Source organism: Ambystoma mexicanum, chromosome 14, assembly GCF_040938575.1.
Source record: "Ambystoma mexicanum isolate Mex_15411 chromosome 14, UKY_AmexF1_1, whole genome shotgun sequence".
Classification (NCBI taxonomy): Eukaryota; Metazoa; Chordata; class Amphibia; order Caudata; family Ambystomatidae; genus Ambystoma; species Ambystoma mexicanum.
In genome coordinates, this window is record NC_090940.1 from 579,796,933 (window position 1) to 579,869,021 (window position 72,089).

Sequence of the window (72,089 nt, forward strand, 5' to 3'; positions counted from 1 at the left end):
ATAACGCCACAGAGTGGCATGACCGTATCTATGGGGAAGGGCAGAAAGAATTATTGGACAATATTTTTGCAGAAGGTAGCATAATTCAGGTTTGTCTTTTGAGATTATTAAATGCTGCTGATAAACATGCAGAGAAAGATTGTTTGATACAGCTATGTGCCAAGACATGGTTCATTTTAAATAGGTCTCTGTGAATGCAGGAAAATGATGCCAAGCTGATTAGCAGTTTAAACATTTAACTAGATGGAGCTAGTGAACAGGAGGAAAGGTTAAGAGCAGAATTGGAGGTATGTCAAGAGGACATGCAGTAAAAGTGTAAAGATCTCGACACTCAATTGACTCAAAGAAAGAAACAGTTTGAGGAGAGAGAGCAAGAATTAAAACACTTGAAAGGATTGGTAGATCATATTAGAAAAGATAAAGACGAGGTTATTTTGGAAATGCAAATTTTACAAAAAGAAAATTTTGAGAAAGAAAGTTATCTTCAACATGCTGAACAAGAGATAGTTAAAATGTTTCAAGAAAGAGACAAGAGAGTCAAAGAATTCAATGAATGTCAAATGCAAATGAGTGATATGCAAAATGTGATTAATAAAATGGGTGATGAAAACAATTACTTGTGTAAGGAGGCAGATCGGCTCCTTAAAAAGTACAAAGATTTGGAACAGCAAATATGCACTTCCAGGTCTCAGGACAAATGACAGGGCACCACAGTCAATGGAATTGAGGTGAATTCTATTGTTACACAGAAAGTTAGTGCTCCAGTGGCTGTGCCGGTGTCTGAACTTGGTTGTAGTGCCCTTGGGGGATTTGACACACCCATTGGGGGCCACCACCAATCCCATATGCCTGAAACAAGGGTTGAATCACAAAGTAGTGCAATCCCAAGCATAGCAACAAGTATCCCTATCAAAATAGTGAAATCAATCAAGGCCCTAATCAAACCATTCAAAAAAGGAGGGGAGTGCTGTATTGAGGAGGATTTAGAAGCGGTGCAGGATATATTTAAAGCCCTCCAGATACCTAAGGAACAATAATGACAATACTTCCACTTAACTCTGGACACTCCCACAGCCAGTTTCATTATAGGATTAAATGAACAGCAGAAAATGACATGGGCAGAGTTTGAAAAAGAGATTAGACATCATTTTTATCCATTCCAATCATTACAGGAGGCAAAAAAAGTTGCATACCCGATTACAGCTGGGCCAAATATGTCCCCTTGCAGTTTTTGCAAGACTTAAAAAGAGCTTTTACTCACTTTGATGTATCTTTTGATCCCAATTCCAATGAATTTAAAACTGCCTGATTCTATGCGTTGCAGAAAGACATTACATCACAATTAGTCTGCGAATTTGATCGTGACAAGTCCCTTGAGTGGATTGTATACCAAAGTACAAATCTATATGAAGTGCTGTACTGTCAGGGTAGAGAGAGTGATAAAATGAAAGATACTAGACCAAAATCTAAAGATTCCTCGGCAACAGTAATGGAGATCAGGTCAGCTAAAATGTGACTTGAGTCCGCTCAAAGTCCAGGTAAAAATAATGTGACACCCAAACAGAGGGATAATCAATAGAGGTTGCCGCTATCTACACCGATGTTTCAGTCACATGATCCTAGTAATAGGGAGAGCTATATTAGCCCTAGGTACTTAGGAGACAGGCCCCAGGCATGATATCAGCCTGATATGTCAGGCATGAAAAATAATCAGAGACAAAGCCAGGATCAAAGAAGTAATGGACCCTACCAGACATTGGGAACACAGAGCAGATTTGACCCCAACACCATGATATATGGTAATCAAGACAGACCCCGGTATGTGGATCGATTAACTGAAAATGGGAATCAGCATAGGGGACAATACTCACAAAATGAGAGACAGGACATGAGACAGAGTAAGAATTATGCCCCACATCAATACAATCACCGCCACCAGGGGACTACACCCAAAGGATAGGTACACCCCGCTTCAAGCCCCACGTGAATCAAGAGTTCAGAAACAACCCCAATAGAAATCACTCTCCTGAGAGATATCAGAATAGATTCAACCAGGGGGAAAATAGCCAATATCTGCATAGGGTACAGAGAGAAGATTCTAGAGAGATGGAAAGATTCCAGTGTCTCGAGGCCCAAGTGAAAATGTTGGCTGAACAAATAGGAAAGCTCTGTACGGCCGAAAAACAGTCATCAAAAGAGGGGGCAGAAGCCATAGTAGTGACCGGGTGGTTTCTGATAATAAGTGACTGAATCTTCATGATACCTGCAATGATAAAAAGACAGATTGCCCTAGTCTGGTTTTGCATAATGACTCTGAGCTGTTTAATGATTTAAAAACTAAAATACCTGCAAATGAACATGAGGCAGAAATTGCAATTACATCTAAATAAGGTTTGGTTTAACCTGGAATTAAATCAAACATTGTAAATTTGCACAAATGAAAAAGGAAAACGAGAAAAGCATGAAATTCAAAAAGAACAGAGAGACAGATTTAAGAAAGACAACTCCTGCACGGGTAAAATAATTGATCAGGGAGTAGATATGAATGGTAGAACGCTCTCCTTAGACAATCAAGATGCTAATAAATTATAGGCAGGAAGAATATGTACTCAAAAGGAGGGTACGGACCAGTCACCTGAAGAGTTCTTTGAGCCACAGATTGTTGAAGTTAAAAAGACTGGTACCATGCCAAATACCCACAAGTGCCCAGAATTAGAAAATTACAAATTATCAGGTGATGTTAATACACATATTCAGATGGAGAATTGTATTGTGAACTCTGATGAACCCCGGATGGAAGGGCAAACAGTGGCCACACTCCAAAGGTCCTCTGAATATGGGGAAATGAGTAAGGTTTCTCAAACGGAGATGGACAGAAAGGAGGGAAACATGTCCTTTCATTTACCAATGTGCTTAGCCAAAAGTGAGAAAGGTATGAGAAAAGTGAATCATGAAATCAGTAAGAATTCACACTTTTTGTGTGTTTTAGAGGGCGTTGAAGACAGATAATATGCTCCCATTACTGTGGAAGAGAAATGCAATACATTTGCAATGATTGATACAGGCACACAGGCCACAATTATGTCCAAAGAATTGGTAAAAAGTATCAATGAAGGAAGATCTCCACAGAATCAGATCACAGTGAGGCAGAGTGATGGCCCAGTACACAACTTTAATGGTGAAGAGGTGCCTATCGTGGTTGTCACCGAGGTTGACATAAAGATAAGAAAACACAGAATGAAATAGGAAGTGTTGATCACATCTATTTGTGAAATTCCATTTTTGATGGGGACAGATTTCCTGAAAAGATTGTCTCCTCTCAAAGATGGGGTGAATGGGGTACTGTGGTCTTTAACCAAAAAAACATTAAGACCTAAGAAAATAAAGTCACAGAACAGCAGTATGAATGAATGCCATACTGTTGCCAAATCAAATGATGCAGTGTAGGTGTACCTACAGAATAGCTGTGTGCCTAGTGTCACTGTCATTTTGATGTGCTAGAACAAAATGCAAAGTGAATAAGAAAAACACTCTGTGCAGATTTATTTGGATCTTAGGAAGAAATGACAAACTGAGTTAGATGAGCACACATTATGCTTCTATTTAAAAGAGAAGAAATGCAAACAGAATACTACTCTTGAAACAGACACGGAAAAACGCATCACCACCCTTGCTGAAATACACATGGAAGATGAGCAGCCATGAATTCACATTGGTATAAATGACCATTCTAAAATGTTAAAAGCCACGTTGGCCCTTGAACAAGAAAGGAGTTTTATAAATGAGAAACTAATGCAGAGAATAATGGAGAGGGAGGAGATCCCAAAATTTAGAATTATAAACCAACATATCTCTGGTTTGGACAATCCAGATTTTGAAAATCAAATTGCAGGAAAGTGCATGCTAAAGATTAACATTGGACAAAAAACCATCTACCATAATGTGTGGATAGTGAGTGGAACACAACATGATTTTTATCTGGGCAATGATATCATGCACAGAATGTGCATGGTATTAGATTTTCTTAACCACATATTTGGTCCCGACTAGGTGGGCCTGCACCCGAATTTGAAGACAAGAGAAATGCTTATCATTGTGCACAATTGGTCCCATATGCAATTGAATTACAGGTGAAGAAGGATATTACTATTCCTGCATTCACCACGCAGGTTTCTATAACACTAAAGTGCAAGAATGGACAGCAAATGAAAGATTCTGATGCATTTTTGTTTGAATGAATCCATGAAACAGCAAGGCCTGGATTATTAATATACCCCATTGGTGGATGTTGGGGAAGGGTCAGTCAAAATTATGGTGAATAATAAAGGATGTCAGGATATTCATTTAGAAGAGAATTCTTTATTAGGAATGGCCATACAAAAATCACACTATATTGCAGATTTCAATAACATTGTTATTGGAAATATCCCTGAGAGATATGCAGGTGCACAGGGTGTGTTGCCAGAGTATCTGGATTCTCAACCCAAATGGATCTTTCAAATTCAATCTGTGCACCCTTATGATTCAAATGAGACCGTGTATTGTCACCAAGAGAATTGTATAGTATTTGATTTAAATGAAAATGAAACAGAAAATCAGCACATTGAAGTGGAAGCTGATATACCAAAAATATATAAAAGTGGCAGCTTTACAGAGAGATACAGCAACACAGTTGGAAGAAAGCACAGAGGTTCCTCCACTGGAGAATTTCCCAGAATTTTCAAAAAGGGTAGAGGAGCAGATTTTGTTAGAAGATGCATGTGACAGTGAAGAGGATAAGTATGAGTTGAGAAAAATATGTATGGAATTTAAAGAAGTATTTGCCAAAGATGCATATGATTGCGGCCTAACTAATTTACATGATGCCACATTACCAGAGCGGTGTGGTAGAAATCCAGTATTTGTGTGCTAATATCGATTGCCACTGGCATCCTTAGAGTCATTGGCAGAGATCATTACAAACTTGGAGTCTAGGGGAATTATCAGGCCCATTCATAGTACCTCCAACACTCCTGTTTTGGGTGTGTTAAAGCCAAATGGTCAATGGCGTCTGTGTGCAGACTTGAGGGAATTAAGTAAAAGAGTGCCAGTGTCTAGATGGCCACTGCCATTCATTGATCAAGGCCTTGCTCAAGTGCATGGGTCAAAAGTATTTACCACATTAACTCTTACTTCTGGATATTGGTGTGTGCCACTGGCAGAAGATATTCAGAATTTACTTTCATTTTCATTTGATAAAACACAATATGCATGGGCTAGAACACTGTTCGGGTGTGTCAATAGTGGGAGCGAATTTGTCATATCTTTGAGAAAGGCTATGCAAGATGCAGCGGAAAGAGGAACTAGATTTTATGTAGATGATGTCCTGATAAAAAATGAAAACTTGAAAAGTCATTTTGATGAAATTAGCCATGTACGTGACCAATTGCAAAAGGCGGGTGCCAAAGTATCTTTACAGAAAGCCAAATGGAGCAAGAAAAAGGTGAATTTCCAAGGCCATGAAGTTAATGAACATGGGCGAAATCCACAAAAGAAAATGGTGGAGGCCATACAGAAATTGAAAGATCCTAGAAATGTGAAAGGTTTAAAAAGCTTATTAGGAATGGTGGGATATAACAGGAAATGTATTGAAAATGATGCTGAAATTACTCAACCATTGACTAAACTTTTGATGCTGAATATGCCCTGGAAGTGGGAAAAGGAGCAATCTGAGGCAGTTGCTAAATTGAAGGAATGTCTCACAAAGGCACCATTCTTGGCGTATCCCATCAAAAACATAGATTTCTTTATAGAAATAGGATTCACTGAGCAGTGTATGTCAGCAGTGTTATCTCGAAAACATGATTTGAACCACAAAACTATTGCTTATGCAAGTAGGGCATTTTCCCAGGTTGAGATTAAATTTAGTGAATGTAAAAAGGCTCTTCTGACCACTCTGTGGGTTTTGCAACATTTTAGCAAAATTGTTCAAGGGGAAAAGGAAAACATTGAGACAAATCATCGACCATTGCAGTTTTTACAGAGTAACAGGATTAGGTCAGGCGATCTAGCACAGTCCAGATTTACTTAATGAACATTGGCATTGCAAGGCTTTCCTGTAGAATTGAGGTATGGCCAGAATAAAAAGAGCCCAGTTGCTCAGGGATTAGCAGATTTACATGACTGTGCAGCTGAATATGTATCAGACAAAGTAGAGGTGGAATCTAGCTTGCAGGAGTTTGAACAATCACCACACAAAGCTTTTGATGAAAATACATGTAAGAATTTACCAACTGTATATGTTGACGGATGTGCCTTTCACATTGAAAATGACAGCAATAAACCATTGGTATCAGGGATAGGAAATGTCTTGTTGAAATGTGAGGACATTCCAAGTATAGGAATGAGAATTGCGGCTAGGAGTAGCCAGGTAGCAGAGTTGGCAGCCATTTAGAAAGCAATTACTACTGCAGTTGATAATACATTCAGTGAAATTGTGCTGGTGACTGATACTGATTATGCACAAAATAGCTTTTTAGAATATTTACCTGGGTGGAAAGCAAGAGGCATGCTCACATATAACAAGAAGCCCCTCAAGCATGGGAAAATGATACAAGCTATAGACAAATTAGTGTCAGAGAATGATTTAACAGTATACTGGAGGAACATTTGTGGACATTTGAAAACTCCAGGAGAAGATAGAGAGAGAAATGATAAAGCAGATCACTTAGCCAAGATTGGGGCTGTTATGGGAGAGTTGTTATACATTGAACACATAATTGGTGAAATACAAATAGATGTAGTTACACGCTCTAAAGCTCCAAAAGAGGTAGAACAACCAGTAGTGCAATGGAGTTATGATACACCAGATCAAGATCGGATTAAGGCGCAAAAAGATGATCAAATATTGGGGATCTATTATAATCATTTGATGGACCCCGAACAAAATCCTTTAACTGAAAATGATTGTACAGGAAAAGAAAAGTTGAGGGTGTTATTAAAGAATAGAAAATGAATTAGGATACAGGACGGACTTATGATCAGGGAATCCATAACAGGAGAGATACAGTGGGTGGTACCTCTTTCATTCAGTGGGCTAATGCTACACCATGCACATGATGCAATAACTGCAGGAAACAGAGGTTCACAAAAGATTTTAGAGATACTGAAAGATTATGCTTACTGGCCACATATGTACCAAGATGTGGAATTATACACTAGGAGGTGCCTTGTATGTGCCCAATTTAAACCCGCTTCACCAATGCATAGAGCTCCACTGATGAAAAGAGGTTTCACTCTTCCATGGTCAGATTTGCAAATTGATTGTAGGGACTGTAAAAAAGGTCGAGTAGGGGAAACCGTTATCTTTTGACCACGGTTTGTTTGATATCGAAATATGTAGAGTGTATCCCTGCACCAGATTCTAGTGCGCAAAAAGCAGCTACATTACTGGTAAATCATATATTTTCAAGATTTGGATTACCACAAAGAATAGAGTCAGACAGAGGGAGTCATTTCACAAGCACCTTAATGAGTAAGGTGTGGCAGATATTGGGGTGAAAAGGAAACTGCCTATTGCGTACCGGCCTGCAACGTCTGGGTATACCTAACGTTGCTAACCAACACGGGTGTATACATTTGCACACCAAATTCAATATGGTTAGGTAAAAAATTGACAGGAAAATAAACCTTTGTTAAATAGTTCAAGGTGCGGGGGAGAAAAGCACAGCCTTGGTATCTAGGCTGGATATATACAAAGAACAAAAAAGAAATCCAATGAGGATAACTACGTCCCCTGCACACTTTCTATGAGGCCAAAATAGCCTAATGGAGATTAGGTAAAAAGTTGTAGCGGTTATAACAACTTAAAATCTCATATACAAGTAATTTCAATGAAAAGTTCAATAATACATTCGTATTTATAAAAAACAATTTGTTCTTTTTATTTGTATCTTGGTCGGCCCAACGCATTTCGAGTTATATGCACTATTCATCAGGGTCAGCATTGTCAACAATTATAGTCTACAAAATAGACAAATTACATAGAACATTATAGTAGCATTTTTGTGGAAGTTTTTTTGTTTGAAAATCAATTTGCATAAACATAAAAGAACATGGTAGTCAATGATATGTCAAATTTCTCCTTTTCTAGAATGACATCCTGACACATATCTTCATTAATGACCCAATGATTACTCAGCACCGAAAGAGCTGGTCCAAATATGAGGCAACATTATGTTGCACGGGTGTAAGAGTTATTAGTTTTGGATTAATACAAACAAGAGTGGCCTAGTGAGTCCATTCCCTGTACTCAGTGTGGGGTATATATTTAGAGGGTATATTTCCATATGGTGAAAAGAGAAAACAATGATTCTCCAAAGAATATGAATATTAGTTTGGGTAGTGCAAATTATATCTAATGCAAGAGTGAAGATAGCGTCTGTGTGTTAGAATGAATAACTAGGTAAACAACAATAGAGTAATAGTTAAAGAAAGATAGTAAAAGAAAAGTAGCAGTTTTACCAAAAAGTTTAAAAGGTTATACATGGGCTGTTGGCTGTATCTAGTAATCAATAGATGCAGGCAGCCGCAGGAACTACAGTCATCTTAAGAAGTAGCTTATTTGAGCAATTAATCATCCTGTCTGAAATGGATAGGGAGACCTATAGTTAGAAGGCTTAATCTGATGTAGTATCAGAGAAAAAGCAAGAAAGAGTTGGATATAGTTTCACTTCATTCATAAAAACCGGCAAGATAGAGAACGTCCAGAAGCGGGCGGGAACCACAGCTGAATGTTATCTGGGATTCACAGCTTTGTATTTATACGTCTCAGAGCTATGACGTCATCCGCGCATGCGTTAGTGGCGTCGGACTTCGCCATGACATCATTCGCGCATGTGCGGTAAGACATAAACAAAGATAAAAGAATGTAAGTACCGAATTCTGCAGATAAATAGAAAAAAGTGGAAGTCCTATTCTGTAAACAAGGACCATGATGCGTACAAATATTGTAGATGAAGTGACAGAAGAGAAAAAGTAGTAAATGGAAAAGAAAATCCAACAAGAATAATGAGTCCTAGTGAGAATCTTGTGTATCCATGTGTGTATGAAAGTATACAAACACGGATCAAATATGGGACAACATTGTATTTGTAGGTTAATGTGTACAAGATAAAGGGCATTAAAGTTGTTGGATCGAGTGATCACTTTCAATGTGACAGATGCTTTCGGGTGTAGGTGATGTATCCACAGCATGTAAGATGCAGATAGTATAACCAAAAAGTGTCTAGGCTAATGTAATGCAATTTTAGTCAAATATTGCAATTTCTCAATCAATTCCAAATACAACATAATAATGTAAGATGTACAACATGATGCATTCAATTATTATCCCAAGTGAGACCATGGGTGTACACACTAAATACATTATATGGAAAAAATACATATCACCATAAGAAACTTAGTCAGGTTTAACCCATAGAGGTACCATGATATGTTAACTTCATAGACAGTGAAGTTAATGCTAACAGTCTGGCCCATCGAGTATCTGTATTGATGCAGTTTAGAGGACGGGGACCCCTTGGTAGCCTACCTATATGTGGACCCTCTAAGTGTGAGTAATCAGAGAGAAACTATGTGTGTTGGATTTATAAACATTGACTTAAATAGTAGTCGTCATTGATCCCCAGGGGGGTCATTGCATCCAGTTTCCTTTCCAAAAGAGTTCTCTTTGGGCCAGAAGTTTTGGAAGATTACCGCCCCTGCTTAGCAGTCGTAGGACTTCTAATACCACAAACCTCAATAGTGGTAGTTGCTGTGTTTCGTATCTCAAAAATGTTGTAGACTGTGGATTTGCAGTTTTCCGTCATTATACAGGATTTGTGCTCTGTCCACCTGTCTTTAGCTTTCCTGTTGGTCTTACCAACATAATATTTGCCACACGGGCAACGTATGGCATATATTACGTTTTTCGTATCACATGTAGCAAAATCTCTTAGCATAATTTTTTTGCCATTGTGGGGATGTCTAATGTGGTTGCCTGTTAGCAAGTTGTTAAAGTGTTGGCAGTGTAAACAGTCAAAAGTGCCCGTTTTTTGTTTGCTGAAGGTCGTCTGAGGTGATGGTTTAGGTTTTTCCACTTTTATCAATTGATCTCTCAAATTTTTTCCTCCTTTGGAGGCCATCATCTGCGGGTTCAGAAATAGTTCCATGAGTGTGCTATCCGATTTGATGAGGTCCCAATTTTTGTATATAATTCTTTTAATCTGAAAACTTTGACTTGAGTATCTCAATGTATGGATCAGGTCTTTCTCATTTCTCTTAGGATTCCCTTCTAGTAGTGTGCTTCTTCTTGGATTTATGTTCGTGCTATAGCTCTGTCAACTACCTCAGGGGAAATCCTCTGTCCAAGAACCTTTTCTTCATAGAGTTGTATTCCTCATGTAGTGTGTCTGTTTCGGAAGTTATTCTCTTCAGCCTTAGTAGCTAACTGTATGGAAAATTTCTTTCAAATGTTTAGGATGGTGGCTAGTATAGTGGAGGCAACTATTCACGTCTGTTGGTTTTCTGTAGATTTTTGTTTTCACAGTAGTGCCTGATAATTCCACCGTGACATCCAAGAAATTCACGGATGGCTTGCCAATTTCAATGGTAAATCCTATTTTTGGATTACATGAATTGAGAAAATTCCAAAAATTGAGGAGTTCTGTTTCTGTGCCCATCCATATTCCGAAAACGTCATCGATGTATCTCTGCCAACATTTTATTTTGTTCTTCCAACGTGGATTATCCAATACGTGGGTTTTTTCATAATGATACATAAAAATATTTGCATAAAATGGGGCCACAGAGGACCCATTTTATGAAATAGTTGCACCGAATGAACCGGATGATGAGACATTGACAATCAGGATATCTCAGAAATGCAGTCATAAAGATGGTAAATGTCATTAAAGGAACAATGGCGAATTGAACTTAATTATACAACGTTCCTGATGAAGCATAGTATTATTCTATGGGACTGAAAATAAGAGTGGTGGAGAATCACATTTGTTATTTTAATTATTTGTTTTAGTTAGTTATATTAGTCATTTATTTTATCTATTTATTTTATTTTATTATTTTTGTTATCATATATGAAATGTTGATTTCACAACTACATAAAGAGAGTTGAATATACATGGACCATTTGGTTGGAAAGAAAGTTGTGTGGATATTTTGTTATACATGCACATGCACATGTGTATGAGGACTCATGGACCAATTTCGGATAAGTTTTGTTTTTATTATGGTTAAGCAGTGGTTAGTTATGAAATGTTAAAGTTCATTTTATTAAGTTGCTATTATTTCAATTGTGATTCATATGATGTAAAAAGAAAGACGAACAATTTGGGTTTCCTCCAATTGTGGATTTGGATAGCCAGAATTGTTGGAAAAAGGAGGTTATATGTTAGGAGATGTATAGCATTTTGCAAAAATATGATTGCATTCTATTGCCAGCAGATAATAATATTTTGCTAGTATGTAATATAGCATTTTTTGCCAGTATAACATAGCATTATTGGTAGTATGCAAAGTACAGGATTTCCAACACAACCAAGCCCAATTTGAAACTGCAGATAACCAGAGCACGCATTATTGTGTTGCCAGATTCAAATAATGAATTGCACCATTTTTTTTGGATGCTTCATATATGAAGACTGCATTATAATATATAACAGACTAACATTATTAACATTACTAAAATGCTAATTCTAACTTCTCTAACATTAAAATGCAGTCTCATATGCAAATTGAGGTGAAATCCATGTTTTGGTGGCACTGCTGAGATTCATTTTTAAATGCACACAGGCGTTTTCTTCAGCTTGTGGCGAACAGATGAAAAAAATGCAGGTGGCAGGAAACAAAGTGAAACAATAACACGAAGGCCTAAACCTTTCATTGTTCTGAAAATGAGGGCTGATACAGAGCACATTTTTTTTTACTATGATTGGTGGAAATTGTAGGTAGATAAGCCACGTCAAAAAGGGGATGGATAGTAGTTTTCTTGGTAAAAAGAAATGAGAAAGGCAGTTAGTTCATGCTGGGCTGTGAAGACTAACAGAGGTTCCAAGGGGTAGAGCACTAGCTGTGAGATATAAGTACCTGGCGCTCCCCACACAATATTACGGAAGAGTTTCGCGCTGACACTGGGTCTGCATCTGCTAACACAACAAGGTTGTGTTGGGGACTTAAAAGAAATACCAATCTTGGTAAGATAAGTGCTAAATGAGGACCAGCTAAAATGTTGTATGTGTGTCTAAGATTTATTACAGTGTAGGGAAGTTAGGAAATCTTTGCATGTTTATTTTTCATTATTTTCCGAATGTGGGAACATTAATCCATGTTTGAAAAATAGCTGCTTCTTCTGCATTGTTCTCTTGTATTACAGATGATGCTGTAAATAACCCATGCTAAGACTTGATGACATGTAAATAAGATTCAATATAAGAAGTATTTATAAAAATCTATGGGATTTTGTGTCATTCATGCATCTGTGAATTATTTACATAAGTGATGTATACAGGGGAGGCTCATATCAGTGCAGTAGTGCATATGCCAATTTACCAATGCAAGTAAAATAACAAACCAGAGAAAGCTAGTAATAAACAGCTACAAAGCAGACGTTTGTGTGCAATGTAATGATTGTTTCCTTCCTTGCATGCTGATGGGAAGGTGCCTGATCTGATATATAGATTATTGGATGTAAATAAGCCTCTTTTATGGCACATAGATTACTGGATGTACATAAGCCAGTAATACCAGCCACAAACTGTAGGTGGTGCTCTGAATAAAATCATTGGGTTCTGATAAAGTGCATAAGTCTGGGGCTCTCTACAGACAACAATGAGGTATTCTAATAGAAAGGAAAAGTTTGTTTTATGATGGGGTTATATTATAAAAAAGAAAAAACATGCTCACCACTATACCACAGGAATATATAACACAAAACAAGATAGCACTAAAATTACAACCAATATAAGCTAACAAGGCATGGTCACTAAAATAGTGCGATGCCAAACCCAATCTAAATGCAAGACTAATTTACTGGCAAATTACCACCAATATTTTTTTGGTAAGAAAATACCGCCAAATCCCAAATTTACCCCAATAAAATAAAATCTCATACAACACTAATGTCACTGTTCAATAAGATCCCTTCATTAAGGATTTTGAACTCTGGGGACTTTGATTTAATTGAACCTTTACAACATCAGAAGCATAAAATGACACAGATTCACCTTTGACTAGCGGAGACAGCTTCAATCATTCACCAGCATCTGCCATCCCTAATAAATCTGTGGTATCTCTTTGAGATAGCGCCAACAACTGAAGAGAGGACCTCATGCTGTACTGAGTGGAAGAGATCACAAGTTGGCTCTAAATCTCCAATAACTCGAAATAACTTTCCAGTGGGCATGAAGTTCAATGATGAAAAAAGGTGGGAATGGCTTCAACGAATCATACCCCGAAATAACATGATACAGTGAAATAGTACTATATTGAGTTGGAATATCAGGGGTTTCAGCCATTGGTTGCATCAGGGGGATCACAGGATTTGCATTGAGCTTGTGACATCCTTTCCCTACGGGAGACTGTAAAGACCGGAGGGGGGTCTGCACTTCCGCTCTCTATATGGTAGAGGGGAGGCACAGAGACCCCTGCCAAGATTCTCCATTATTGGTATCGTGGTGAGCAATCAAGGCCTAGCTTCTCAGGAGGTGATGCGAGCTGGTTCTTAAGTACAGTGTAGTCCCGGAGCACCCACGAAGGAATGTCCACACACTGGATCGGTTAAAACACAGTCTTTATTTAATTAATATTCAAAGTCATATACACGATCACGATAACTCACTTTGTACTCCGAAAATCAACAATGGTAAAGATGTACAATTCTAAAGTGGTACCACTAACGTTATTAGATCTTATTAAAGTGCATACGGTCAGAATGACATACAGATCAAAATAAAGAGGAAAACCAGCAGTAGAGAGAAGAAGGAAAGCAGGATGGTTGAGCAATAGGCAGAATACTGGTAACTACAGTTAAACACAGCTCTGTGTGGAGATCCCCCCACCTGGGAAACCTGTAGAAGAAAGATACAAGCCCAGTCGATATATTGTTCACCCTTAGACTTCCCAATAGTTCTGCAACCCCAAAATACCTTGGTGTTGTAGCGTTCTGCGTCGGGGAAATCGACAACCCTTCTTGAGTGTCCTCCCTTTCAGGCAGGAGTCACAGGTCATTGAACGTCCGACGGAGAACAGGTCAAGCTACGACGGTGAAGTGGCCACGTCGTTCCTAGCGGTGCTCGTTGACGGGGAAGCGTAAACATCCTGCAAGGAAGAGGCATGCGGGGCACCTCGGTATCGATAGTTCTGGACTGCAAAGAGTTGAAGAACTGTGGCCCAGCAAGGGCATTGAGTCGTCGGCGTCTCTGTGGTCTTTGGGTGGCAGGAAACCCACCGGTGGATGCTCCTCGGCGCGACGATGGTCAGGCCTTCTCCAGCAGGATACGGTGACGATGATGCAGACGAGACCGTCCTTCGATCAATGAAGTTCTAAGGCAACAGGAGCACGGCGGCTCCATTTGGCGATGGCGGTCGACGACAGTGGTGGACAACAGTCCGGGCACTTCGCCTTGGAGTTCTGCAGCAGTCCCCGTATCGGGTCGGCAGCCTGTCGGAGGTCTGTCTACCAGGGAGCTTAGGCAAAGATCAGCTGTGCACGATGGTCCCTTGTAGCTCGGGAAGAGGGCGCCTTACCAGGTCCTCTCTGGGTCAATCCTTGAAGCACAGCAGCTTTTTGATTGTGAAGGAAAGCAACAGCAATTCTTCTCGTCCAGCTGGGTTCAAGGTTAATCTTCACTCCAGTTACTCGTCGTAGTGGACTTCAGCTTCTGAACATGATTCCTAGCAGTGAGAGGTCCCCAGATATACTGTTGATCTCCCATTCATTCTGCTGGGTCGCACTCAAGCCTCCAATCATGACTAAGGGCATTCAGGCAGGCAGGCAGCCAATCAGGCACACGAGGTATTCAGGCCATTCACTTCTCTCCAGACACTCACAACAAGTTATATGTATTGGGACAAGTACCGAGCCATTCAACACTCCAAGCTGCATTCATACCGGTTTCGGGCAGGGCTGTCTCAACCATTGTGTCAAACACCAGATACTAGACAGTCACAGCATAGAATATATATTTGTCACACACTCCATTCACCCAGGTCCCACCCACAGGCATACCCACGACATTCGGTCGTTGAGAAGGCTCCAGCCAGTCTGGTCGGCACTTCCCCACACTACCATATACGGAACATCCACCCAACAGCCAGTTAGGGGGAATTGACAGAGGCAGGGCTTCCTGGGACTTCGGGAAGATCAGGGTAACAGGTGATGGAAGGCAAGAGGCCATGGGGGCCATTTTGTCTCCATCAGGAATCTACCGATTCCAATGACAGGGCCTGGGCATCCCAAAATGGAGGACCCTCAGGGCACAAGTCATTTCAGCACGGAGCTGCCACCAGCCCATACCCTGCTCTGTGGGTCACACACAGGTGCCCAAAAACATACACTAGGGGCACAGGGTTGTACCCCTACCCAGGGGTGCCATATGGGTATCCCACAGGTCCGTTCACCAAACCAAAGGAGAGGGAGCTGCACTGCCAGGAGTCCCACATGAACTCCTGCGTGGAAAACACGACAGAACACACGATAAAAAGCAGTAAAGGACAAGGATACGGAGGCCCTGTCCCTCGATGCATTTCCAGCATCACAGAGACATGGTATCTTTTGACATTGAAATTGATGGTTACGCTCTATTTCAAATTCTAGCCTGAAAGGGTCCCTGTGGTCGTCCAGCTGGGGGACTATTGATTGATGTAAAAAATCATCTAAACAGATTAATACACATGGGCCCGCCTGGTGGTAACGTCCTGGCAGTAGAAGTGTCTGCTTCTGATGAGGGTTGGGTCAGGCAGGGAATGTTAATTGATAATGTCTGTGACTCCCCTGGCACTGCAATCTCTGAGGTTATGTTTGATTAACTGGATATAATATTGTCATACTGGTGTAATGTTTTGACCAACAACATGGTGTTCCTTTGTGGGGACTGGAATGCAAAGTGCATAGATAAGAACAGCTGTGGAGTGTATAAGAACAACAATGTTTTTGAACACTGTGTAATGCAAGGTCAAACATTGGGGAATGCAGTGGCTGGGTTTCTTAAAAGAATGAATCCTGACCTTATTAAATGGTCAAATAACAATACCAACTGGGTAGCTCAACTTGGTCAACAGTAGTTGGACTACATGGCCAGTAATGATTGTTTGCTGGAGTGTGTTGCCTCTTTAAAAGTGGTCCTTAATGACTTCAGCGATCATGCTACTCTCTCTCTCTGGTCATTAAGATGACTGCAGTCATTGTGGAGACCCGTATGTGTGGGGACTTGTTGCCCAATCATGTGGGAAATCATATTATTTGGACTCTGAGAAAGATATGTGTTTCTGCTTTTCCTCTGGGGTTTGTTGATTGGAGGAGCCTACAAGGTAAAAACATGGAGGCTATTGAATCTTGGCTTCACAAGCTATCACATTCTATTGGTTGTTCTAACAGTAATCCTACACTAGTTGGTAGAACTAAGTCGGATAAACCATTTGACATAAATATTCAAGATCATAAATGCACGATGCGCAGGGAAATTAGAGCCCTGATTGTGCACGGTTGGAATCAGGGTTCTGTATGTGCATTTAAAATGTCAAGGGGTACATTCCATAATTGGTTAAAGAATTACCGCTTTTCAACACAGAGGACTGATTGGCAGAACTTTGTTCAAACCTTAACGACTCGTGACATGTGGAAAATCTTGGCAACTTCTACGGGTGAGAGATTGACCAAGATTTGAAATCCCATATCTGGTTCTGACTGGATAAAGTATGTGACCACAACATTTTTCAATCCAGCGATACCTTTCTGGTCTGTATGTACTGATGGTCCATGGCTGTTTCCAATAAGCCGTAGGATTTTTTTTGACGTAATTCTGAAGTCCAAATCCTCTAATGCTCCTGACCCAAATGGTCTGGCAAACACATAGTTAAAGAACGATCCTGACAATTGGTCCCGTGTTCTCCTAATTTTATTCTCATATATTTGTAGAGCATGTGCGATTCCGGCAACATGGCAGCAGTCTGTGCTCATTCATTCCGGTCCATAAAAAGGGGACTAGACTAATAACAGCAACTACTGTCTGCTGCCCATGTTGGACATGCCTGGAAAGATCTTTGCATCCCTGGTATTGATGGAGCTCCAGAAATGGTGTATGGTAATGACCTACTAAATTATGCTCAGACTGGTTTTCGTCCCGGTTCTGGTACCTCCCACAACATCAGAGTATTGGACCACCTCATACAGACCACGCGGAGCAGAAAGGATACATCACTGTACATCCCTTTTGTGGATTTCAGAAGCACTTTTAATCTGGTCAACAGGGATATTTTATGGACTAGGCTTAGAGAGTTAAAATGCCCTCAGTGCATTGTCTGTATATTGATGCTCCTCCACAGTAATAACAGTTCCAGAGTGAGGCTGGATAATAGGGGTGGGGTCTCATTCCATACCCATAAATATGGGAGTTAAACAAGGGTGCATAGTGGCCCCAATGTTGTTTAACTTATATATTGTTGATCTCCTCCTATGCCTTTTTGCAAGGGCTAACTGTCCCTCCAAAATTCGAGATTTACCTATTGTTGTATGCCGATGACTTGGTCCTGTTTGATCGGACGTACACTGCTATGAAGAACATGCCCAATGAGTTGTCTGTCTATTCCCACCAACAAGGCTTGACTATTAACCTAGTGAAAACTAGTGCAATGCCAATCACTAAAAGATAAATAGGGTTAGGATGGACAGACTAGTAGGGACTATTGAACACAATATGTCCTATCCTTATTTCGGTTTAGAGGCAAACACCGTCGGTGAATATAGCCATAAAGTAAATACCAAAATCAGAAGAGCAAAACAGCGGACTCTCCCGACATGCAAGTTCGCTAAAGTCTGTGTTGGTTTTTCATTAACTGGGATCATTATGTAGCATAGACAATATTTTGTTCCCTCTATGTTGTACGGTCTAGAAGCTCTTGCTATGCAGGATTTCTCCTGGCTAAATAAACTAGAGGGTTTCTACTGGCGATCCATTCTAGGCATGCGCCTGTCATGCTACATGGAATATCTACGACTTGAACTAGGCCTAACTCCTTTGTGTGGAATGGCAACTCGGGCTAGAGGATGTCTATATTTAAAGTCCCGCTCTGGCACTAAATGTAAGCTATTGGCAGCATCTGGACAGACCTATGATGCAGAAAAGGTATCCAGGGGCCTTAACTACAAGGCATTACATGAGAAACATTTTGATGAGATGAAGTGGGTCCACAATTTTAGTAAAAACACTCCCTATATCCATTTGAAAAAAAAAACCTTTGAGAGCAAGTATAAGTAGGATTGGTGTGAGAACTATACACACATCTTGAAGTTAAAGGGATACAAAGCGCTGTCACGCGTGGTTCACCGTTATAGGACTCGACCCTATCTGCTTCCATGGCCCGACCCAGCTGTAAGATTGTTTTTGTTCAAGCTTCGCATCAACCAACTGCCAGTACTCTCAATCATCGGACCACGGTTGGGCTTAGCCGTTGAAAATTGGCACTGCCATATCTGTGGTCTCAAGGACAGCGCAGAAACGGCTAGGCATGTGCTTACACAGGGTAATAAACTGGGGCCACTCTACATGTATTACCTTGGTGGCTTTGAACACAGCTATGAGGGAACTCTTTCTGGTTCTTTCTGGGACTACTGTACACATATGGACACCATATCTGCACAGATTTCCCTGCACCGTGTGTGGTTGCATTTCAAGCCCTTGCTGGGCTGTTTAATAGGGTCGTCCCTCTGTTAAATCTGGTCAACTGTTCAATTCAACTGCCTTGAATTATCAAATGGATACTCAGATTTTGAAGAATTGTTGTAATAGGGGAAGAGAGGAAAGAAAGAAAGAAAGAAAGAAAGAAAGAAAGAAAGAAAGAAAGAAAGAAAGAAAGAAAGAAAGAAAGAAAGAAAGAAAGAAAGAAAGAAAGAACAGTAAGGAAGAAAGAAATAATAATGAATGTATTATTGACAGATAGACTGTTCTCAGACTTCCTGGAATATTATGTACATTTGAAATCTGCATGAATGGTAGTGATGGAATGAAACAAGGTTAAGTGTCTGCGTGTGCTAAGCGCTAAATGTGCTAAAGGCTCTAAGATTTGTATGCATTGTAATACTGCCAATGATTTTTTGTCAATTATTGTATTTCATTGTTTTATTAAATATTGATTATTGATTGTTGATTGATTTACTATTGATTGTGTTTCTTTCTTCTGTAAACATTTAAATTTGTTATATCAATTTGTTATAACAGGGATTGATTGATTGATTTTGTTGATTTTTTTTAAATTATTTGTTTAAAGATCTATGTTAACTAAATCACAATAACGAATTATATTACTATTATAATTGTGCTTTGATATTCCCGGTTTATCTTAAAAACACAAAATGGATTACTCTATTGATAATTTCTAGGTAAAAAAGGAACCCAGGACTTCAACAAAAGCAGAAAAAGAGAGTCCAAACTGATGCTGCAGAGGTGTTTTATTTTTTTCCTTTTTCCATTAGCCAGTCGTGAATGAATGTTTTAATTTCTTTTTAAAAATGTGCTATTCTGCCACAGTGAGACATGAGGCGTAGTCAACATTAAAGAACAGTGAATAGCATAATTTGTGTAATCAATCAGTGTATCTTATTATAATTGACCCGGTCTGGAAACAAAGGTGCCGGTTACAAGTTATCAGCACCTTTTCTGCACCGGTCACTGCGAGTCTGCCTGTAGGGGCACGGAACTGCCGGCAGGCCTCACCTGTCGAGAGTTCAGGCACTTAGCAGCAGGCTTTTTTCATTGAAGCATCGGCACTGTTAACAACAGGGCCAGATTTTCAGGGTTCCCATTACCTGTGGGAATGAGAACTTACTGTACCACCGCTGTCTGTGATTTCCCAGTAGAACTGGGATGTCAGGCGGCGGTACCGGTAATAAGAGGTTGCCGGCATTCTCGTAATAAGGGCCCATGTGTCATTACATATCGATGCATTATTTGAGGAAAACATTCCTTTGCTAGAAAGCATTCCTTTGGGCAATATGGGGGTTAGTTGCAAAGCGCTAGCAAAGCAAATTTGGAATCGAAAGCTGCTCCCCTCAGCCAACCGTGGATCGGCAAAGAGCTTATAGACTATTCTACCCCCAACTCCCGATCCGCACCTTCACTAAGCAATATTTGATTTACAAAAGAAAAATGCCCATTGGTACTTTGCACCAAGAAATAGGTTGATGTCACCTAAACATTCTTAGACTGGCTTCCGTGCCATGTTCTTCTCCACCCAATTCTTTCTTACTGTGCATTTGTTCCTTCTTATGCCAATTTGCCGCTACACGGGCATGCCCCTGCAGTATCGGGTCACTCTTGTGCTGGTGTGCAAAGTATAAATGGACCCCTCATAGAACACAGCATAACATACCATGGGGAAATGCAGAGACCACAAAACCTGCCGTTGCTGCAGGGGACTGTAACTTTTGGCTCTGCAGATGTGTTGGACTACAAATACCATGACCCCTAGCCAGCATGTTCAATTCTGCGCGATCATGGGAGTTGGAGTCTAAAACATCTGCCCATCTGCGATCATACCATTCAGCATCTGCCCTGCCCTTTCCATTCCCTGCCTGTGCCAGAAGGTCTTCCCCATGTGCTTAATTTGATCCTGTGTATCCTCCTATAATACGGTTGGTGTTTGCATGGTAAATCAGGTGGTTGACGGGTGGGTATATAGTGGCCATTGTTGATTGACAATAGAGATTCTGGACATGCAGCATAGTTCCTGTTCTTGATTTACCATCTGAGTGCATGCATGATCAAATCAGACAGCCACACCACCTTCCACAAAGTACTGAGAAAATTTGACCCTTTTATGCCTGTTATTAGTAATGAAAATTAAATTTTATGTAGTCCTTCACACTAGAATTCTCCCACTTTGAAGTACTGCAATAATAGTTGGAATTCATAGATACACAATGTATTGGCATTGGAACGATGAACGTCTGTTTGCATTTTTTTCTATTTGAAGAACAGGGTTATCAACTTCAATCAGAAATTACTTATAATAGCGCCTTTACAGATGGTAGAGTCACTACCAAGAGGGATGCCTGTACGATAGCACAAAGATGAGAACAGACAGTACGTTCATTTATGAGGGTGTGAGCAAAGTGGGACATGGACTGGAGACTGAACAACAAACCAGGTGACTTACAAAGGTAACATTAACCTGGCAGCTGAGTGTTGCAAACAAAAGAAGAACACTTTACAACTATCCAAAATGTCATTGTTATGCAACACTGGAATGAATCGTGTGGTCAGGGAGGGAGGATGAGAGATGGGTGGGAAGAGTGATTTGGCCAGTCAATGAAAGGTAAGCAGAGTTTTGAAGAGATTCAACATTAGGCTGGCGTTGATTGTAATGAGCAGTGGGTTCTAATGGAGCAGGGCAGGTATGGAGAAACATTGGAAGTGAGAAGAGGCCTGGGGCGGGTGGGGGCATGGGACAGTGAGATTAAGTGGATGGGAGAAGCTGGTTGAAAAAAATGATGAGTAGACAAAGATAAAGGTTAGCCAGGTACTGAAGATCATGTCAGCTTATAGATTTGGAGACCAGGAGAAGGAACGGGAGTGGTTGTTCCTGGAGAGACATCCAACATAGTGTTAGTAAGGTGGAATTGGGGGGATCTAGTGAGTGTGTGGGTAGTGAAGTTGGAGACTTTGTTTTGAGGAAAGGAGGCATTCAGAGGAAGACAAGTAGTAGGCATAAACAATGGCAGAGTTTGCTGAGAAAAAGGGTTTGGATTAGAGATTCTGAGGAGTTGTAAAAGGAAATATTTTATATTTATGATTTGGGTTGTTGGGAAGGTTTATATAAGCAGCAGAGGTGACACTAGTGGTGTATATTTCCAGTTGGAGATTGCAATCAAACAGCATCACATCATTGTGAGTCTTGTTCAGGGTTGCAAAAGATCATGTGAGAAGGTGATGGGAGAGAGGAGGGAAGGACACCAGGAGAAATATGACTTCCATTTTTGAAGAGTTCAGGATGAGGCATCAGGGAGCCATCCAGTGATGGATTACAGAGACACAGTTGGTTATGCATTCCGAGATGGTTAGGAAAAAGGAGAGAAAGGGTCATCACACAAAGGTGCTAAATCCAAAGGTAACTTAAGCAGGGAAAAGGTAGAGAGGTTGAAGAACATATGACTTCCATTTTTGAAGAGTTCAGGATGAGGCATCAGGGAGCCATCCAGTGATGGATTACAGAGACACAGTTGGTTATGCATTCCGAGATGGTTAGGAAAAAGGAGAGAAAGGGTCATCACACAAAGGTGCTAAATCCAAAGGTAACTTAAGCAGGGAAAAGGTAGAGAGGTTGAAGAACAAATATATGATTACTTATTATTGGGGTATACCAAAATGGGCAGGTGTGGGGTCAGAGGTTGGCAAGTTCCAGGACATTTTAATAGAGTGAACTTCCAGATTGAAGACAATCCAAGCTAGAGATGATTTGTGAAATCCAAGGTCCTGGTAAGTGTGGTGGATAGAGAAGAGGTTGACATGGGGCCTCATTAGGACCCAGGCGGTAAGGGGTTTACGGCGGCGTAAACAGCGCCGACCCTTACCGCCTGATTCCGAGGTCCCTTAGCGCCAAGGAGGATTTAACACCTGCTTTTAGCAGGTGTTAAAATCCATGGCGCTAAGGGACCTTGTTGTTAATTACGCCACCGTAATTTACGGTGGCGTAATTAACGCCTTCCCCACTCCCATTATGCCCTATGGGGCAAAAATGGGAATGGGGAAGGGTAAATGGGTTAATGGGGACTTACCGCCCCGCCAACCTCGGAATGGGGCGGTAAGTCCGCCAACCACCATGGCGTAAACGTAGTGTACGCCATGGTGGTAAAGGTACGACCCAGGCGGTAACTTACCGCCTGGGTCGTAATGAGGCCCATGGTCTAAAATGCCAGAGAGTTGCAAAAGGAAATGTATGAAAGATACAATGAAGTGATGATCATTAGATGGAAAGTTGGAGATATGTAGGAGTCCAGTCTCGGTGAAGTGTTTAATACAGATGCCAGACAAGTGGGCCTACAAGGACATTAGCCTAAAGGTACTTAGTTGGGTGTTGTTCCTTTAGCTTTATTTGGCATAAAAGCACATAGAGCACACATAGCATCAACAATAATACATATCAGCATAATGTTAAAAACACACCCCTCATGTTAATATCATCATACTTTGAACTTTGGGGTATCAAATTTCTATTTAAAACCAGATCTCTCAAAATGTTTCCCTCTGGTCATTAGTATCTGGAGCGCACCAAGTGCTGGACGGGATTACCACAATTACTGATTTCAGGCCCAAATACCCAGACATACTCAAAGAATATAGCAAAATACGAGTTTATTATCAGCTCAATAAAGCAGGGAAACCTGGCAAGGAAAACATATTTCAGCGTACACATTCTCAGTACATTTTAGTTCTGCAAATGTTTGTATACCTCATTCACACTCCTAAAACTCTAACAAATGAGCTATTAATAGTGCATCCACAGCAATTGGCGAAGGAAGCGACAAACACAACAGGCCACACCCTAAATGCAATCGTCTGCAATAAAAACCTGGCCACAACTGCACCTCCAATGCAAATCCTCCGGAGCGACCACTTTGTAATACACTTTGGGATCCACCCGCCAACAGGAATACTAACTAACCTCCCAAAAAATCTTCCAATCCAGAAAAGAAACTGGAAACCCATAAATATTGCTGACCCAAACACCAAAGTAGTAGAAACAAAAGCAACAATCACAGTGTTGGACTCATCTAGCATAGAAGAAAGAACGGAGACAATCCAAAAATGGATCACAAAAACACTAGATGACATTGCAACAGAAAAGCATTCATCCCCTCATTAAAAAAAAAAAAAACAATGGCGAGATATTCACACCCCACTTCAGAGCACTGAAGAAAACTAACAGGAAACTGGAACAAGAATGGAAGAAACACTATGATCAGCAGAAAATAAAACACATACCAAAGACAGATACGGTAAAACAAATCTAAATTACTCAAAGCAACAAAAAAACATACTAAAAGGAATGGATCACAAACTCAAGCAAGAGAGAGATTTTCAACATCTTCAGCGAACTAAGAAACTCAACAGCATGCAATAACACACCTGCACCATCACAAAAACCAGGTGATTACTTTGCATAACACTTCAAAAACAAAATTACAAATGTCCTGCAAATATTTAACAGCATGCCTAAAAACATCAACAACTCCTCTAACCAACCGATGCCGGAACCATCTACAAGACTTAACAACTAGCCATCAATTTCTACAGAAGAATTCAACAGTCTACTGAGCAAAAGCAACAGAGCCGGCTCTCCAGCAGAATACAGCCTGCCAGACATATACAAGACTTTCCTCACCCATAAAATACCTGCAGAATTTTCCTCAACCTCTTCAACCCTTCACTAGCCACAGGAACGGTGCCACAGGCTTTCAAAGCGGCATTAAGCCACTCTTTAAAGATCCAATGGCATACATGGAAGATGTAACCAGCTACTAACCAATCTCAAACATCCCAAACCCGGAGAAAACAAACACTAGACAAGGCATAAGTCAGCTTTAGACACATGAGAGAAATGGAAACAGCATTATTATTGATATGAGATGATTTAATAACCAATGCAGACTCCAATGTCAAATTGGCACTAATACTAAATGTTCTATGAGAAGCACTCAACACAGTCCACCTTGAAAAACTCATCAAAAGACTCGAAGATATAGGAATCGGCAACAGAGCGTTACTTTGGCTAAAATCCTTAATGGCAGACAGAACAGAAAAAACTTGGCTAACCCCCTTCAACTCAACACCCCAGACAACTTGCAGAGCCCCACAAGGCTAATGCCTCTCACCACTGCTATTCGATATCTGCATGACCCCTCTCATCAACCTCATCAAATGACATGGCCTCATCTGCTACACCTACGAAGACAACACATAAATCATCCACAAAATCAACGCTGGGGAAGAACAAAACCTAACCCTTACCAACTGCCTCACAGTAATAAACTACTGGATGAGTATCAACAGCTTTAAACTCCAACTGGAAAAAACAGAAATTATGGTCGCGCCCAATGACCCATCGAACCAACAATTAATTCCATGGCTTAATGAAATGGTACATTAACCAGAACCATCCAAAGGGGTCAGAAATCTTGGAATAATAATGGACAAAGACTTAACACTTTAAACTACAAGTCAGTGCAGTAGCAAATAAATGTTTCTTTCACCTACACACAATCAAGCAGATACTTCCCTTTTTCACCTTCCCACGTAGAACACTTGCCATAATGTGTCTTGTCATGTCAGAAATAGACTACTCCAACAGCATCTATCTCGGAATGCCAGACTACCTTACCTAAAAACTACAATCAATACAGAAAACAGCAGCAAGACTACTTCTCATACTCGCTAAGAGAGAACACATCACACCAGCACAGAGAACTCTACATTGGCTACCGGTCAAAAAACACATTTTCTTGAAAACACTATGCATAAAACACAGAGTACTCCACAGCCAAGGAGCAGAAATGTCCATCTACAAACCGAAACTGAACACTAAGGTACAGCAACAACATTCATCTCAAACCTAAACAATACTCAAAGAGGAAAATTGTGCGAACAGTGTTCACCTGCATCGCAGCAAAACTTTGAAACTCGCTCACAAAGAAAATACGAAATATGAACAACAGTCTCTTTCACTGAGCTAAACAGTAAATATCAACCAAGGAAAACTGCCAACATATCACAATGCAAAAACCAAAACAACTGAACCAAAACGTAACCACCCAACGAAATAAAACATCCTACCACAAATCACCATAGGATAATATGAACTCAACAAAAGGACGCAGACGAATCTCCACAAACCCTACTAAAAACACTCCGTATCATGCATACTCACCCTCAAACAGTGAACAAAGGACACTCATACCTATGACACAGCAAAAACCACCACAAATTACACGCACATTCTACAGCACCCAACAGGAAACTAAACGAATTACACACAGATCACCCATACACCAAACACCACATAATATCAACGACCTAAAAACAAACGAGCACACAGTGACAGTTTTTTTCTGAACAGAAGCTACCAACAACAGATCAAAGGTCTCTTTCACTTCACATCCTCCACGGTAAGCCCGCTGGCTCATCCACTGAAATCCATAGATGTAGTGATTTCTAACAGCACATCTTCGTGCGTATTTGCTTATTTGTGCCCTAATACACAAGAGGCTCGGCCATTCCAAGATGGCAGACCTCTATTCACTGTTGCTTCCTGGGATACCCCTGTATGCTGATTGTCTGTCTATCAGCCTATCCCTGCCTCCGAACCGCTGGCAGGCGCAAGCCGGCACTCGCGCTAAGGCGGAGAATGAAGGCTCCTGTCCTGAGCCTGTCACAAGCCAAACAGAGCCCAGGGCCAGCCACTATGCCCGATTTATACCCGAATGGGACCCACTCTGCTATTCCAAAAGCCCAACCAGCGACCTGGTAAGACTGCCAAACTCCTACAGCCCAAACAATCATTGTCAGTGCACCATGCTACTGTATGTACTAGCGCCAACATGTCTACCGTACTAGCGCCAGCATGTCTACCACTTCACCGGTACGGACTCCAATGTACACTGTAATTATCAACCAGGCATAAACCTCACCTATGCACCTTTGCTATTGTACAACCATTCCCAATTGTGCTACCTTCAATAATTGCATGAAAGTCTATTGTTTACACTTGCTATACAGCTATTACATCACTTGTGTAGGGTTGCCCACTTTGCCATTTTGATTTTAGCCACTGGGCCCATTTGATTTTAGCCCTTGCAGCATCCTGTGCCATTTGATTTTAGGGTCTGTGCCCATTTGATTTTAGCCACTGTGCCCATTTGATCTTAGCCACTGCAGCTTCCTGTGCCATTCAAACTTAGCCACTGTGCCCATTTGATGTTAGCCCTTGCAGCATCCTGTGCCATTTTAACATAGCCACTCTGCCGATTTGATGTTAGCCTCTGTGCCCATTTGATTTTAGCCCTTGCAACATCCTGTGCCATTTGAGTTTAGCCTCTGTGCCATTTGATTTTACCCTCTGTGCCCATTTGATTTTAGCCCTTGCATCATCCTGTGCCATTTCATTTTAGCCTCTCTGCCCATTTGATTTTAGCCACTGTGCCCATTTCATTTTAGCCCTTGCAGCATCCTGTGCCATTTGATTTTAGCTTCTGTGCCCATTTGATTTTAGACACTGTGCCCATTTGATTTTAGCCCTTGCATCATCCTGTGCCATTTGATTTTAGCCACTGTGCCAATTTGAACCTAGCCACTGTGCCCATTTGATCTTAGCCACTGTGCCCATTTGATCTTAGCCATTGCAGCTTCCTGTGCCATTTGAACTTAGGCACTGTGCCCATTTGATGTTAGAAACTGTGCCCATTTGATTTTAGCAACTGTGCCCGTTTGATCTTAGCCACTGCAGCTTCCTGTGCCATTTGAACTTAGCCACTGTGCCCATTTGATGTTAGCCACTGTGCCCATTTGATTTTAGCATCTGTGCCCATTTGATTTTAGCCCCTGCAGTATCCTGTTCCATTTGATTTTAGCCTCTGTGCCCATTTGATTGTAGCCACTGTGCCCATTTGATTTTAGACACTGTGCCCATTTGATTTTAGCCCTTGCAGCATCCTGTGCCATTTGAATTTAGCCACTGTGCCAATTTGAACTTAGCCACTGTGCCCATTTGATCTTAGCCACTGCCCATTTTATCCTAGCCACTGCAGCTTCCTGTGCCATTTGAACTTAGCCACTGTGCCCATTTGATATTAGCCACTGGGCCCATTTGATTTGAGCAACTGTGCCATTGATTTTAGCAACTGTGCCCATTTGATTTTAGCCCCTGCAGCATCCTGTGCCATTTGATTATAACCTCTGTGCCAATTTGATTTTAGCCACTGTGCCCATTTGATCTTAGTCACTGTGCCCATTTGATTTTAGCCCATGCAGCATCCTGTGCCATTTGATTTTAGCCTCTGTGTCCATTTGATTTTAGCTACCGTGCCCATTTGATTTGAGCCCTTGCAGCATCATGTACCATTTGATGTTAGCCTCTGTGGCATTTGATTTTATCCTCTCTGCCTATTTGATCTTAGCCACTGCAGTTTTCTGTGCCATTTGATGTTAGCCTCTGTGCCCATTTGATTTTAGCCACTGTGCCCATTTGATGTTAGCCTCTGTGCCCATTTGATTTTAGCCACTGTGCCCATTTGATTCTAGCCTCTGTGCCCATTTGATTTTAGCCACTGTGCCCATTTGATTTTAGCCCTTGCAGCATCCTGTGCCATTTGATTTTAGCCTCTGTGCCCATTTGATTTTAGCCACTGTGCCCATTTGATTTTAGCCCTTGCAGCATCCTGTGCCATTTGATTTTAGCCTCTGTGCACATTTGATTTTAGCCACAGTGCCCATTTCATTTTGTCTCTTGCAGCATCCTGTGCCATTTGATTTTAACCCCTGTGCCCATTTGATTTTAGCCTCTGTGCCCATTTGATTTTGGCCTCTGTGCCCATTTGATTTTACCCCTTGCAGCATCCTGTGCCATTTGATTTCAGCTTATGTGCCCATTTGATTTTAGCCACTGTGCCCATTTGATCTTAGCCACTGCAGCTTCCTTTGCCATTCTAACTTAGCCACTGTGCCCATTTGATTTTAGCCTCTGTGCCCCTTTTAATCTTAGCCACGGCAGCATCCTGTGCCATCTGAACTTAGCCACTGTGCCTATTTCATACCAGCCTAGCTGTGTGCCCTCATATGCCATCACCTAGAGGACACTTCAACTAAGAACGTGCCACATTATACTTTACTCCACATCATGAGCCTCACAGCCCTTAGTCTGCTAACACTCACATGTCTACTGATCACTACCCACCAGTCATCGGGTAGTTGCCTCCCCATAGCGCTCAAGAAAGCTCCATAGACCTCCACCAATATATACCCGGCCACCAACATCATTATGGAACGCCCACTTCCGAATCCTCCAAACGAGCTTCAAAGCATTCCATCCAGTCTTTTGTTCAGAAATGCTAGACTCTGAGCAAGACTTTCGAGACTACATGAGACCCTGACTAGAACCCTACCTCCTACCATCAAAAGAACAATGACCCAGAAGGCAAATATCACTCCCCTCAACATCCCGAGGCCTCTAACTATTCCTACTAAAACAAAACCCACCCACTCTACTACAGCACCACTCCCTCCCTTTAAAGGAGGACTAATAAATACCAGATCCCTAACTGCACATGCTACGGATATCTGTGACTTGATTTTGCTTGATAATTTGGATTTTCTCTCCATCACAGAGTACTGGTTGCATGACGCTGAAGGATCCCTTCTCTCCCTAGCAATCCCATATCCTTACACCATACTGAGACAAGGCAGAATTAATATGCGCGGTGGCGGCATTGCTATAATCGTCAAGACTAGCCTAGGCATGAGAACCACACCCACTATAGTTTACGAATCATACGAAACACTCACCATCAAACTTTCTCTAGTCAACTCCCAGACACTGGCCATCCACCTCATCTACAGACCACCAGGACCCATAGGGATTTTCGAGGAGGATATCCACAATCCACTCTCTAACAACCTCAACATCTCTTTGCAACTAATTATCCTAGGGGACTTTAACTTGGGTTACAATGACCCTCTAGACAAAAACACCACCACCATTGTCAATACTCTATCTGATCTGGGCATAACTCAGAAAATTCTCAAACCCACCCATATCAAAGGGAGAACCCTCGACTGGCTAGCAGACTACAACTGCACTGCCATTATCAAATCCATCATCCTTGGACAGACCACTCCCTCTTGTCCTTCACACTATCCTCTTCTAGACCACTCTTACCAGTACCCACCATGGCCCCACCATATCCAACAAGAAATAAAAAGAATATCACCAAGGACAAAGTGATTCCCGCGATCTTACCCACTCTTAACCAATTAACTGACCAATTAGACCCTGAAACACTCGTAGATGAGTATAACAAAATCATGCTAATTACCCTCGATAGAATCGCCCCTCTAAAACTCAGACCGAGTAAACCCAAAGCCCAGTTAAATAAATGGTTCATCCCTGAACTAAAGGACTTACGTTTACTCAAGAGGGGCTGCGAAACAGCATGGAGGCTAATCCCCTCAGAAGACCACAATAGCAAGCTAACAGAAATCTCCTCCCAATATGAAAAGGAGATTTACCTGGCCAAGCGAAATAATTACAATAAGCGTATTTCCAATGCCACTCGGATATGAGGGAACTGTTCACCATCCTCAAGGAACTAGGGTCTCACATCCACATCCCGGACACATGTTCCAAAGATAAAACATGGTGCTCTGATATTCAACAAATACTCTCAAATAAAATAACCATGCCCCAAAAGAAAATATCCAAGAAAAAAGCCATTCTCATCCAACCATCCCAGATCAACAATCTGAACACCGACCCCCCTACTAAGGAACGGGACCAAGTTGCACGATTAAGGTTCTCAAAACCTCTATTCTTGAGGTGGAGAAAGTCATCCTCTCTCTTAAGCCATCCAACTGCCAGGGTGACCCTTGCCCCGCCCAGCTTATAAAAGATGCTGCTAGAGATGGTTCCCCATTTATTTTGAAACTTGTTAACGCCTCATTCACGTCTGCCATGGTACCGACCAATCTGAAACAATTGTGGGTACTGCCTCTGCTTAAAAAGCAAACATGAGGCCCACTTATATCTACTAACTACAGGCCCATCACGACAGTACCTTTTCTGCTTAAAATACTGGACAAGATTGCTTATATCCAAATTCAAAAAATCTTGGAACAACATGAACTCTTAGGAGCATGTCAATCAATATTCTGACCCCAACGCGGCACTGAGACTGCCCTCATTGATTTGAAGGCACAAATAGATGACTTACGCGATAAAGGTAAAATGGCTCTCCTCTTGTTGCTAGATTTTTCAGCTGCATGTGACCTTGTGGACCACGGGGTCCTTTGCAGCCACCTAGACTCAGCGGCACATTTTTCTAAAGAGGACATAACCTGGATTGAGTCTTTCCTCAGTGATAGGACTATGAGGGTGTTCTCCTCCAGGCAGGGGCTGACCCGATCCCCATCCTGTGCGGAGTATCTCAAGGCTCTTGCATCTCCCCTACACTATACAACATATTTACTAAGCCCCTTTCTGATGATCTGGACCATCTTGGTATCACCTACACTAACTATTCAGATGATACCCAGATTCTCCTCTCCCTTTCAGGGGATTATAACAAGGATTTGGCCCTGGTAAATCGGGTGTATATCATCATCCAGACATGGATGCCAATCCACGGTCTATGCCTAAATGATGATAAAACAGAGCTTATCATGGTGACACACTCTTACTTCAAAAAATTAGACCAAGACTACTCCTCATTCCTGATTGATGGTAATTCCATCAAGGTGTCCAAGGAAGTGAAGACACTTGGCTTCTATCTGGACTCCACCCTCTCCTTTGACAAACAGGTGAAGTCCATGGCATCTGCCACAGCTTACACTTGTAAGCTCATTAGAACAGGCAAACACTTTCTCTCTGACAATATCTGCATCATCTTAGCCTGAGCCCGGATTCTATCTGGGCTCTATTATTGAAATGCCCTCTACATTGGCGCCAACAAATCCGTCATCCACAGAATCCAAATTTGCAAAATAATGCCCTGCGCGCAGCTCTCGGCGTGACCAAAAGATCGCATATATCCAACTTCAGGCGCCAAAATAACTGGCTGTCCATCCAAAAGAAAATCCATTTAAAAACCACATCCCTTGTTCACAAAGCTCTGAATAATGCCGCACCTAGCTATCTTACAGACAAATTCCTAAAGAGAACCTCCACCCGTCCAGCGAGAACATCCAATACCAACAGCCTCATTATACCAAGATACAAACTGACGAAGGCTGGGGGGAGCAGCTTCCAGGTCCGAGCAGCTCAACTATGGGACTCACTGCCTCACCCCTTACGTGAGGAGCAGCCCTTGCCGAAATTTAGATCCAACTACATCAATTCCCTGAAAGTTGCCCATAACTAGCGGCTGCTCATGCGACTATATTTCCTTCTGGCTAGTGATTTGCTGTCCTACTAGTGCTTGTATATATGCTGTTTTCTATAGCCCGTAACTTCCTTGGCTTGTATGTATTTTGCCTGTATGTAATCTGTATAGAACTGTATGTATCTGTATATTACCCACAACCCTGTAACTTAAGCCTCACATTGTCTGTACTGCTGTGCCTAGCTACCTTCGGGTTTGGTGCGCATTATAAGTGAATAAAACAAACAAACAAACAAACACACTTCTCCCCCCTCAATCCCACTAACTAAGCTCCCAAGCCCTCCCAGCTCTACTTTCTTTTCAGATCTGTCAGAGCGCCTTGAGGCCATAGAAATGGCAGCAGGTGGCAGCATAAACCACAATAACATAACATTTCTACAGAAGGGGAAGCCCCCACACTCCCTTCCCCACCCCACACACTCCACCCTCCTACATACCCAAGCCCACCCCAAACTAGTCATTTGCAGTCAAATGCGGTAAATTACTTATGGCGGAATGGGATTAGATGAAACTGGCCTGCAATGCAAAGGGGCATTGCTCACTAATTTGAGCCAAGTCACACATGTCACAGTGCCACCTAGTAGTCATCGCTGGAAGTTCACCTGCGCTACAGGGCCACATCAGCATTGTGGTTATGCAAATGAGCCTAAATGCATTCCTTTTGCTTCACTAAATTGTCTTTCCCTTAAAGGGAAATGCTACTTTGTACAGAGCTTTAAACATAGCTTAATGCATCCAGAACAGACATTTTGCAAGGCTGCCGACAACTATATTTTTTGTGCAGCATAGTCTTCACAGCCTTGTGGTTGGAGCATTTAGACATGTTTATTAAACACCAGCAAAGTTATGCTGGGTATGAAAAGGCTTGGCCTAACCCCTTACATCTGAAATATTGGAATCTGGTGTGTACAATTAGTAAAACATTCCGAGACCCCCCAGTTTTTTTGCATGGTAAATGTTGAGCAATTAACAGCAAATTGCTTGTGCACACATAACATATGTTCCCATATTCACATGGCACCCAGTCTGTATGTGAGTATGCATGTGAGCCTGCACAAGGGTTCCTTGCAGCTAATGCCATTGGGTCACTTCCATCTGTCTATGTTTCTTTCTCGGTTCCAGCACGCGCCCTGGCAGGGACCCACCTTAGTTAATCTATTCTAATGTTATAACAGATGTGTTCATGTCTGAGTCTTCCATGTTCTACTGCAAAAAATAGGAATATTTCTTACATGCATATCCCCAATGAATTATGCTATGTCGAGAGGGGAAAAAAAGTGATTTCAAAAATGCTATTGCTGCCACACTTGGATAAACAGCACGTGGAATCTGATTTCTGATTCACTGTGATTTCAATAGGTGATGGCTGGAAGTGTTGAATTAATCATAAACCCTGGCATTGTCCTGGGCAATCCTCCAGACCATCTTTCTTCACCTTCCAAGCCATTACAGAAGGGGAAAGACCATGTGCAAATCAGGCTTGGTCCCATCCCAAAAGGGGCATTTCTGCCTGAACTGCTAAGTCACATCCCTTCTGCACGAGACCACACGCATCCCCAGACATGTTTCGGCCTTGCTGGGCCTCATCAGTGAGGAGAAGCTTTTGTCTCTAGTCCCGGAAGACTCGGGACCCACATCTGGGCATACCCGTCCCACTCGGGGTGACATTAGCAAAACAAAACAGTGATGGCTGGAAGGATTTGACTTAATCATAACCACGGGCATAGCTGTGGGCAACCCTCCAGACCATCATTTTTCAGTCTGCCAAGCCATTACAGAAGGGAAAAAACATATGCAAATCAGGCTTGGTCCTGCCCCAAAAGGGGCATCCAGCCCAAACTTCTAGGTCACATCCCTTCTGCATGAGACCACAAGCATCCCCAGACATGTTTCGGCCATGCTGGGCCTCATCAGTGAGGAGTAGCTTAGGTCTCTAGGCCCAGAAGGCATGGGACCCACGTCTGTGCATACCTTTCCCACTCAGAAAGTCGATGGATGGAAAGTGATTTCAAACCATGTTAATACAAGGAGGTATGTCAAGTTACTGGGATTTGTGTCCTGCTCTGCTTTGATTTGCAGCGTCTCAACGCGCACTGTGAATCGGAAAGAAAGAGAGGGTTGGGTTAGGTTGGTGAGGAGAGCAGGAAAATGCATGTACCGTGTTGCAGTCATGCTGAAGCATGCAACTGGAAGAAGGTACACTCATACCACCAACAGATACACTCATTCATGGTGTAAACCAAGAGCTGGGCGACCATCGAAAAGCTGGCCAGGGCCCAATGTTGTTTCAAACTTTAATAATAAATAAATGAAATCTAAAAAAATGTAAATCTTTTTTATTTAAAGAAAAAAGTGCTATGCTCACCAGGAAAAAAGACAAAAAATGCCTGTGCATGGAGAAAGATCTTCCACTTGCATTAACTGCAAATAAATGGTATCACTGCGTATTATCCCCACCAAAAGTATTGCCGTATATATAGTCATTTGGAACGGCCATAGGCGAGATTTTTGGGGGGATCATTTCTGTAGTTTTTTTTGGAGCAGGGGTGTCCCCCGCTCTTTTAAAAATAATGTGGGGGTTGCGGGAGTGACTCCCGCAGGTTTCATGCCTTAATATTGCCAAACAAATATGGCAATACTTTTGTATGGCTATATTTTTGTGGGGTTATTAACACATGGAACCAAATAAATACACCTTATGGCCCTGATTCATGTAATTATTTGCCTGTAAAATAGGGATTTGCGTGCCAGGGCCGATATGTCTATGCCGATCTCTGAATACAGTCCAGAGCACTGGTTTCATCTGGATTAGCCATTGCTTCATTTCAGTATTGTGATTTCTTGTGTGTCCATTTATTAAAGGATGCTGCATTTCCCTTGAGTGCCATTCAAATGAAACTGTGTTATCAGATAGTCCGAGGCAGGGCAGTAAGGTGACCCAAGCGTTCTCTGTGCATGTGCAACACCTCATTCTAGGAACAAAAATGACTGCATATTTCACACACACTTTTAGTTAAACAACGCTTTTGTGATACAGGGCTGGTCTGATTAATCATACAAGATGTGCAATAAGCAACACAATTGGCACTTATACATTTTAAAGCTAGAGGTGGCGGAATCGGCAGGGCAGGAGAATTGGGTGGCAGTATACTTGGTATCATCCAGTATAGTGGAACTGATCCTTTCTCATTCGCCAGCACTGCTAGATATGGGCTATACTATCGAGAGGATACAAGACTACATCACTAAGGGCAAGAAAGAAGCCCTATCTAAACAAGGATAATCCCGCCCTAAACTAGGCAAGCAAGATATGGGGACTCATTGGTTGTTACCGGACCGGCACACTCGGTCTGCGAGCGGGTGCCTTTCTGCCCACAAGGTCTGATCTAGCGGGTGGAACGGCACCCGCTCGCAGACCTTGACGGATGCACCGGCACCATTCATTAATGGTGCCGGTGCATCCCTCCTCCCATTCCCTTGAAGTCCAATGGGACTTAAATGGAAATGGGGAGTAATATTTTTGGTGCCCGGCAACATGGAATTACTGGGAACACCGGAGCTGTAATGCCCCGGTACGTCTGTATTACCGGGCACCAGAAAAAAATGACTCAGTTATTTACCGGCACGGCTACCGCCAGGGTCGTACTAAGTCCCATAGACTATCTTGCCAAGAAAATCATGGCGGCAATAGCTTTCAACAGTAGCGATCACATTGACAGCATGGAACAAGAAAGGGAAAGGGCATTTGATCGAGCCCCTGACGACCAGGAAGAAATATTAAGCCAATGTTGCTGGTCTCATGGAATACGAGGAGATTTAGCTAATTTGCCAAAAGCACTAAGAGTCAGTCCTTTCTTTTTTTTTTTTTTTTATTTATTTGTTATAGCTGGAAAACCAACTTTTCAAATATTTACACTCATTATCATTTTTTTTAAAACTTGCGCATCCACACTTACAACAATAAAAGATAAGTAAATAATTATTTGCATCTCATTAAAAATAATTATGAGGCAAAATAAAGCAGAGTAGAATGAATAATTATGTTACAACCATCAGACTACCATTCACTTCGAATTGATACAGACAGTCTTCGTAACAGGAAATATTAAATTAAGAACTTGCACAATTGCGAGCTGTATAGTTAATCTTGGATTAGAAAACAAAAGATTCCATATTTGCCTAGAACTAGTGCCGCTCTGAACCAACAATTTACTTCCAAAGCATTTCACTCTGATGTCATGTAGAGCGGGGCATTCAATTATAAGATGTTGTAATGTTTCACATTGTCCTTTGTCATTACAGTGCCGACAGAAGTTCTGGTCCTTTGGTATTACTTTCCTTCTATGCAAAATCTCATTAGTTTCGTATTGATTTAATCTGAATCTTAAATATTTCTGACGGCATGCAGGTGATGGGTATTTTAGCAGATACTCTGCTATTACCCCATACCTTTTGACGCCAAATGCCTCGGGGTTAAAATCCTTGAGTTTTGAGCAGATTGTCATGTTGGATATCCAGTCTGCTTGGTAAATTTTATTTTTGGCACGGTCAGGGTTTGTCAAAAGAAGCTCGATCGTTACCGAAGCATCAGAACCCGCATTTAGCGTATGATTTCTCCACTTCAGTGACATACCAATTTTTGAGGTTAATAAGTTTTGGGCCAATACATTTATAAGGCTGCGTTTCCCTATACCATCCAGCATTTTTCGTAGAAGAGCACATTGCTTCCATAGTACATGGTCATATAGGGAGACCAGACCCAGTTCATGTCGCAGTATGACCAATGGTGTTCCTGGGGAAAGTGTTAGAACTTTTTTCCAAAATCTGGCTTCTATGCTATCCCAAAATGTACGTGTTTGTGGTGCCAAGGCCTCGACACCATATAGCAGAATTGGAATTACTTTGGCCTTATAAAAGTGCACAATATGTTTCACTGTGAATTTCCCGTATCTTCTAAGAATGATTTTCGATTGTGAAATCAAGTTGCTTAATTTAACCCTAGCTTCAGTTGTTGTAGTACTTAGGGTTTTTTTGTGTTCAATGTAAACTCCGAGATATTTATATGTGACAACTTTGGTTAATACACAGTTTTGAAGGGACCACTCGAAATGATATTTTTTTGAAAAATTGTTATTACAAACTAGAATTTGGGATTTGGCTGTATTGATCACAAGGTTATTCGCTGTTGTATATGAGCCTAATTGGTTTAACATGTTTTGTAAGCCTATAGGTGTGCAGGATAATAGTACCAAATCATCTGCGTATAGTAAATAGGGAACCCTTTGAGTTCCTATGCGAGGCGCATCTGTTACGCAGTTCCTTAGTACAGGGCCTATATCCAGAATGAAAAAGTTAAATAGAAAAGAGGCAAGAGCACAACCCTGCTTCACTCCTCTAAAGGTATGGATAGCTGGTGATAATCTTCCGCCCATATTTAATTTAACTCGCATGGATGTAGAGGTGTGTAACAATGTCACTAGGTTTATAAGAGAAGTTGGACACCGATGTTGTCTAAGTTTAGTTATTAACATGTCTCTATCAATGTAGTCGAAGGCGGATTTGAAGTCGATTAACCCCAGATACAAGGGGAGTCCACCATCAGCTTGCTCTGATTGAATCATCGAAAGGGCTAGAATGTTCGGTATTGTGCCCATGCCTTTAACAAAGCCTGACTGAAATAAATCTCTTAGGCTGTTTTGATCTACCCACTCATTAAGTTCTTTTAATATTATTCTACAAAATATTTTCGCCGGAGCATCCAATAAAGAAATTGGGCGATAACTCGTTGGTAACTGGCGGTCACCTTTTTTGTAAATCGGAATTGTAACGGCTTCCGTCCATGTTTTAGGTAATTTTTTATGTTTATTTATTGCAGCGAATATTTTGTAGAGAATTGAGCTCCAAACTTCAGGATGTTTTTTCATCAGGGCATTTGAAATCCCATCGGGGCCTACTGCGCACGAGTTGCTAGAGGTCATAATTAGGTGTTTTATTTCCTTCTGATCAGTATGCAACCAGAACCTCATCACTTGTTGTGCATTTAGTGTCGAGACCGTGTTTATGGGTAAGGCATATAGGGATTGGAAATTATCTACCCACTGATGTACCTCAACTAGTGAGGTTTGAAGATCTAACTGGCGGGCATTATTAGTTTGATTTAGTATTGCCCACATTTTTGAGATGTTTTTATCAGCCAGAGTCGACAACATAATGGTTCCATCTTTTTGATAAAGATTTGCTCGATGTCCTTTGACCCAGTTATTATAACTCAGGCGGGCTTTTTTAGTGAGAGCTGATCTAATGGAGAGAGGAAGCCTTGCTAAACTTCTTACCTCAGCACGGTAAGCTCTCTTCCTAATGAATATGGAGCTATCAAAAACATGGATATGACTTTCTCCATTGGAATTCACCACCTTCTGTTGACTGTACAATTGCATTGCGTTGCTATATGTTAATCCTATATTTGAAGTTTGCCAGTTAATGGAGCTAGTTGAGTCGTATAAAATTTGATTGAAGTGCCACAAGGCGTTCTCTGACCATCAGAGTCGATTCTTACCACCATTTACCACAATGCAACCACCTCCTATTGGCTTAGGTTTGATATCATTAGTTTTGGCCATTACTTGCCAACTAGCACACAACATATTATGGTCACTTAACACAGATGAGGACACCCAAAAGGAGCACATTGCTGACCATAAGGCACAATTTACATATATGTAATCAATTGTGGACGTAGAATTTCCTCTCTTCCAAGTTGGTGCAGGGGGCATATCTGTGTTAAATGCTCCATTCAGCATTTGCAAGTTTCTGTGAGTAACCATTGTGTTCCATTGTAACAGTTTTTCACTCTTGTGTGTCCCGTTTGTTGCTAAGCAATTCATATTCAAGTCCCCTGCTAAGATGAAGTACAGGATCTTGTAATCCGCAGATACAATGTCAAATATCATATTCAAATCCCTAAAGAAACACTCAGTGGTAATAGCTGCTGGATTCCAATATATATTCAGAATTGCGTAGATGTCACCGTTAATCACTGCCCTTACAAGTAGCATATGAGTATTCGGCATGGCCCACAACTGTGACGATGTTCCCGGATCATCTTTCAACGCTACCAGCAGACCCGTAGTGGGTCTGCCTATAATGGGCTTCCTAGCTGGATTCAAATGTATTTGATATCCTGACCAAAGTATGGGGCTTAGTAACCAGGTCTCTTGCAGCAAAATTATGTCAAATTTGCCTAGGCCACTCTCATTATTATTCAGCAAATGTTTGAAACCCCGCGAATTCCAGCTGACCAAAGTAAGAGGGGTTAACTTTGTCAAATTAGATAGCTAATTTGAGTTGTTGTTGCAATTGCATGCACACAAATTCCTATCATTTGACAATTGATTTAAATCTTGACCATTTGCTGCGACAGTTTTTGCCCTCGGCATGGGTTCTGCATTGCTTGACATATTAGGTTCTAATACGGTATCCATTTCTGTGTCAAGTAAAAAACCCAGATCAAATAATGAGTTTTTCGCCTGCCATACCAGATTACAAATTGCTCTGGATTGGAACCACACTCGAACTGCATTTAAGTTCTGATTTGATATAAATTCCACCAAGGTCAAATCAGCTGAAATTATGTCTTCCAGCAACGGTATACCTGAAAAAATTGCTAGTATCGCTCTTCTGTTCAGATCATATTGCGTGCATGGGGCTGGTCTGCATTTCACAATCATAGAACACAGTGCCACTCGAGGAGTGACTTTTCCCATTCCCAACATATCTTGTGTTTTAACACTCTTAGTAGGGATCACATTGTTCTTTTTCTCTTTCAAATTCGGAGCCAAGTCCCCTAGGGCATTTTTAATCAGTGTTAATACATCCTTTGAAAAGTCCATAGGTAGGCCCAATTGTGGAGAGGTAGATAAATCAGAATCGGCTACAGGAGTGGGGATCCTTAAAGTGTTTGCATTTGAATTTACGGCGGTAGTCACTGATACTGCTGCTCCTTGGATCATTGGGACAGACCCTCCATTATCACTTCCCTTCTGTGCTTTGTTCACAAGTCCCACAATTTTTTCAACATCATTAAGTGATTTGCAGTGGTTGGTTAACGATGTTGGGTCTATGAGTGGAGGAATAGAGAGGCCTTGCATGTAAGCATCTACTGCTTTCCTGATTTCAGATCTATGGGCCTTTGCATCCTCCCCACTATTCCATCTTACTTCCATGGTGTCACTTGTGTTTCTCGTTTTCACTGCCGGCTCTGCCTCCAGACGCTGTGAGCTCTGTGACTCACTATGCAAAATTACTTTTACCAAAGCATCTAGTGGTGAGTATGGTTGGGCTCTGGCTCGCATACTCGCATCTACACTATTATTTGACTCACAGTCACTCAGTTCATCAAAATTCTGACGGGCACTATTTTTCTTTTTCTTCAAGAAGATTGGCGCAATCGTCATGCTAGGATTCCTCACCACCACATTTTCACCAGCATTCAGTGGCACATTTGCCCTCATCTTTTGTTTACCTTTCAAAAAGATGGGGGCCAATGGAATTGACTTCTTTGGTTTAGATGGTACATGGGCTACATCCGGTTTATCCGGGAGGTTTTCTGTTTGGGATCCCTTCGTGAGCATGTTGCGTTCGGCCATGTCTTCAATAGTGCCCGATATTTTTATATTATCATGAGCAGATTGAGGGAATTTTTCGTGATTACGTTTTCTCTGTGGACCCCCCCCCTTAAGTGAGCTAGTGAGGGGTGTTGGTTCAACGATCTTCTGCTCAACCTCTGTGGATGCCAAGTGATTGTTTCCAATTCTCTTTACAAATAGGTTAGTAACCGATTTGTTTTGCTTTACTTTACTCTGGTTCTTTGCCTTTTTTTGTAAGTTGTCCCTTTTCCGTTGTGCTGTTTTTTCTTTAATTCTTTTGGCCCTTCTTGCTGCCCTCTTCCTCATTTTCTTTCTTCCTTGATGTGGACTTATAGGTCCAACTTCTTCTACTACAGCCTCTTAAGAGTCCAGCTGACTGCTGATATTGGTTGCTAAGGATTTTTCCATTTGGACTGCATGGAAAAGATCCTCATTCATATTTGCCAGTCTCATAAATTCTTCCAATGTGGATGCTGAAAGAGATGATTCACAATCATTTGTGGGATCTGCCTCCGTAGACTCTGTTCCCACATGTCCCTGTGAGTTTCGATTATGCAATTGGAGTTGGTTCAACAGATCCTGTTTTAAGGATCTATCGGCCTCTTTGGATTTATGAATGTCTGCAATGGACCTGTGTATTGCAGAGATATCCAAACTTTGTTTGGTAAACTCCAGTTGCATCAGTTGTAATTTCGGCAAAACACATGAATTAACGGCATTGCAGCAACCTGCTATGGAACCGTCCAATGCGGCTACCTCTTTCGTTAATTCCATCATAGACCCAGATTGAATTTGAACTTCAGATTTCAGGAGTTCAAAAACAGAGACCAAAGAATTCAACACATAGCTGAGTGCAGTTAATGTGTTGACATTCGACTCCGGCTGTTCAGCCAAGGTTTCATCCTGTGTTGCAATTGGGCTAGTAACAGCAGATGTTTCAACCAATTGGAGGACCTGCGCCGGACCTTCAAGTACTTGGATGTCTTCGGTGCTTGAGAAATCCAGATTACTCAATATTGGAGCATTCATGTCCAGAGCAGAGTGGCAATTGTCACGATCATCCGGCTGGCAGACATCATCTAAGGGGCTTGATTGTATATCGTTTGATCCACGGGTAGATTTGTCAGGGACTACTTTATTAGCCCCAAAATGATCTTTTATTTTTTTGTGAATTTTATTTGTTGTTGTAGTATATTCTAGCCCTTTTTTCCACTTGTCAGCTAGGGTGGGTTCAGAATCCAAGGCCTCCACACATCTGACAGGCGTGGAGACAAGGGGGAAGCAAGGATTTACATGCACAAGCACTTGGATTTGCGATTGCGGTTCCCCCGCCTCCCTCATTTGCCCCCTGCTGTGCTCATCTATAGAGCATTTAACACCACTTTCCAATTGAGACTTTCTCAGTTCCGCTTCCTCCCATTCTAAGGCTCCCGGCTCATCCTGAGATGGGGTACTCCTTAATTTCATAATGCGACTTCACAAACAATGAGCAGGAATACTGTTAGATTTCGAAGATCCTCGAGCGGGAGGAATTGCAAAGAACAGAGCAGCTGCGTCTTCTTGCGCGTGTCGGAACAATTCCCACGCGTAAGCGCAGAATATATTAATAAAGCACAGTTCAGGGGCTGCAATGCTCAGATGCACCGCTCAACTCCTCCCCCGCTTTAACAACCAGGAAGCAAGTCTCGATGGAGCCGACCGGCTCAGTTATTAAGAGACCCAACAGACGCCGAGTGGCGCCCCTCCCACTGCAGGCACGGAGATAAACAGCAACACTACAGCCAGGCGGCTCAAAGGCTTCAAAGCCCGCAGTCGCCGCTCAGCCCCTCTCCTGCGTCCCACGCCGAGATGAGATAAGGGTTATGTTCGGACGGCTACAAAGCGCGTAGTCGTCCTGCAAGGCACCTCTTGCTCCTCACACACGCCCGCTCCTTCAAGTATATTGAGCATGCAGAGGAGACACCAACACGTTTCAATTACTCTAACAGTTGCAATGGACACTCGCTGAGTTACCAAAACAAACAATGACGGAACCCACCAGCTCCACTGCACTTAATCTCTTAATCAGGAGTCAAATGAGAATGTCAATGAAATGTCAATAGGGCGGCCATAGTTCAAGACAATACGGGTTTTACCTGGTGAATTAGATGGATGGATGGTAAAACAGAGTGTCCCGCCTTGCCTCAGCCGACTGCACAGACTGCAATGACTGCTTCCACTTACACACCACTTCGCTCCGCTTCGCGGTCCTGGGAGTTTTTAACTCCTGCACAGCCAATAGTGGTAAACAGAGAAGTAGGACTCCAACCAAGTTGTTGCACAGGTTTCAGTTGAAAAGGCTGGAGACTGCAATGACTGCTTCCACTTACACACCACTTCGCTCCGCTTCGCGGTCCTGGGAGTTTTTAACTCCTGCACAGCCAATAGTGGTAAACAGAGAAGTAGGACTCCAACCAAGTTGTTGCACAGGTTTCAGTTGAAAAGGCTGGAGACTGCAATGACTGCTTCCACTTACACACCACTTCGCTCCGCTTCGCGGTCCTGGGAGTTTTTAACTCCTGCACAGCCAATAGTGGTAAACAGAGAAGTAGGACTCCAACCAAGTTGTTGCACAGGTTTCAGTTGAAAAGGCTGGAGACTGCAATGACTGCTTCCACTTACACACCACTTCGCCAGTCAGTCCTTTCTGCTGACCTTGAATGTGTTAATGCTCCAAGAGACTTGGATGTTAGATCAGCACAACCTGGATGACTATAAGCCATTCCAGAGAATGTCCAAATGGAACATTTTGAGAAGACCTTCAGGCAGCCTCACAGCAGGGGCCAGCAGCCAGCGATCATTGATGGAATTTTTCCAACAAAATTGCTAAACTGAACATGCGGGCCGAGCTGGTGACACTGGGGCTGGAACCTCAGAGTCAGAATGATTTGATTCGTAATGCATACAACTCCCTAGGAGACACATTGATGGAGGATATTATGGCAAAGCTGTAAAACATAGAGGGGTGGCTACACAGTAACACCCGTCAGAGCTATGTAATTGTGGGGGACTTAAAAAACGAATGTAATCTTGACATGAGAACATGGGCTGGCTCGACCCTTTATGATAATCTAAAGAACAATGATAACACTCATGCGGTGGAGGGGCCGGTAGAGGGTCTGGCTGATGGTACGGATGCCTGGTCGTCCTTCTTCGCCTCCATGGGAATGGGACAACTGATCATGGCCACGACCCCAATAGATACTTGTGCTACACATGGTTTAACGGAAGGCACACCTTGAAGATAGATTATATACTATTACCTAGGAACCTGTTTGAGTACGTTGTCGAGTTTAACTTGACCAACACTGACCTAAGTGATCATGTAGATAAAGAATTCTCACTTCTAGCTGAAAGCAAAATGAGTAAAAGTAGACTTTGGGGGAACTGCAAGGTACATTTAGTGGGCCATAGAGTGCAATGGTTGGAATTTAACATTAAAGCCGCCAATGAGAGGATATCCAACAGCTGTTTTAGGAAGGGCCTGCCCAACTTGAAAAACATTAACAGATATGAAACATGGCTGGAGGAGACAATTTAGTGACAAAATTTGAGAAAAAGAAGTGCCATAAGAAGTGTAACGAAAACACAATTAAAAATCTGATTATTGTGAACAGGAAGACATTGTTAACATTGGAGATAAGGGAAGCAAAGGGACCATTTAGAGCCCATGTGGAAGTGAAAAAACTATAACGCTCCTCAGGACATGGTGTAAAAACAGCATTCACCTGCGTCGCAGCAAAACTTTGGCACTCACTCACAAAGGAAATGTGAAATACGAACAACAGTCTCTTTCACTGAGCTAAACAGAAAAATACAACCAAGGAAAACTGACAACACATCACAATGCAGACACCAAAACAACCAAACTAAAACATGACCACCCAAAAAAATAAAACATTCTACAACAAATCACCATAAGATAATATGAACTCACCAAAAGGACGCAGACAAATCTCCACTAACCCGACTAAAATCACTCCAATATCTTGCACACTCACTCTCAAACAGTGAACACAACTTTCTCATACCTATGACACAGCAAAAATCAAAAACCACAACAAATTACACACACTCTGCAAGACCCAACAGGAAACTAAACCAATTACACCCAAATCACCCATACACCAAACAACACATAATATCTACCACCTAAAAACAAACCAGCACACAATGGGCCTCATTACGACCCTGGCGGTAAGCGAAAAACGATGCCGGTAAATGATTACCGGCATCGTTTTCCGCTAGGTCCGATCATGACCCATGACCGTTAACTACGATGCCATTAGCGGCATCGTAGTTAACGCTCCCGCTAACTGCACCAAGGTCGCGCACACGCGACCTGCCACGCCGTAAATGGCGGCATGGCGCAAAGCTAAGCGGATCACGACCCAAGCGGACATGCACCTAACGCCATCACAAAGCCTGTTAAGTACCTTACCGCCATGGTGATAATTACGCCATCGCGAACCAACCGTAAATGGCCATGTGAAGTGAACCCAGCTGCCACAGGTGCACAGAATGAGCACAGGTGGAGGCAATACAGACTCAGGAAGTACATAAAGAGCACACCCCACCCCTTCCCACACCCAGTCACACTCCACAATGATACCAATAGGACTAGCAATGTTGGGGCTGGAGGACCTGATAGCAATGCAAGTGCTACAACAACAACAACAACAACAGGCAGCACAGAGGTGATGCAGGAGGAGAAGGAGGGCAAGGCAGGGCCAGCAAGCCCCACCAGCACAGCCAGTGCCACCACGCAGGCAGCCCCCAATCCCACGCATCAGAGCCAGTCCATTCAACCTCACTGCTGAGCAGATCCACACCCTGTACCGTTTGGACCGGGACACCATCACCGCCATCGTAGACATGACACACAACGACATCGTCAGCATGATAGAAACACCAACCGCCATCCCACCCCTACTGAAGGTAGTGTCTGTACTCCACTTCCTGGCCACAGGCACCTACCAGCACACAGTGGGGCACTTGCATGGCATTTCACAACCATTATTTTCACGTACTCTGATCCAAGCGCTCGATGCCCTCCTCAAGCACACAGACGACCACATCTCATTACCACGGACTGCCCAGGAGATTGCAAACACCAAAGTGGGTTTCCATGCACTAGCCGGCATACCTGGTTGCATTGGTGCCATCGACTGCACCCATGTGGAATTGGTGGTTCCACATGCCATGGAGGTACCGTACCGCAACCGTAAACTATTTCACTCAATCAACGTGCAAATGGTCTGTGACTCCAACAGGATCATCACACATTGTTGTGCCCGATTCCCCGGAGCAACCCATGATTCAATGGTCCTGAGGAACTCCACAATACCACTCTACATGGAGCGACATGCAGGCCCAAGATCCTGGCTACACGGTGAGTCTAATGTCATGACCATGGAAATGTGAAGTGGGTAGGTGAACGATGTACCAATGCATTCTCCACCTGGCTGAAAGGGGGGGGATGATGCATACCCCTCCTGGCTGAAAGGGGGGGGGGGGAATGATGCATACTCCACCTGCCTAAAAGGGGGGGGGTGATGCACACTCCACCTGGCTATGAGTAGCAGAGACAACGGAGCCAGATCATACCCTAAAGCAAAACAAACTTCACCCAACACCAGTAAACCCAATGCCTGATGTATGCAGCCCTACCATGTGAATGAGGTTGTGTCCCAACCATGACACAACCATCTGCAAGTGCATTTTACCAATTCTGACCACATTGACTACAACGAAATCCACCTACATGCAAGTCACCAAACACCATCAACCGAAATGCCTGTCCCCCATAACTACGCAGGAAGGAGGCACATGAAGGACAGAAACATCAACACACCATCACACAGACAGCAGGGCCCCCAAAATGTCCCTATAAACATCAGTATTGCTCACTGGGGTCATGATGAGGCCGACAGCAATGTTGCAATGATGTGAGCATTGACATCACAGGACACGTGCCAGGCCACCAAAACAAACGGCATGAACGAACACAGTGGATGGGCTCTCACAAGGCACTTGACCCCCCTGCATACATTGGTTGATGGCATGCAAAACAGGCCATGAGAGCCATGAGCATATACCGGTCGCATAGTGTGAATCAATTAGTGCATTTAGAAGTGGTCCAAAGTAACAGTTGGATGCAAGCCATGGTGGCACATCAATTTTCGAATTAGACGTCATGACTGACACATACATTCTCGCCCACATACAGGTGATGCAGGCTATCCCTTGAAGAGGTGGCTCCTTACACCAGTCCGGAACCCACAGAACCAGCACGAGGAGGACTTGAACCGTGCACATACATGTACCCGTGTGGTCATTGAGCAGGCATTTGGCCTATTCAAGGCACGGTTTCGCTGCCTCAGCAGGTCTGGTGGGGCCCTCCTGTACCGCCATGAGAAGGTGGCAAAGATCGTCATGGCATGTGTCATGCTACACAATATGTGCATCAGACGAAATGTGCCCCTGCCCCCTGACGCAGAACTGTAACCACCTGACGATGAGGATGAGGAGGGTGCAGATGGAGCCGCACCTCAGGGAGGAGGTGATGCACAGGAGGGGCGTGAAATGCGTCAAGATATCATCAACCAATGCTTCTAGCACATACGGCTGGTGTGTATGACATGGAGACGTCACTTGGGGCACTGTGTGTGTCGGGGACATGCACACTGTGGACTGTACACCAATAAAGCACACATACGCAATGAACAATGAACAACACATTTGATTTGTGCAAAAGGAAAATGTGTATTTTAAATGTGAATTGTTGTGACACACCCACTCCCTCCTCCCCCCTCCCCCCTGAACACCCCAACACACCCACTCCACCCTCCCCCTGAACACCCCAACACACCAACTCCCTCCTCCCCCTGAACACCCCAACACACACACTCCCCCCTCCCCCCTCCCCCCTGAACACCCCAACACACCCACTCCCCCCTCCCACCTCCCCCCTGAACACCCCAACACACCCTGTGACTAAGTGGCTAATGTTGCATGATAACGGTGGGCAGCCGATATTGCAAGCCCCCTCTCCCGGCCCCCGGGGCACCCCTGCCTGTGCTGCGCAGGTTCCTCCCCGATCGGCGGATGGGGCTGCTTTGGGTGGAACTGGCAGCGGAGGAGGTCCCTGCCTGCTCATGTGCACACATGTCCCGAATGGAGTTGGCGAGCTCTGAGAGCACGCGCCGCACGGCGGCAAGTTCTGCACACATGTCCTTTGAGGAGGACTGCATTTGAGCTCTCAGGGTCTCAGTGCTCCGCTCCATTTCAGCCCTCAGGGTCTCTGTACATAGTTCCATAGCTGCCCTTGCCCCCCCACATTCTGCAGCATGCTCATTCATAAGCGAGGAGAGTTGTTGCTGGCGCGTGATTATCTCCTCCAGGGAATGTTGGCTCTGCTGGCCCATGCCTATTGCAGATGGTGTTACGAAGGGGCTGCTCCCCTCCTGCTGATTTTCGACAGGGCATGGGGTGGATGGCCAGTCCTCATCTTCTGAATGCCCCTGTGTGGGATCCTCATGGGGGCTGCTCTGGGACAGACAGGGGGAATGATGGTGGTCAGTGGAGGGTCTGACATCGGGCTCCTCTGTGTCACTTTCAGAGCATGCTGCAATGGCAGCAGTTTCGCCTATGGTACTGCTTCCTGCAGTACCTGTGTCTTCTGTGGCAAACATTGTGGGGATGTGTGGTGCTGCTGCTGCCATGCTGCCTGCTGTGGTGCCTGTCAGTGGCCCGGCCTGTGTACTGGAAACGGTTTTCGGCTGCTGCGGTGTCTTGATCAGTACAGCTGAGGGGGAGGGTGTTGGCACAGTGGTCTTGGCCCTCTTGGCTGGTGTTGTGGCAGGGGTGTCCTCATCCTCGGGGTTGGAATTTGAGCCTGTGGTGGAGCAAAGGAGGGAGAGTGTTATTGATGGGTCTGCGGACATTGGAATCGTGATGACTTACATCATTTTGGTTACTAGATGCAGCACATTTGAGGCAGGGGCATGCAGGTTGTCTCCTTTTTGTGTGGCTTTAGCATGGAGGTATGTGGGTGCCTGCAGTTAGGGTGTGCATACTACATGTGTACAGGGTGGAGGTCGGATGTGGCTGTGGGCAGTCTCCTGCTGATATGTTGCATTTACACTCTAGGGCAACATTGTGCTACACATGAAGGGACTTCAGTGACTATTGCATGGCTTGATTTGAGGCACCTACCTGCATCGCCTGACGTCGGTGCTCCTCTCTCCATTCCTCCTACCCCTTCTATGCTCTCCATGCCGATTGTGGAGGCACAGATTTCCTCCCATGGCTGGAGTTTGATTGGGGAATCCAATCCTCCCCCTGTTGCCAGGCCCAGGTTGCGGTTTGCGGAGAGGATGCTCCTGACGCGGAGCCTCAGGTCGTCCCACCGCTTTCGACACTGCTGTGCGTTGCGGGGTACGGTTCCCATCGCACTGACCCGCTGTGCCACCATGGCCCATATGGCCTTCTTCTTGGCAATTGCCGGCCTGGTCATTTGTGTGAGAAGACCACCGCAGCATTCTCCTGGAGGGTCTCCGCCAGCATAGTGAGTTCCTCCGAGTGAAGCGGTCCTGCCGCTGCCAATCGCAGGCTTTTTTGACAGCTTTTGGCATTTTGTAGTGGGAAAATGGGTGGGTAATGGGTTTTGACAGGTCTCAGGGTCGGATGTAGAGTGGTTGGGGAGGATGGCAATGGATTGTGTTTTTAAAGATGGCCGCCGTGCTCTTTCCCGTTCCTGTGCGATGACGCTACTTCCGGTTCTGCTTATTTACAGAGACCACTAAGTACGGTGACCGCTAATTACGGTGACCGCTAATTACGGTCGCCGCTGTGATGGATGGCGGTAGTGCACCTTGCGCGGCGTACGATGTCGGTAGGGTCCGTTTTAGGGTCTTTTACGGCATGGCATAGTTTACATTAAAGGCATGGCGTAATGCTCGTGCGCGAAGGGTCGGAATGTGCCGAACTTTACGGCATCGCACCAGGGCGTAAACGTTAATTACGCCATGGCAGTAATGTTGAAAACTTACCGCCTGGGTCGTAATGAGGGCCAATGACAGTTTTTCTTCTGAACAGAAGCTACCAACAACACATCAAAGTCCTCTTTCACTTCTCCCTCTCAATCCTACTAAGCTTCCAAGCCCTTCCAGCTCTACTTCCTTTTCAGATCTGCCAGAGCGCTTTGAGGCCATAGAAATGGCATCAGGCGGCGGTTTAAACCACAATAACATAACATTTCTACAGAGGGGGAACCCCCAACACTCCCTTCCCCATCCCACACACTCCACCCTCCTACATACCCAAGCCCACCCCAAACTAGTAATTTGCAGTCAAATGCAGTAAATTACTTATGGTGGAATGAGATTAGATGAAACTGGCCTGCAATGAAAAGGGGCATTGCTGACTAATTTGAGCCAAGTCACACATGTCACAGTGCCACCTAGTAGTCATCGCTGGAAGTTCACCTGCGCTACAGGGCCACATCAGCATTGTGGTTATGCAAATGAGCCTAAATGCATTCCTTTTGCTTCACTAAATTGTCTTCCCCTTAAAGGGAAATGCTACTTTGTACAGAGCTTTAAACATAGCTTAATGCATCCAGAACAGACATTTTGCAAGGCTGCCGACAACTACATTTTTTGTGCAGCATAGTCTTGACAGCCTTGTGGTTGGAGCATTTAGACATGTTTAATAAACACCAGCAAAGTTATGCTGAGTATGAAAAGGATTGGCCTAACCACTTACATCTGAAATATTGGAATCTGATGTGTATAGTTAGTAAAACATTCCGAGACCCCCCCAGTTTTTTTGCATGGTAAATGTTGAGCAATTAACAGCAAATTGCTTGTGCACACATAACATATGTTCCTACATTCACATGACACCCAGTCTGTATGTGAGTATGCATGTGCGCCTGCACAAGGGTTCCTTGCAGATAATGCCATTGCGTCACTTCCATGTGTCTATGTTTCTTTCTCGGTCCCAGCAGGCGCCCTGGCAGGGACCCACCTTAGTTAATCTATTCTAATGTTATAACAGATGTGTTCATGTCTGAGTCTTCCTTGTTCTACTGCAAAAAATAGGAATATTTCTTACATGCATATCCCGATGAATTATGCTACGTCGAGAGGGGAAAAAAGTGATTTCAAAAATGCTATTGCTGCCACACATGGATAAACAGCACGTGGAATCTGATTTCTGATTCACTGTGATTTCAATAGGTGATGGCTGGAAGTGTTGAATTAATCATAAACCCTGGCATTGTCCTGGGCAATCCTCCAGACCATCTTTCTTCACCTGCCAAGCCATTACAGAAGGGGAAAGACCATGTGCAAATCAGGCTTGGTCCCACCCCAAAAGGGGCATTTCTGCCTGAAGTGCTAAGTCACATCCCTTCTGCACGAGACCACAAGCATCCCCAGACATGTTTCGGCCTTGCTGGGCCTCATCAGTGAGGAGAAGCTTTGGTCTCTAGTCCCGGCAGACTCGGGACCCACATCTGGGCATACCCGTCCCACTCGGGGTGACATTAGCAAAACAAAACAGTGGTGGCTGGAAGGATTTGACTTAATCATAACCTCGGGCATGGCTGTGGGCAACCCTCCAGACCATCATTTTTCAGTCTGCCAAGCCATTACAGAAGGGAAAAAACATATGCAAATCAGGCTTGGTCCTGCCCCAAAAGGGGCGTTCACCCCAAACTGCTAGGTCACATCCCTTCTGCACGAGACCACAAGCATCCCCAGACATGTTTCGGCCATGCTGAGCCTCATCAGTGAGGAGTAGCTTAGGTCTCTAGGCCCAGAAGGCATGGGACCCACGTCTGTGCATACCTTTCCCACTCAGAAAGTCGATGGATGGAAAGTGATTTCAAACCATGTTAATACAAGGAGGTATGTCAAGTTACTGGGATTTGTGTCCTGCTCTGCTTTGATTTGCAGCGTCTCAACGCGCACTGTGAATCGGAAAGAAAGAGAGGGTTGGGTTAGGTTGGTGAGGAGAGCAGGAAAATGCATGTACAGTGTTGCAGTCATGCTGAAGCATGCAACTGGAAGAAGGTACACTCATACCACCAACAGATACACTCATTCATGGTGTAAACCAAGAGCTGGGCGACCATCGAAAGGCTCGGTCTGGCCAGGGCCCAATGTTGTTTCAAACTTTAATAATAAATAAATGAAATCTAAAAAAAAATGTAAATCTTTTTTTTTTTAAAGAAAAAAGTGCTATGCTCACCAGGAAAAAAGAGAAAAAATGCCTGTGCATGGAGAAAGATCTTCCACCTGCATTCACTGCAAATAAATGGTATCACTGCGTATTATCCCCACCAAAAGTATTGCCGTATACATAGTCATTTGGAACGGCCATAGGCGAGATTTTTGGGGGATCATTTTTGTAGTTCTTTTGGAGCGGGGGTGTCCCCCGCACCTTTAAAAATAATGTGGGTGTTGCGGAAGTGTCTCCCGCAGGTTCCATGCCTTAATATTGCCGCACAAATATGGCGATACTTTTGTATGGCTATATTTTTGTGGGTTTATTAACACATGGAACCAAAAAAATACACCTTATGGCCCTGATTCATGTAATTATTTGCCTGTAAAACAGGGATTTGCGTGCCAGGGCCGATATGTCTATGCCGATCTCTGAATACAGTCCAGAGCACTGGTTTCATCTGGATTAGCCATTGCTTCATTTCAGTATTGTGATTTCTTGTGTGTCCATTTATTAAAGGATGCTGTATATCCCTTGAGTGCCATTCAAATGAAACTGTGTTATCAGATAGTCCGAGGCAGGGCAGTAAGGTGACCCAAGCGTTCTCTGTGCATGTGCAACACCTCATTCTAGGAACAAAAATGACTGCATATTTCACACACACTTCTAGCTAAACAACGCTTTTGTGATACAGGGCAGGTCTGATTAAGCATTCAAGATTGGCAATAAGCAACACAGTTGACACTTATACATTTCAAAGATGGAGATGCCAGAATCAGCAGGGGAGGAGAATTGGGTGGCAGTATACTTGGTATCACCCATTATAGGTGAACTGATCCTTTCTCATTCACCAGCACTGCTAGATATGGAATATACTATCGAGAGGATACACGACTACAGCAATAAGGGCAAGAAAGAAGCCCTATCTAAACAAGGAGAATCCCGCCCTAAACTAGCCAAACAAGATATAGGGACTCCTTACGAGTGTGCCAGTCCTGTAACAATGGTGCCGGTAATCTACCGGTACCGTTATTACCAGACCGGCACACTCGGTCTGCGAGCGGGTGCCTTTCCGCCCACCAGGTCTGATCTGGCGGGCGGAAAGACACCCGCTTGCAGAACTTTCATTAATGGTGCCGGTGCATCCCTCCTCCCCATTCCCTTGAAGTCCAATGGGACTCGAATGGGGAGTAATATTTCCCAGTGCCTGGCAACAGGGAGCTGTAATGCCCCGATAGGTCCGCATTGCTGGGTGCCAGAAAAGAATGACTCAGTTATTTACCGGCACGGCTACCGCCAGGGTCGTAATGAGGACCATAGACTATCTTGCCAAGAAAATCATGGCGGCAATGGCTTTCAACAGTAGAAATCACATTGACAGCATGGAACAAGAAACAGAAAGGGAATTTGATCGAGCCCCTTGTCGACCAGGAAGAAATATTAAGCCAATGTTGCTGATCTCATGGAATACAAGCTGATTTAGTTAATTTGCCAAAGCACTAAGGGCCAGTCCTCTCTGCTGACCTTGAATGTGTTAATGCTCCAAGAGACTTGGATGTTAGATCATCACAACCTGGACAGCTATAAGACATTCCAGAGAATGTCCAAATGGAACATTTTGAGAAGATCTTCAGGCAGCCTCACAGCAGGGGCCAGCAGCCAGCGATCATTGATGGAATTTCTCCAACAAAATTGCTAAACTGAACATCCGGGCCGGGCTAGTGACACTGGGGGTGGAACCTCAGAGTCAGAATGATTTGATTCTTAATGCATACAACTCCCCAGGAGACACATTGATGGAGGATATTATGGCAAAGCTGTAAGACATAGAGAGATGGCTACGCAGTAACACCCGTCAGAGCTATGTAATTGTGGGGGACTTAAAAAATTAATGTAATCTTGAAATGAGAACATGGGCTGGCTCGACCCTTTATGATAATCTAAAGAACAATGATAACACTCATGCGGTGGAGGGGCCGGTAGAGGGTCTGGCTGATGGTACGGATGCCTGGTCGTCCTTCTTCGCCTCCATGGAAATGGGACAACTGATCTTGGCCCCTGACCCCAATAGACACTTGTGCTACACTGGATTTAACGGAAGGCACACCTTGAAGATAGATTATATGCTATTACCTAGGAACCTGTTTGAGTACGTTGTCGAGTTGAACTTGACCCGCACTGACCTAAGTGATCATGTAGATAAAGAATTCTCACTTCTAGCTGAAGGCAAAATGAGTAATGGTAGACTTTGGGGGAACGGCAAGGTACATTTAGTGTGAAATAGAGTGCAATGGTTGGAATTTAACATTAAAGGCGCCAATGAGAAGATATGCAAAAACTGTCTTAGGAAGGGCCTGCCCAACTTTAAAGAGATTAAAACATATGAAACATGGCTGGAGTAGACACTTAATTCAGTGTCACAATTAGAGAAAAAACAGTGCCATAAGAAGTCTAACAAAAACACAATTAAAAACCTGATTATTGTGAACAGGAAGATATTGTTAACATTGGACATAAGGGAAGGAAAGGGACCATTTAGAGCCCATGTGGAAGTGAAAAAAACTATAACACTCCTCAAGACATGGTAAAAAAAAAACTGGCTGAGGGTACACAAAGGGTCCACGGCAATGGACCATAGGAAGATCATGTTCAACTCTCTGTGATCAAATGAGTCAAAATAATTCTGGGCAATAATTAAACATTGTTCTAAACCCAAAGTAGATAAGTATGAAGTGAACCCATCCGGGAAACGCCTAGATCAAGCATATCAAGACCTTATTCCTTAAGGAGGTTGGGGAGACGGGCTCCCATTAGAGTTGTGAAGGGGTTGGAGGAAAGGGATATGATTGTCATCACTGCAGAGGAGATAGTGGAGGCTATCACTAAGCTCAAACTCTCTATGGCACTAGACCCCAATGAACTAGCCACTTTTGTGAATAAGCTGGACCCTCTGAGCTGGGCACATATAATGCATAACTTATTTAACACCATCATAAATAATGGCGATATGCCGAACAGATGGAATAGGTCAATCCTGATTCCAGTGTTTAAAAGAGGGTGCCCGAGAGGAGCCAGAGAATTACAGAATTCTGGCACTGGTGGGTTTGATGGTGAAGATCTTCTCCTTCTCCTTCTCGCTTGAAAGGGTGAATAGCTGGATAAGGCCTAACAACATACTGAGCAAGCAACAAACAGGTTTTAGAAAGGGTTTCTGACTTACCTGATCGACTAGTCTTTGGTGAACAAAGACAGGCCCCTTTATATCAGGTTTTATTGAGTATAGGAAAGCTTTTGAAACAGTTAATCATCAGGGGCTTTAGGTAAAATGAGAAATAGAGGTGCTTGACCCAGGGGTCTTGTCTTTTATTGGATAACTCTACTCGAACACCTGTGTGCAGGTCAGGCTTACCCAAGAAGGTCACCTCAGTTTGGTTAGAAAAACTTAACATGAACTAACAACAGGGGTGCTCTATGGCACCCGTCCTATTTAACCTTTACACTCAGACCTAGAAGAGGTGGTAACTACATGTAACATCTACCCACTGCCATAAGGCTGCAGAGGAGCACAAAGAGCCCATGTGAACATACTTTTAGAAATAGCCTGATCATTAACAGGGAAAAACATGAAGATAATGATCATTAATTTGAACAGAAATAAAAGCACACATAAAGGTAACTGCTGGATGATAAACAATGAATCAGTAGAAATAACTAGGAAATTCCAGTATGTCTGTGTTCCTATTACCGACTCTTTAATTCAATAGAGTTAGCCCATGACACCATGAGGAAAGTCCAAAGAAAATGTACCATAATGTCTCCCAGCAGTATGGCTACTCTATGGAAGGACTGTTACAACTATATAGAACTAGTATTGCTCCATGCACGTTGTGTAGGCTAGAAATATACTTGAGTAAAGAGACGCAATGGCTCTTGAAGTCAAAGGGCAGATTATGGTGTCCCACATTGGCCTTTCTAAATATACCCCCGATCGAGGCCATAAGAAGCAAACTTATACTTACTTCATTACAGACTAGCAAATAAATAGCGACAGGAATCCATTTATTGAAAATGCTTAAATGAAAAGAACTCAATTCATTGGTGTACTCAAACTTCGCTCTTATCCTCCCATAATATCTCCTGTTTTAAAATGTGCATTGTGAAAGTATTTTATTCTAAGTGTCTGTCGTCTTGTTCAATTGTTCATCTTGTGTCACCTCTCTGCCTCCTCTGCTTGCACCCTGCCCTGTGTCCTTCCCTAGCGTTCTCCCCTTCCCTCTCCCTTGCTCTTCTATCCTCTCCCTCCCTTCCTCTTCTCTCCTTTCCACACCTACTCTATGGTGCTCTCTGTATCTCCTATTTTATAACTGGTTCTTTATCGACTATCCTGCTCTCCTCACTTAATCTGACCAACCCAGGACTCCCTATCACTATTACCTATACCAGTTCCTCCTCCAGGCAAACTTTCACTGACATCCTCTTTTTTCGTTCCCTCACTAGACCTATGGACCCTACATATGTTCTCTGTGCTCTCCCCTTTCTCTTCTTCTCCCATTAATGGTGGCATCCTGTGGGAGGCCCATCTGGCCTCCTTCCACTCCTCTAAGGTCATCATTTATATTTATGTGAATGGTACCGTCTTGGTCCAAGACCCTCAGGCCAACCTTCTTCTCTTTGATAGACACTTCCCGCGCCTCATCAATTTCCTTTCTTCTCTTGCTGTCCCCTCTCCACCTTACACAGCTTCCTCGCCTCCACCTGCTGCCTACTCCTTAGCTACCTTGCCCTCTCCTCTTTCCCTTTCTGCCCCCCCTTGGGTTTCTTCTACACCTCTGCAGGGCATACCTCTGATTTGTTCCCCTCCCCAGAAGTCTTTCAAGGATGACAATCTTCTCCATATTGCCACTCTCAACTCTCGCTCAGCTGCCAAACGCTCCTTTGACATCTGCCGCCTTCTGGAGGAACTTGACCTCGATGTGCTTGGTCTCACTGAGACATGGTTCACAGCCAGCTTTGTCACAAGCTTTGACACTCTCCTCCCTGACGGCTACAAGATCCTCTCTGTGCCCAGGTCCAACCGATCTAGAGGGGGTGTAGCCCTGATCTTCCCAGATTAGATTCCTGCCTCTGTCATTCCAATGCGGGACTACTCCTGTTTCGAATGCCTCATCTGCAGGCTCTGCCTCTCTCCTAGCCATTCCCTTACTGTGGCTACTATCTACCGGCCACTTGGTCAGATCTACTCCTTCCTCTCTGAGTGGGTGTACCTCTCCTCTTCCTTCCTGGTCTCGACCACTCAAGTCCTCCTTCTTGGAGACTTCAATATCTACCTGGATGCTTCCTGTCCATCCTCTGGACTCTTTCGCAACCTTTGTGACTCTCTCTCACTCTCTATTCTCCCCTCTGGCCCGACTCGCTCTGCAGGGATGTTCTGATCTCCTCAGACCTTCCCCTTTCTATACCTCTCACCACTCCTCTCTTCTGGAGTGAACAATTTCTCCTTTCCTCCCAGCTCACCCTCTCTACCCTCAGGCCAAGCCAACTCCATCACTGCCACCCACCTTCACGGCCATCAGCCCCATGAAGTGCATGTCAGTTGAGGCTTTCGCCGCCACTTTCTCACCCCCCCACCCCTCTGGCTGACTCACACCCTGACACGTTATCCTGTAATTTTAACGAATGTAAGAGTTTCGAATGGCAAACTTTCCATTTTTTTTGTCGAAATGCCATTTTTTCGAATTACAATTTTGTTTAAAAAATTTGAAAGTGCCGTTGACATGGGTTAGGGTTGGGGCTTGGGTTAGGGTTGGGGTGGGAGGGTGGCATGGGATTTGGGGGGGCTGTGGCGAGGAGCCCCCTAATATACACTAAAACTTTGAAACGTTACATGGAGCTGTCCAGTTCTGAAATTACAGCACTGGACAGCTCCATGTAACGTTTCAAAGTTACAAAAAAATGCATATAATATATTCTCTCACACTCGTTGCTTTAAGGTTTTGCCTTTGTGTTTTTTAGAGTTTGAACCTTACTTAGGTTGTGTATACTTTGACTTCTATTAGGAGATCCCCTCTCCTTGGTTCTTCCTATTGGCTTATGTCCCTCCTTATTATGTTCACTTGACAATCTTAATTCACAGCACATGGGACACTATTAAGGGAGTGCTCTCCCCACCCTTTAACTTCGAGTTCAGGTGGTCTTCTTTCCCTTTCACAGGGTTCTCTTTTCCACTTTCCCTCTGTTTCCCAACCAGCCTATTTTCGTTACATTCTTTATGATTTCTTTGTATCTCCAGTTATGCTGGTTTACTAGGGTGAGGTCGCCTTCCTGCCTTTCACACTTTCCACTTCTTAGATGTGGTGGCCCCAGTGGCCTCCTGCTCTTCCCATTCATCCTGGTACCTGTGTATCTCCAGCATGACCTTGCAGGGCTTAGCACTCACTCAGAGTCATCGGTTTGGCTTTCTGGCTTCTTCGCCTCCGGCTTCACGTGCATCTCATTTTCAGCATCTCAGTAAGAGGTTTCCTTCCACAGACTCTGGCAGCTTTGAGCTGTCATATTTCCCTGCGTAAGGGTCTAGACATTGTTTACCAGCTGCCTGCGCCACCACAGTAGGACTATGGTCATGCCACCACATTGGACAGGCTCTCCCTACCTCTACACTGGTTTCCTCATTTGTCATTGTTGCCGGTTCTCCAGCATCTCGGGCTGTATTTGTACAGCTATCCAATTGCTGCAGGCTCTGCGGCTTCTTCCATTACCACCTCTCTAAGGCGTGTTTACGTCAGGGGGCTTCCTTAGCACACCGTACTCTCTCTCTTCTTGTGATCCATTAATCTCAGTTAAATACAAGTCTTTTCTAAAAGAGATACATACCATTTTTCATTTATTTAGTTATTATTTTTTTATAATGTGCCTATACAAAATTAGTTTCAAGGTGCAACAATATAAAGGGGGGAGCAGGGATGGGCCTTGTGACATTCTGATCGTGCCAGTGCAGTAATAGAATTGTAGGGGGAAGAGGGAAGTGCATGAGGCTAAAGCGGGTGCCAGGGGATGCCAGGTGGACAGAGCATAGGGGGAAGAGAGTGCAGGGCAGAATGGTCCTAGTGATAAGTGTGAGGAACAGACTAGAAGCGCTAGCAGGGTGCAGGCACAGCCAGGATAGTGCAGTGGAAATGAGCAAGAAGGGCAAGTGCATGATTGGGGGAAGGGGGTCAAAAGAGACAGAGTGCAGTGGTAAACTGTAAGTGGAGGTCCTAGTGCCCTGTAAGACTCTGAAAGAGCCAGACAGTCAGTCAATGGCAGAGGGGAGACATTAGCAGGGAAGGAGAGAGGGAAGGAGTAACACTATAGGAAGGTCTCGAGAAGCTTCCAGATCGTAAGGAGAACTGGCTAAACTCTGAGAGAGCAGGGAGGCCATTTCAGAGGGAGGCACCTGCGGAGGAGAGAGATCTACCCCCACTCTCTGCTTGGAGGAACATCTGATCTGCAGAGAGTTGGAGCTAGAAGACCGAAGGGCTCTAGCAGGGAGGTATTTTGGAAGAGATAATTGGATGTAGAGGGGTCCCTGGGCCCAGAAAGCCTTGTGCATGATACAGAGGGTTTTGAACTGGATACTCGCATCAACCAGGAGCCAGTGAAGAGATTTTAGGGCTGTATAGATGTGGTCCTTGGGCTTGAGGCCAAAGATAAGACTTGCAGTCCTATTACGGATTTGTTGAAGGGGGTGAACGGAGGAGTTAGGTAGGTTGAGGAAGAGGCTGTTACAGTAGTCAAGCCTGGAAAGGACTAGCGCTCTGGAGACATTCCGTTCTGGGAGAAGGTGAGGAAAGAAAGAATGCTTCTGAGCAGGTGAAGCTGAAAATGAGCCTTCTTGGCAAGGGCCATAAAGTGAGGAGAGAGAGGAGTCGAAGATGATAACAAGGTTTTTAGCCTCACAGGAGGAGAGGGGAGGGGGCCATGGAGGGCAGAGAGAGTGTAGGGGGAAAGAAGGTATCTGGAGTCCCAATGAGAAGGAACTCGGTCTTACTGGCATTAAGGCAGAGATTTGAACAATTCACCATGCCTGAATAGCAGACAGACAGTCAGATATGAGAAAGGAAGAGGAGGGAAGCTTGAAGAGAGTTGTGTGTCATCCGCATAACACTGGAAGTTAGGAGAGAAGGCAGAGATCAAATGGACAAGAGGGGCAAGGTAGGATTTTAAAAGCCAAGGTGAGTGAATAGAGCACTGAGAGACACCACAGGTGGAGAGTGAGATGGAGGAAAGAAAAGTGCCCAGTTGAAGCTGAGGAAAGTTGTTCAGAGAGGAAGGAGGTCATCCAGTCCAGACCCAGGTCTTTGATGCCAAAGGTATCATGGAGCCGATTTATAAGGGTGGCATAATTCACTGTATCAAAGGCAGAGAAGAGGTCAGGAAGGATGCAAACAGAATGAGAGTTGGAATTGAGATTAGAGAGGTGTTCTGGAGTGCAATGTTCCATGCCTCTAGCAGCTCTGAAGGAAGTCTGGTGGTCATGGAGACAACCAACAGATTCAGTGTGGTGGATGAGCTGGGAGATGTCCAGCTTCTCCAAGAGTTTACCTGGGAAGGGGGTATTTGCGATAGGGCGGTAGTTAGCCAGACAAGAAGGGTCAGCAGAAGGGAGTGCTTGATGAGTGACAGGAAGGATCCAGTGGCAAATGAGTGATTGCAGAACTCAACCAAGGCTGGAGCAAGGAAGACAGTGTTGTCCTTGACAGTTTCAGAGGAGCAGGGGAGCACCTGTTTGGATGAGACTTTCATAGAGCGGACGTGTCTAGAAACCTCATCAGGTGACATGGGAGAGAAAGAGGAGATTAGGCGGGAAGGGGGGGTGCCAAGGGAGGCCTGAGAGTGGTGGAGGGAGAAGGGCCGGTTGTAGAGGAGAGAGAGGACAGGATGTCCTGAGTTTTAGTAATGAGGTGAGAGGACAGAGACGTGCAGAGGGCCAGGGAAGGCAGAGGAAAAGTGGAAACTGTGGTCCGATTGGTAAGTTCCTTGCAGATTTTCAAAGGTTCAGCTGTGTTGTTAGTGGCCCCAGAGATGCAGGCTGAGATATAGGCCCTCTTCTTTGAGCAGATGGAAAGTCTGTATTGCCTTTGGAGCAGGCAGCAGGACAGTTTGTCAGAGATGTGCTTGAAGCACGCCACGTCTGCTCAGCTGCTCTGCAATTGCTAGGTCAGAGTAATACCAGGAGTTGTACTTGGAGGTAGGTTTCATGTGGATCCTCATGACAGGGGGAAGGATGTCCAGAGTGTTGTAGATGGGGAGTTGAAAGTTAGTAAGGGCTGTATCAGAGAGAGAGTTGATGGCAGGATTAGGAGGGGGAGTGGAGGTGACGCCAAATCAGCAACTGACACTCGCTTCATGGGTTGAATGATGGAAAAGGAGACTGACAGCATGGGTGGGGGTTTAGCCAGCTAGAGTTCAAGGTGAGAGGACAGAAGAGAATTATCAGACCAGAAGAGAGGAGTAATAAAAGGGTTGAAGATGAAGAAGTCTACAGAGATGATAGTATCCAAGGTGGGTCCGGAGGGTTATAGGTCAAAGATTCGAATGCAAAGGATCGAATGACAAAATGGTTGAATCAAAAGGACCTAAAACAAAAGGGTTGATTTATTTATTTATTTACATATTTTTGTGGGTGGGTCCCCCCAAACCCCTCTTTTGTGTTAAAAAACACTTTTTCTTCCAAAACGGAAACCCAAAAAAATATATATTTAAAAAGAAAAATCAACCCTTTTGTTTAAGGTCAAATTGACTCGATCCTATGGCATTCGGTCCTTTTGGATTCGAATCTTTGACCGGACACCGGTCCGCAGGAGTGCATCAGACCAGATGGAAGAAAAAGAGGGAAAGAGAGTTACAGAGGTTTCTGGAAAGTCTAGAGTCTGCATCAGGGGAATACTGAACTCTCTGAGGCCAGGAGAGAAGAAGTGAGGTCAGTCTACTCTGAGAGGAAGAGGGAGACCTGGCCAGTTGGCCTGTAGATGGTGGCAAGAGTCAGCGAGAGGATAGGAGAGACACCAAGCCTGCAGATGAAGCATTCAAAAGAGGAGTAGGCCTTAGTGGATATGATAGTAGCAGGGACCCACTCACAGAACATCAGGACTACTCCACCCAGTACCGGTTCGGCCAGGGCTTAGAGAGGATTTTGTAAGCCTCAGGGAGGAGAGTATCAAACCATGTGACAGAGCTGGCAGTGAGCCACATCTGGTGAGAGAAAGGACATCAAGGTCTTCAAGGGGGTGACATATGTCAGAGCAATGTTTGACGGCAGAGCAAGAGTTGAGGGTAGCTAAGTGAGCAGGTTGCCACTTTTGAAGTTCTTCTGAGGAGGGGTACAGGAGTGTGGTACACCCATCAGAGATGGCAGAGGGGCCAGAGGGTAGGCAGAAGGAGGAGTGGCAGTAGGAGGGAGGAGGTTGATGAGAGACGAAAGACGCCTATCAAGAATGGGGAGGTTGGGATGGGAGCCCTGAACCATGACAGTTCCATTTAGGTAGACATTACTGATGGCCCTTGAGGACAGGAATGATGCCAAGAGTACTTCCCAGCCGGTTTCACCGTTAATGGGAGAGGGAAAAAAAAAGGAGAGCACTGCAACCATATGGGGGTTCCAAAGATCAGGAGAGGGGACGTCAACGAGGATGTCGGTGAAACTCTACCTGGAAGAAGCGTTGACATAGAAGTCAGTGATGGGCAGGCCTGGATTGGAGACCAGGAGATCCTTCTTGAAGTTTTTCCTTGCAGACTTCAAGAGAGGAGTAGGAAAGGTGATAGAATAGCAGTTTGAGAATATGGGGGGATAGAGAGCACCATTGAGGAAGAGTGTGGAGAGATGAAGGGGGGAGAAAGGGTAAAAGGAAGAAACTGCAGTGCACGAAACCGAACTACCCCACCCAGCAAAGCAACAATCAAGGATCAAGTATCAGGAGGAGGTAAAAGAGGCCTAGGTTACTTCATGCAGCAGAAAAGCAGGAAACCTAGAAGCAAATTATCGGGATAGAGGGAACATCCTACATAGAGGGATAGAGAGAAAAGCCTACTTTTATAAACACAACAACACTGTAAAAACACAGATTTGACTTTTCTGAAAGAGGGGGAAAAGCCAGATTTTTTTAACACCACAGCACTGTAAAAACACAGATTTGACTTTCCTGAAAGAGGGTAAGACCCCAATCGATGACTAACACGATTCCCATAGTGCCACCAATGGGTAACATAAACTGTGACGTGCAGCAGTCCGCAAACTTAGCTAACAGGGGTAATAAGAGATAGAACATTGCCTGAAGCAACATAGGAGGATGACACATTATTCTACAAGGAAGGCAGGCACTTGGGTGTAGATATGGTGGTTGGTTTATGCAGTTCCCAGTGGGAACAGGAGTCCTTGTACCCTAAGGGGGAATCACTCCCATTGAGGTCTGCTTGCCCAGACCCCTGCGCAGGGTCTTGCGGAGTGGGCTCACCTCCCTAGCATCAAAGTGTGTGGATCCACCTTTGAAAGAAGGGGTAAATAATTGTTATTTGTCACACTTCCTAGAATGGACTTACTAGCACTGTGCTGAACAATGAAGATAGAAAGCAGATCAATGTTCCACCCCAGAGGTTTACAACCTTTGCATTGCCCGATGTTTTGGACTACAACCCCCATGATTGCTTACAATTGTCTATTCCGGTTATGACCAATGGGAGTTGTAGTTCAGAACATCTGGAGAGCCAAAGTTTGCAGGCACCTTCTATATACTATCTGTATTATGAGGTAAGGCAAACCATTGCCTTTAGGATGCTGCTGTACAGCATTGTGATTCCCTCTATGCCGCCACCTGGGAACACGCCTGTGTGTGTATTCTGCATTGACCGGGATACCGCTCTGCCACATCTTGTGAGTTTCTTATTTCTGAGGCTCTTCCGGGGTTCCTCAGCAATGTCAAAGTTTTAGAACACGGCACGCTCCCCCCAGGTACTCCTTCCCCTGACAATGAATGGGGTGCACAATAAAAATACTTTTTATTTTAATAAACCAGGTTCTTTATTTGAGTAGGCACCCAACCCGTCTCGCACCCACCATTTACAAACACCCTGTGTCACAATGGACAAGGAACAATTCCGGTGTGAATCAATAAGATATTTATTAATTTATTATTTAATGGAAAAGACAAAATATTAAAACAATTTACAATAGCCACCAATGTTGTGGCACACAATACAATGTTTCCTACAAAACAATTGGTTCAGAATTCCTAACACAGTTCATATGAATCTTTAATGGCAAACAGGAAAAATAGTTTTCAAGCAGGTGCTGGCACTAAGGTTACGCACTCCCCCTGCAACACTCACCCCCAAATATCAGCAAACTTGATTTCCTTTGGATGGAAGGCAGTGGCAAGGAGTAAGGATTAAGAGAGAAAAAAGATTTGGAAAACAGTCACCCACCCCAAGATGGGAGGCCAGAAAGGAAAATGAAAACCCGATATTTGAGCAAAAAGGCAGAATCGTATTTGCTTGATATCTCGCACAGCAGCTCACAACCGCAGTAGGACAGTTAGAAAGGAAATTTGTGATGATGCGCTTGAAGAGATAAGGAAGCCTAAAGACTCAGCACACCAGGACAACAAGAAAAAACAAGGTAGGAAAATCGATTTGGGGGAAGAAAGTAAATGCAAAAGAAAAACACACACAGCAAAATGGAAATTTGCTTTACACAGGATTTGTGATGACAGGTAGCTAAGAAAAGGGATGAGCTATCAAAATCGGAAATTGGTTTTAAGCACAAGGACAGAGGCATATAACAGATAGGATTCTAAAAGAAAGGGATTGCTCTCAATGGGACTACAGTTTAGGTTTTAAATGGGACAGATGAAAGTTAAGGGTTCAAGGGGTAATGCAGACAAGACACGGCCAAATTCAGTTTTAGTGACAAGGAGACTAACTCTGTTGAGGCTATACTTTAATGACTAGAATTAGTAAAAACACTTGTCCAAATTGTTGGTTTTGAATGGCAACAATATTCAATGTGAATTTTCAATGGGAAATTAATTGATTTATTTCAAAATGACACGAAGGACTTATACAGACAACTGAAAGATTTCTCAAAGGAATACACTAACATACACAGGCTAATACTGATTCTTCTATGGAAAGGTGAATGAATTATAACGGCAATTTGGACTTTCAAAGGGATTTTCAATGGGATTTTTAATGGTATTGAGGTTACAAAGGAGAGGGGTATGCAATTTGGGACTGGGTTATTTGCTACTTGCAAAGTAAGCCTTGACTTGTGATTCTGGACAGCTAGCAGGATCTCAGGTCTCTATGGACAACTAGAGGAAGCAATCCAGTCACTGCGCTCTCCTGGATGGGACTCTGGACAGCTAGGCAAGGGTTTGGTCTCTGCACTCTCTTGGATGGGATCAGCTGCCTCCTCTCTGTCCTCTCTCCCTGGATTATTGTGTGTATGTCTGACCCTGTGTCTAGTACAGTCCCCCTTATATGGGCCAAAATGACATGATTTATTTTACAATCTGGGGAAGTGTTCTAGAATTGCTCCTACCATGGTATAGGACAGCTGACCATTCCTTTCCATGCCCCCTGGTGCCATTGGTCTAAGGGGAGGGATCACCATCTGTCTCTTTGACATTTATAACAATTCTCTGTTCTCTTGGCCAACTTTTTAGCAAAAATGAGTTATGTATCATAACTTCAAATTTATATTAGATATCGCCATAAGAAATAGATACGTGGTTTCATGGGGTCACGGGGAATTAGACAAGCTGATTGCCGGCTCTGTGCAGGGTAGCATGGCCCCTTGTCACCTTTTGGTCATTTTCATAAAATGTATAATAGTTATCACTCTGTAAAAAATGTTAAGCATATTCATAATGTACATCTCCATCTTTCCACCAACTGTCAAATTTGCCCAATTTTAAAATCAGCCAGAACTGAGTCTTATCTGACCATTTCAGTTCACAATGTGCTAGGAAAATGTACTTAGTCTCTTAACATACGCCTGGAAATTGCATGGAAAAATAGCATACAACAACATTTATTCCTTATTCTGAGTGCAGGGGAAAATGCCTAAAATGCATAACTCCTTTAATGTCAATTTGAATGATCTGTCACATATGTTAGGGCGATGCCTCATCCCCCACAGCAAACTGTCTCTCCCTGGCACAGCTTGCAACAAAAGACATGTATTGCCCCTTTGAAATTTGTCTGTTTGTCCTTCAAATGGGGTGCTGGAGGAACTTGCACTTCTCGGTCAAACACTAGCCCCACTGTCTCTCTTTGTCTTCCCTGCTAGTACTGCCTTCCAGTGTGGCAGAACAGGTAATCATCACGCCCTCGGCCACCTCACATGTCATTGTGGAAGAGTTCACTTCTAGGTGTGATTTCCCCTGAGAGGCTAGGCTTTCACGAGTTGTTCCTGGCTGAGCCAAACTGGTTTTACTGGCCCTTATGTGAATGAACAGTCAGACAAGGCTGTTTTCGGATGTACTGCCTCACTTTTTGGCATCCAGATGAAATCAAATAAACGCAGGGCTGTTTTTCAATGCAGCGCATCACTTTGTGGTGTTTCAGATGAAAGAAGCAAACACAGGACCGTCTTGAATGCAGTGCACAACTTTGTTATTCAAATGACAGAAAAGCAAATGTAGAGCCGTCTTGAATGCAGTGCACAACTTTATGGTTCAGATGAAAGGAACAGCAATTGTAGAGCTGTTTTGAATGCAGTGCACAACTTTGGTATTCAAATGACAGAACAGCAAATGTAGAGCCGTTTTCACTGCAGCGCATAACTTGGTTCAGATGAAAGGAACAACAGTTGTAGGGACGTTTTCTGGGATGCAGTGTTCAAATGCTTGCCACACATATGCCAAGGAAGCAGAGCAATCGTGGCAATGTTGAAATACAGTTTTAAGGTGAAGGCGATTTCTGTTAGCACCTGTAATTGCACCCCTCAGCAACCTTGAAGTTCCATATACCATAGTGAGCCAGTTCTTTATTTGTTTATTTAGTTTTGTATCACTCAAGTGTCTTATCTTGGAGCTGCGGGCCTACTCTCCAGTCTGAAGTTCACAAAAGGACACCTCCAGTCCAAGACAATGTGCAAAGGATTATTTTAACCCAGAACTGTGTGATTGTAGGTCCTGTTCCAGCCATGCATAGAGTGGGGGCATGTCCCAAAGCTGTAAATTGGTGTCTGGGTACATTTTAAACAGGGCTGTTATCATTTCTTTCTTGTCTGTCGTTAATACCCGCAGCATACTTCTACGCCATTCCCTAGGCACCAGTGCTTGTTCCATTTTAACCCAAGCTTACACAACATCCTGGCCGTCTCAGGATGCACTGGGGCCTATTCTTGGACATGTATGAAAATTCACCAGGAGATCTTGAACTTCATACATCCTTCATTGAGAAGGACTCTCTTTGCGGCTGTGATATTGACGTATTTGTTAATTTAAAAAAATGTACATACCGCTCCAGAAACTAGGGCAAAGCAGTGTTGAACAGAGCGTAATAAGGTGTCCTGATTCCTTAGCTTCACAGGGTTTTATGTTCATTCATCAACAGTGTTTTTATGGGGATTGTAATGATTTAATTTATTTTTCAAAAAAATTCATTGAAATGTTTATTTTTGGGGGGTTCCCCCAAACCCTGCTTCACCTATGAATTTTAGACTATTCCTGACCCTCTCACCCCTTATATAGCCTTAGCTACAACCCCCTATATTTTTCAATGAGATTTTTCAAGACAGAATATTTTTATGAAAAAAACATTTAAAAAACGCTGTCGATGAATGAACGTCATACCCTTCATGGTGATCCGTGAAATTGATTCTGGATTATTTGCTGCCTTTCATCCCACGAGGCTCGGACTGGCCTATAGGGCAATAGGGCAAGGCCCGAATCAAAAACACAAAATGCTAGTTTGGAGGCAGTTTTTTTGGTGCATGTGGGCCACTTTGTAGGCCCATGTGGGCCCCAGTCTGATAGCTTACTTCACCATGCAGCTAGTAGTTTTCACCAGTGTCACTGAATTCTTTACAATGTACAGTTTGCATCACATTTTATCAAAAACCTCCCCCTTGGGTACTACTCAAACAGTCTGTCAAAATGGGAATTAATTGCCATTTGCAACTATGGGCCACTTTTACATCGGTGCCCGAGACAATTGTATGCCCCAGTCTGACAGTGCCCACAAGGATGCCAACACACATGTCATTGACTAGTCTTGTGTGTGGGGATTCCATGTGTTAATATCCCTGCATAAATGTTGCCATACAAGAATGGCGCCTTTTTTTTTGCTGCAAAATAACTGTATGGAACCCGTGGGGGAGACCCGCTATATTTTTTTAAGGGGAGCGAGGGACACCCCCCCCCCCCAATCCTGCTCCTCTTTACCCCCTAAACTATCCCCATGAATAATGTTGCCTATGCCGTTTCCCAGCGACTATATGTATGGCAGCATTATTCATGAGTATATTATCTGATACCTGTGTGGAGGGTTTCTGGTTCAGGATTTTGATGAAGTATTAGGCAATACACTCTGGCATTTTAGTCCATTCCTTTTTAGTTATTGGTATGGAGTAGCAGGGGCAGACTGCAAACCAAAGAGGGTCTGGAAATGCTTTTCAAAGTGGCTCCATATTACAAAATTTCAGCAAGCCCAACCCTTTTCCTATGGGAACATTTGGAAATAAAATAGGCTAACATACAAAAGAGGCAAAGATTCAGAAGCCTACTGGGACATGTCCAGAGTTCCCTATAGGGCAGTTCACTACTGTGGGGTACGCTTCAGACCTTGTCCTCGGCCAGCTGAGACCACTGTTTCCACTCAGCATAAATATCACCTGATCATTGGCAAGGCAGTGCTTTCCCCTTCTGCCTGTATATCTAGAAAAACAAAATTCCTTAAAAATCCAAGAATGTTCTGCCATCATTGAATGCATAATATTTAATTTTGCAGAGCACATTATAAAAGCGCTGTAATTGTACAGGTTTGGCGGGGTTTGGGTTAAGCTTACCGGCACCGTTGTTAATGGACCGGCACACTACAGGTCTGCTTGTCGTAGTTGCTGTGCCTGGCAGGTGGGACACTGCCGGGCACAGAGGCCACGCTAAACAGACCTACATAGAAGCACCAGCACTGGTATTAACGGTGCCAGTGCATCCATGTTCCGGAATGGGGAAGTAACATTTTCCAGCGCCTAACTTCCCGGATCGCCAGTGTCATAATCCCCCGGTAATTCCGGCAAGCCAGGCACTGAGAAATATTGCAAGACTGGCGGCAACCTGCCGGTTTTACCAGCACAGCTACCGCCGGATTTGTAAAGAGGCCCATTGTGTTATTCAATGCGTTGGAGGCAACGCTTACAAGCGATAGGGTTAGTTAGAGAAAACAATCGGATACATTATGATGCAGAAACAAAGTGCACATATTGTGGGGTATTATGCAAATGACAGGGTATTATGCAAATTACACAGCAATGCTTCTTTTACTGGTGTGACTACCATTGAAGACGTTAGCTATATACTAGTGAGACATTAAACGAAACAGGTCTACCCTCCTCTTTACATAAAAGCATACCCGTATTCCGATAGCTTTACTTTGCGCCTGTTACCTTATTTAGAAATGCCTTTCATTTCGTTGATCTAAGAGGTCAGAATGGTTATCATCAGAGTAGTCTAGAGTGTGCAACCCAATGTTCAGATGTTTTTAGATCTAACAGCTATGGCGTTAGCTAACTGAGCTGTGTAAGCAGAGGCATCCGATATGCAAAGATCAGATATATAGCAAATACTTTATAGTAGGTTTATGAAGGCTTGAAAAAACCTTTCACCTGAAATGTGAAATTAGAATAATCATATTAGGCTGAGGCAAATGTGTCACAGAGCCACCCAGTAGCCATTACTGGAAATTCGCCCCCAGTTCAGAGCCACATGAGCAATGCATTGTGGGCATGTAAATCAGCTCTTATGCAAACTCTTTGTTCCATAAAATCGTCTTTTTATTGTAGGGAGGAGCTCTTTTATATAGAGCTTTGTGAACCCTAAACATGCAGCTTTGAAGGACAAAGACGTGTCTAACGAAAGAGGGGCCCTTACAGTATTAGGACCTAGGGCTAAAGTACTATTGTAGCAAAATGTTTCCTAATAGTCAAGTTTCCAAAAACAACAATTTCTATATCATTCATTGAGACAAATGGGATAGTTAATACACACTTTCCTTCGAGTAATCTTTTCAATATTCATAGTGCAACACAATCACTTTTTCTAAACATCTTTATGCATTGGGCGTTTCTTTATTGTCCCATTTCTTTTTATATTTATGAGAAGTGACTCAATTTGTCAAGATAAAATAGACATTCATAACCAACAATAACATTAATTTGTAACATTCGGCAATCAGTGCTTTTCATATACATTCAGATGCTAAAGTAACATGTGTGTATGTGAACCAAACTTTAGGTACAACACACGTATATGTACAAATACAAATGAAAGGAAAAGGACTTAATTTAGTACATGGAACATATTTATGTTGTTGTCATCTGTAAGATGTTCCTGATCTCTTTAGTTTCCTGAGCAATCAGCTATGTGCTATCCCTTAGTGTTGTTTATGTGTATATATTACACGGCCACCGGTAGCGGGCGTGTAGTTGTGGTTAAGTTGCTAAACTCATAGGAAGAGCACTTTTTCGGCAGCCTATAACTTTGCTCCCCCTGGACAAATCCTCACCAAACTTTGCAAAAAATATCTGGGCGGCTCTGAATTTTTTTGCCAAGTTGGGCGAGGTTTCGTATCGGGGGTCAAATTATAGGGGGTTCCAAAAAAAATGTGTTTCCCATAGACTGCATGGGGAAAACCTTTGCGCATGGCTACAGGTCGAACAGCTGGAAGGATTTTCACCAAATTTGCACCAGCAGCGGGGGCTTGGTCCAGAAAGCATGCTTTGGTGTGTTCGGTGGAAATCGGACCAGTACATGTGTTGCAAAACACTGAAATGTACGCCCCAAAAAATTAGTGATATCTGGGTCTGCTCCGTGGACCCATTTCCCTTTTCGCTTCGCGGACAGAAGTGTCATTGGATCGCAGTACGGCGTGGTGTTGGAGAAGTTTGGACGCAGCCAGTGGTTGGCTGGAGGGAAGCGTGCTGTGCATCATCATTTTTTAGGAAAGCCACCATGGTGTATCAGAGGACAGCGCGGCGGCGGGAGGGTCAGCAGGATTTGCAAAATGTACCGTAGACATTGTGTCGGTGGCCATAAAGGAAGCAATGGCTGGGGGAGTGAGAAGTGGTTCATGTGACATACGTAGGCTAGTATTTTCTGTGGTGATTGGAGGCAGCTGTAGTAACAGTCCCTTAGTTTCTGCCGCAACCTGTTTGCGGGGAACTGTTTTCATGGTGAGTGGTGGCAGCTCATTTGCAGATGAGGAGTGAATTGCACATGAGATAGGTTGGTTGGGAGCGTGGGAGATGGTGCACTGTGGATGGAAAGCGGTAGTTGGGCACATGGAGACATGCATGGGTGAATGAAGGTGCAGTGGGTCTGTGGAAGGATTACACTTTTGGGTGCATGGGCACAGGCCGCTGCCTATAGGCTGTAGGGCATGCACTGAGGAGCATAGAGCTGCATCATACACACCACATGAAGGCATGTTTCAGTCTGCATTCGGCACAGGGTGGTGCTTGCAAAGTGCGGTGTGTGCTGATTGGTTGCAGTAGAGTTAGTGCTGCAAACTGATTGAGGGTA